The 72089-nt window shown below is 40.9% G+C and overlaps 1 protein-coding gene and 2 non-coding genes across 7 annotated transcripts in view; 1 reads left to right on the forward strand and 2 right to left on the reverse strand.

Moving 5' to 3' along the window:
- Positions 1–6251, reverse strand: part of LOC145623967 (syntaxin-71-like) — an 8056-nt gene extending 1805 nt beyond the window's left edge. For 2 of the 5 annotated variants that reach the window (XM_081676887.1, XM_081676886.1), the window contains exons 1-9: positions 5986–6251; positions 5774–5899; positions 4851–5019; positions 4638–4723; positions 4452–4520; positions 4315–4359; positions 4163–4225; positions 3989–4065; positions 449–497 (exon numbers count right to left, since the gene is read on the reverse strand). In XM_081676887.1, the coding sequence (XP_081533013.1) occupies positions 482–497; positions 3989–4065; positions 4163–4225; positions 4315–4359; positions 4452–4520; positions 4638–4723; positions 4851–5019; positions 5774–5899; positions 5986–6141 (807 nt within the window). In that variant the 5' untranslated portion in view covers positions 6142–6251 and the 3' untranslated portion in view covers positions 449–481. Of the gene's footprint in view, positions 1–239; positions 512–3988; positions 4066–4162; positions 4226–4314; positions 4360–4451; positions 4521–4637; positions 4724–4850; positions 5020–5773; positions 5900–5985 lie in introns of those variants that run through there. The other 3 variants (XR_014110346.1, XM_081676885.1, XM_081676884.1) reach the window with 3 other exon arrangements.
- Positions 6252–17278: 11027 nt separating this feature from the next.
- On the reverse strand, positions 17279–17385 carry LOC145625942 (small nucleolar RNA R71). Its single transcript, XR_014110833.1, has one exon. It is a non-coding gene; the product is annotated as a small nucleolar RNA R71 (small nucleolar RNA).
- Positions 17386–40780: 23395 nt separating this feature from the next.
- Positions 40781–40887, forward strand: LOC145625826 (small nucleolar RNA R71). Its single transcript, XR_014110727.1, has one exon. It is a non-coding gene; the product is annotated as a small nucleolar RNA R71 (small nucleolar RNA).
- Positions 40888–72089: the final 31202 nt, after the last annotated feature.

Consider the following 72089-nt stretch of genomic DNA (forward strand, 5'->3'; position numbering starts at 1 on the left):
AGTAAACAATACTTGATTAAATTTGGTTCATTAACAGAATAAAGGCATTTATAAAATATATTTATAATACAAGAAATCTTTTTTCCCTGTCCCGAGAAACAAATGTTACACAAAACAGACTATTCACCATAAGTTATTTATTTGGCCAATGATTCCATATATTTCATCCAGATGATTTTGCTACGTATTTAATCTAACAAATGTAATTATTGGATTCTACTATATCATGACAGATGAAGAAAACTAAAATAACCTTCTCTATAAAATGATACAGAGTAATAACAAGGAACATTACCAATAATGATGTAGTATACAAGGACAGATGTACATGAAGTGTTGATAAGCAATACACATTCATTTTCCAAGAACAAGCAAAGGTATAAAAAAAGACATGGAGATAAACACACCAACAACCCACATCCTCAAACACAGACAGATGAGATAATACCGAAGCCAAATGACAGTCAGCTCCCCTTATCATTTACTTCTTCAATACACTGCAAAAACATGGCTTCCATTTTAAAAAAAAAAAAAAATCAAATAGATAAATATAAATAAAAGCAACTAATTGAACATATTATGCTAATTATAATCAAAATGCCTCAGTATTTGTTTTGATGCATAACAGTGATGTTTCGATGAACATCTACACATAGACAATGAAAGGGGCAGAAAAATGCCCAATGGTGACCTAAAATATTTAGAGAGGCATGTGAGGAAATAGGAGATAACTCAATTCTACTTTAAGTGCTAACAGTAGCATATCATCAATAACTCCTATGTCTAGCATATTTAGACTTTTATTTGGTAAATGAGAAAATATATTATGGAGGTTTTTGGATATAGGAACGGGTAAGTGTACATAAAATTGGCCTGTATTCCTAGGTTTTATATACAGAGGAAAAAAAAAAAAAAAAACCACAATACTCCCTCCGTTTCATATCATTCTTCCCATTTCAACCAATTTTGTCTCAAAAAAGGATTTCAGGTCAGAAAACAATATGTAACGGAGGGACTGAGGGCGTACGTTATTTAAATGAGGGAATAGAAATGTTAATTTTACCTTATTCATAATCCCAATGAATGCATGCTACATGAATGAAGAAAACAAATTTGGGTAATACTATACAATAATATTTTTATTTTTTTTCACTTCCTCACCTACTGGAAATTTCTGTAATGTTCCATCAATTAACTCGAAAAATGTTATAGGTGATGTCTTTGTCATTAATATGATGTTAACAAGTTCCATCAAGATGCGTTATGAGAAAAGCTCTGAACATCAAGATGCATTATGAGAAAAGCTTAGAAATTAAGACCTTGATAATAAGCTTAAGAACCCATGATAATATTGGTAAGTTAGCTTAATAACCTTACATTAAGATTAACAATTTTAAATTATTAAGTCTAAAAGATTACCTTAATAATTAAAGGCTTGTGGATTTCTTAGTTTCCGCTTCTTTTGAAAATGAGAAGAAAAAAAAAATCCTATTTGAGAAATGCATTGAAATAAACAAGTTTCAAGGAATTCGAAGTATGAGCCACTTAAAGTTATTTTATTCAATTCATTTTAGTCTTAGAAAACATAAGACTCACCGCCTAACCCTTCATATCATACCTTTGTTCTCTAAAGGTCTCATTTGTCTTTCACCTATTACCATTATAGGGATAGACATCTTACTCTTTTTCTTTTTTATATAATTTTATAATCGTTCTAGGATTTCTCCATATTCTTATGTCCACCCTTTTTTAGTTTATTCTTAATGTATGATATAACATCCCTTCTTAATACTGTGGAGAGGTTTAGATTCTAGATTTCTCAATTCATATCCAATTTCATTTATTTATTTGGATATCTCATTAGTCTTTTAATTGGGAGGTGTAATCTTTTTGTTTTCCCTTTTTTTCAGCAACCAATCTATTGTGTAGGCCATGCCATGGCCTATTTGCAGTATGTGTAAGTGCTGGTGGTGTTGGGAAAACAAAGGAGATAGAAGGTACTAGCTCAATTGTACAATGGTGATCTTGCAATTATACACCAGCCCCATCTTGTGTGGTCCTGTTTTGGTTTAGTTGAAAGGACAAGTGACTTCTTTTGGTTTACTACATTATACAACTAGTTCGTATTCCCTTAGTCCCTTATTTACATGTCTATTTGGGTTTTTCTCACATGAATCAAGGAAGCAGTAGATTCCTTAAAACTAATGAATGGGTATACAAACATGCATGTGGGTTAAAGAGAGATACAGACAAAGAAAAAGTAATTGATAATTATTGAAGAGAGGGGGAGAAAGTATTGGGAATTGTTGATGTCACAAGTACAAAAAAAAAAAAAAAAAAAAAAAAAAAGACAAATCATTAAAAAAGAGGGTAATATTGTAAAAAAAAAAAAATACAACTTTTAAATAGAAATAGGCGTGTAATTTTGGTTACCCAAATATAGAACAAAGGCTTGTGAATAAGGGACGGAGGGATTGTATGATTGCCTACAATTACCTTATCTATCAATAATTATTTCCTCCATTTTCAAATAAAGTAACATTTCTAAAATGCAAAAAATTTAGGATGGTTTGATTTTAGGGAGACATCTTTAGGTGTCTTCATAGTCATAATAGTTACAACTCAATCTAGAAAGATAAAGGCTACCAAACTGAAATTCTGCCAAACCATGGAAAATAGAAGAAATAATAAGATAATTCAAGCTTTCAAGAAGCTTAATTCTCTCTCAACAAACAAACAAACGAACAAAAAACTAATTTCTCCAAAAAAAAAATTTATATATCTCTCTCTACTCCCCTCTTTTTACAAAAATTTTGACTAGGAGCAAGGGATTAGGGATCATGTGCTTTTGGTATTCTAAGCGAGGCGATTTTAAAGACTATTTTCAAAAAAAATGTAATTGTTTATTATAAGTGCCTCACTTTAATGGTGCCTCGTAGGGAGCCTCGGTGCACCTTAAGCCTTTTTATACCTTTTATACCTCTTCGGTCAGTCTATTACAATAATCAATCATAATTTAATAAGTTTATTTTTTTTTTAAAAAAAATAACAATTTATAAAATAAAAAAAAAAACTTTTAATGATATACTACATTTGACATTTAAATAAAAACTTTTGATCAAATCTAAATTACCTTGGTGTGCACCGAGCCTTTTAATACATTGCTTTGACTTCCTTACTTTCTCATCTAAAACATGAGAACTTTCTCAAATTACAGAGCTCAACTACAAAATCTTTTCCCAACCCTCTCTTTGGTCAGTCCATTACAGTACTATAACTTAATAATTTTTTTTTTTTAAATAAAAAAAAAAAAAAACAATTTTAAAAAAATTCTTAAAATGATATACAACATTCAACATTTAAATCAAAACTTTTGATCAAATCATAATTAAAGCAACAACATTGCAAGAGTACTTTGTTAGACAACTTTTGGAATGTATTTTAACATTACAACTCAAATAATCAAATAAAAGGTTGGGCTTAGTAAGCCTAGGAGTGCATCTCAGGAATAGCTCCTTTGTATTTACAAAATATATACGAGGGTAAAAATGTAAATTTGGCAACTACAGTGGTATATTATAAGTTTATAATGTAACATTATGTACCATTATGCATGTATAATGTACTATTAAAGTATAAGTTGTTTGAATAGTACTTACCACCTACCACATGTCACCTATTATACATGTAATGGTACATTTTTCATCCTATATGTTTGCTAAATCAATAGGAGCTATGCTCTAAGGGTTAACCATAAGCCTAGAGCACTAAGGAAAAGGCTACAAAGCATGGTGTATTACTCTAAAGCAAGGTAACTTATGGAAAATTGCCAACAACATTCATGATAATCATGATTCAACATTAAAATGCAACATGAATAGGTTTTCTCCTTTCTACCCTAAATTAAATGCAAGCGAGAATGTTTAACTACTATCCTAACGACCTAAAGTACTTTTAAAAACAGAACAAGAGTAAACCATGATCTTACTTGTACAAATATGCAGCAATCCCAAGAATTATACACAAGAGGATGATATCGATGCAGAAGTTTCGACTCGACCTCAGCTGGAAATAAAGATGCATGTAAAGTCACTAAGAAGGAAAAATAATACAACCTAAGGATACAGATGTAACAGTTGAGCATTATATTGCAATTCAATACCTGTGTCACCGTGTCCTTGAGTCTGACATTAGTATTCTTAAGATCAGAAGTTGCCTTATCCACCTGCAAAAATCAAAGAGAATTAGCTCTGGGTCAAAATCAATCCATTAGCTGCATTATCAGCTTGCCAATAAGAATAAATTGTTTTTCACCTTGGTGTCAATCTCATCCATCAAGGGAACTTGCCTATCCATCTCCTGTATTTGGCAAAAAGCACAGGATGACATGCAAATCAAAATAGAATACTTATTTGAAATTTATCAAAGGAAGGATACAAAAGATGGAAAACCTCGTTCATATCGTGTGCCATATTTTTCAAAGTGTCCAAACCTTCTGCTATCACATCTAAACCTTGATCCTAACAAAATAAGAATATTGCCATAAAGTAAGAATTAAAACACATGGACATGCAAGAAAGAACTCAAATTCCAACTGAAAGTTTTGAGTAAGAAATGGGAGCACTGTGCAAATTCACCTGCTTGATTTTTCTCATTTCATACTCTTGCTTAAATTGGCTGGACTGTTCAGTCTCCTGTAGATACTCATCATCAAATCTTCCATCTAACATTTATAGAAAACAAAATGCAATAAATTATATTAGTCCCATAAGCCCTTTCAAGCGTCAACCTTAACACTAGCAAATGTAGGTTTGCTTTCCAAAATGCCACACAAATAAATTCAAACACACCTGAATCAAATTTTATCTCCTGGCGAGTAGCTGAAGAAGTCCAACCAGATGTCCAACCCCCATTCTTTTTAGCTGCAGGGGTTCCATCTGGTATGGATTGAATTCTATCAGGCAAAGCAAGGACTAAATCATTACGAGCGGAAAGTTCCTCAATTGAAAGCCCTTTCACCTGCATTACATAAGATTAACTAAATAAGTACTCAAATTGCAAGACCAAATGCAAGATACAATGGCTTTGATTAAAATCAAAATACATTGTTTTTCACCATTCAACCACGGGAAAATCTAAGGCGGGCTAACCCAGGCCACAACCCGCCTCATTGCCCAGAATATCTATAAAAAGTATTGAATGTATCATTTTACAGAAAAATGGGTTAGCATACTTGATTCTTGTTTGATGCAATAAATCAAATCCTAATGGTTGTAGCTTTACTCGATTTGCTTCTGTTGACACTAATTTCATACTTTTACGGATTTATTTCAAAAATATCTTTTTTATGTTATAAGCAGATTAGCAGAATACATGTTCTTATTAATTACTTTGGCTTTTTTTCCCCTATTTCTCTTTAGGAATTTTTTTCTCCTAATTCTTTGAGAAAGCTCTATAGTTACCGTTTTACGCCATGCCCAATCTAAAAATTCTGATCCACCTATGATTCACCTCAAATAACTTAGCATCTCAAAAGGCAACAAGACTAAATTCAAAATACCAATTCATTTACAAAATAAGAAAGTATAATTCATTGTCTTTCTGCTAATTTAGTTTTTCAACTGTATTGCTAGTAGAAACTACCGATATTTCAAAGTTCCAAGTAAACATAGATCCAGCAAAAGTAGGGCAAAATTGGCAACAAATCAATTGAAATTCAGCACAAAATCAGATTAATCAGCATCATAAACCAAAACTGAAGAAAATTACACACCCTTTTTTGAGCCAATCGCTGCAACTTAGGCACTTCTTCAAGTAATCGGCCTTTAATTCGACGAATCTCAGCATTCAACGCCACAACAGACGCCCTATTCGACTCATTTGCAGCTGTTTCAGCTTTCTGAAAAACAAAAATCCCCCAATTCAACAACCATAAATTCAATCAAACCCTAAATCAAGCAAAACCAAACAATGAGAGATGAAGACCTGATATGCAGTTTCAATGTCGGATTCGACGGAAGAGTAGAGACGAGCAAAAGCGTCATCGCCGGAAACGTTGGAGTCGCGCTGCTTTTCGACGTCGTATTTGTCGTATTTCTGGCAGATCGCGTCAACTCTGGTGAGAATGTCGATCACACTCATTGTTAATGCAGTGGGGTGTTGATGATGGGATGGGAGGTTATGCCGAAGATGTTAAGCTTACAACACCGTCAGGGGAGTATGAGAGTGAGAGAGAGAGAGAGAGAGAGAGAGGGGGGGGGGGGGGGGGGAATAATTTGTGAGTGACAGGCTAAAACAGGTCGGAAAGCCTTAGAATTCAAATTTTTAGCAGTTTTTTTTTTTTTCCCCTGTATAGGCTGTATTGAAACTAGGGATGTCAGTGGGACGGGTCTAGCTTTGGTGGGTCGCGGGGCGAGGATGGGTCTAAAATCCATACCAGCGATGGGGCGGGGATGGATTTTAAGTAGGGTGGCAATGGATTTGGACCCGACCCGGATCCGTGGATCCAGATCCGTTTTTGGGTCTTCAAATTTTGGACCCGACGGATCCGGGTCGGATCCGGGTCCTGTTGACAAAAACGGATCTGGATCTGGGTCTGGGCCCTAGACCCGGATTCAGATCCGTAGACCCGTTTTTTTATTTTTCCTATTAAAAAAAACTAAAATTGTTTGTTTCTAAATTAAAAAAGTTGATAATGTTAGTAATGATAAAGATTTACCCTTTCAAGAGATGAATTTTGGATGCTCATATTATATACATCATCGTTGTTTTTTCACTAGCTCATATGTAACATCGTATTTTTTTTGTTGTTTATAATTTTAATTCAAAATATTAGTGTATAAGTTGGTTAATTTGGGGTTGAACTTAATAACCAACAACGTAAGTTTGAAATAAATTTTTTTTGACCCGGACATTACATTTATTGCAAAAAAATTAGGCAAAATATATTGGACTCGTTTTGGACCCGGATCCGAACCCGGATCAATTGGACCCGACGGATCCGGATCCGGGTCTTCATTTTCTAGACCCGACGGATCCGGGTCGGATCTGGATCCTATATACAAAAACGGATCTAGATCCGGGTCCATCCGAACCCGGTCCAGATCCGACCCGTTGCCATCCCTAATTTTAAGGAATACCCGCCTTGCCCTGCCTGACCCGCCCCATACCCGTCCGCCCCGCCTGACCCACCCCATACCCGACCCATACCCGCATTATAACAAACTTCCTGACTTCCTAAGAAAAAAAACCCACCTTCTCATTCATTCTCATTTCCCAACCCTAGCCGCACTATCACACTATTCTCTCCTCTCACCTTACTTCCTCTCAAGATCTAATCCTCTGAAATTTTGAACACATAACCCGTATACAATCTTACCGACCAGCAATATGATCATGGGTTAGATAGGTCGTTAAGCTACTACCCTAACCAAATTAATCATTTATAATACCTAAACCTACACTAAACTAGTTAGTGGCAAGTAAAGGGTCGAACCACTAGGGAAGCACGCTAATTCAACATCAATAATCACTAATGCAAGAGTGAAAAGGGGATTGTTTTTGTTGGTTTTGTTGAGTAAGAACACTAAAACTACAAATAAGCACGAAAATGATGGTTAAAATCAAGGGAAAATGACGCTAGGGATACGGGGGTGTCCAATATGATTAGAAAGAGGGGAATAATGGTAATTATCATGAAACACATGTCAAAGAACACAAGATTCTACCTAAACAATTCATTCTCATGCAATAGTCTAGGCAAATCAATGAAAGAGGTCTACACTAATAAGGATCATTCTCATGCATCCTATTAGTTACAATCAAATCAAGAGAATAAAGAAGCACAATCCATAAAAACTCCACTTTAATAACTCATTCTCATGCAATCATTAAAATAGAGATGATCCTAATCTAGTTCAAATCACTTTCATGCATTTAAACTAGAAAACATCAAATAGAGTGCAACAATAATCTCAAGCTAATAAAAATCATGTCTTTCATCAATATATGGCATAAGTTCAATCCAACCATCATCATTCATCCAATATCAAATCATATCTTCCACCCCCTTCCCCTAGCTAAAAGTTTAGCCTAGAGAAGGGAGATTAAACATAATATCAAAACTAGAAATAAACTCAAGAAACTCAAAACAAAACATGATTAAAATCAATGAAATCAATAACAACTAGATAAACTAATAAGATTAACAAGAATAAGTAACAATAAAACAAATAAATAATACTAAAGGAAAGGCGAAGAGATTACTAAATAAAGGACTAATGAAAGATGAAAACTTGAATTCTTGCTTGATTGAAAATTAAACTTGAGCAAAGTTGAATACTTGGAAGAAAATTGAGCAATAATCTACTTTCTCTCTCTAAAAATTATCTAATCTACCCTAAGAGAGAGAAGCTCTCCTCAACTAATTAAGAAAAATAGCATCATAAAATTCCCCCTTTCTAATTACCCAAAGATGGGTATTTATACAAAACTAATAAAACTAAAAAAAAATTAAAAAAAAAATCAGAAATTAAGGAGGAAACAAAAGAAAAATAAAAGAGAAAAGAAATAAGAAAAGAAAAGGAAAATAAAAAGAATAAGGAAAGAAAATAAAAGAAAAGAAAGAAATTGAAAAAAAAAAAAAGCAAACCCACCAATTCCCCAAATTAAACCATCAGACGACCCTCCATTCCCCTTCTTCTTTGATTTTTTTGCTTTTATGGGAATAATCCCATACTTCACTCACCATCAAACTCCATCATCAAACATCGCCATCAAATCCCCACCGTTCATCATCATCAACTATAATGGAGCAGCCAATTCGCGGCCGCGCAGCCCTGTTAGAAAGCGCACAAATGGAGTTCAAATTCAGATTCGAGGCAGTAGCATTTGCGCGCTTTCTGACAGGGTTGTGCGGCCGCGAATTGGCTGCTCTGTTAGAGGTTGTTGGTGAGTGTGTAACGGTGGTTAATTTGAGGTGAATAATTACGAGGTGATGCAGGGGAAGTGGGCTGTTTGCGTGTTTGCGAGTTGGCTGGGATTGGTGGCGAAATGGGAAGCGCAGCAGTTTCTGAGGGTTGCTCTGATTGGAGGCCGCTGCTGGCGATTTGTGGTTGTTGGGTAGGTGGTAATTGATGGCTAGAGATGTTGGGGTTTGGTTTGCGTGGGCAGCGTTGCTGCTGGGAACGGCTTTAATTGGTGGCTGACGGTGGTTCTGGGTGTGGGGGTTGACAGGGTAAAGTCGTATCCCCTAATCAAAAGTATTACCTAAATCCTCTAACTAACGTAGATAGGGAAGTAGGGTCGAATCCACAGAGAAACGAGTCTTTCTATTCCTAATTAAATAAAGTAATCTAAATTATAAAGTAACCAATATGTGAATTTGAATGTGAAACTAAACTACGAAGATTAAGAATAAGGAGAAAATAATATATAAAAGGATCTAGGGCATAGGTTCACCAATAAATAATATTTCAGGGTAGAATATAATAATCAATCATCAATGAATATATTAATCAGATTATAAAGGACTTTCGCTACATATTATAATCAAACAATCAATTTACCGGTATTAAATCTCATCTTTCGAATCTCGACCTAACCATTTATAAATTAACCTGTCTATTGAAACTTGACCTAAACATCAATTCTCATCTGTCGAATCTCGAATCAATATTGTCAAACTCATGCATAAAAGATCAGGCCTAATCTAGTCACAAAGCATTAAATCAATCAATAGGAAATTAATCTAGCATTGACAATTAACAAAAATAAATTACTCCATATTAATTATGGATCCCCACAAACCCTAGAAATAGAACTACTCACACATAATAGAAACTAAACTAATCAAAGCAGTAAAGCAAGACATGATCAAAGGAATAAAATAAACAACTAAGATTAAGAAAAGAGAAATAGTTACCAAAAAAATCTGGAATTAAGAACAAAAGTATAAGAGAGAGAAAACCTAAGAAAACAATTAAGAGAGTAAAGAAAAGAGTAAGAAGTCCATCTACCTAATAATTACACGTGCCCGATCGGGCGAGGCACCGCCCGATCGGGCGCGCCTTTTTGCTTCTCTCGCCCGGCCGGGCGCGCCTCCGGGTGCCAGCCTTTTTGGCCGGGCGGCTCTCTTGGGCCACTATCTGGACTACGATTGGGCTCCGATTCTTCGGGCCAATCTGGGTTTCCTCTTCGGGTCTTGAATACTCGGTCCAAATGCCCCGGTATCACACATACCGAGCCCTTAATCATCGGTTCGATGGATCTAACCGGCTCTGGGCTATAAAATCTAGTCGTGCTTCTCCAATGCTCGTGATTGCTCCATAATATATCGGGAAAATGCTCCAAAAGTGAAAATCCCTGCAAAAGTCAATCAAATCTGCGAAAACACTAGAAAACACCAATTAGTAATAAAAGTGGCTCTAAAGAGCCAAAAACACTACTAATTATGACCAAGGGACGGGGGTAAAGTACTATATAAAATAAACACATCAAACTCCCCCAAGCCAAACCTTTGCTTGTCCCTAAGCAAAGATCTCATCAATGAATCAATAAATATGCTTCACCCCAAAAAGTAAAAATCAAGCACAAACGATTCAGGGTAAATCAAATAAACATGCTTCAAAATCAACCAATCAAATCCATCCAATTACCTTTCCTCCCTAACAATTGTCAAATAGAGCAAACCACAAGAGCATATAGAATTCAAGACTAGTGCTCACACACTCAACTCTCATTTATGTGGCGAGTAAAAGATGTACTCGATCGCTCTCCAACCAACCCCTTTAAGTGAACAATGCCCTCCCAACTCACACTCTCGTGTGTATAAAACAATGAACGCTCAACCTACTAGTCGACTCGAAATATGTCAAATAATAACTTGCATTGATAAACAACACTTTCACATTCATACAACTCTATGCACAAAGGTCAGAAGGTCTTTAAAGCTTGTAATGTAAGGCTAGGGTAAAGGGTAGGAATCATTTGGGAACAAGTGAGAGAAAAGCTATGCTTAAGGGAGCAAATCCTAGTAAAACCCATGATCAAAATAAATAGTGATCAACACCTCCTACATAACCAACTCTAACATCAACCAAATATACTCCAATCAATACAAACAATCCCAACACTTACATATCACTCATAAAAATATAATAATGAAGAAGTGGAGTGAATAAACAAACTTTATTTTCCAAACTTGAATTTTTCATTGAAGCTCTTATTTTTTTTCTTTTGATCAACCTCCAACTAGAACATTTGAACACTGAACATTTTTTTTCTCTTTGTTTTCTTTTCTTTTGAAGTTCACTTTTTTTTTTCACTTATTTTTTTTCTTGAACTTTTTTTTTTTTTTCATAACACCATGATTTATTTTTTTCAAGAAAATATAACTTTCAAAATCATCAAAAATAAACATGATCAAGAACAAAAACAACTTCTCAAATCCCACCCAAATTGTGCAAATAATAAGCACACTACAAACTCCCTCACCTCACTCACTAATAGCTCCCCCAAGCCAAGCTTGGGACTAGTAACCAATGGGGCAAAATAGGCTTGTAATGTGGCTAATAAACAACAAAAAGTCAAGGCAACAACATGGGTAGCAAGAAGGGAACAAATGTATCTACAATCATCTGAAGGCTACCTAAAAGAATGAACGCCTTAGTCAATGTGCATAATAATGAATCATATAAACATTACTCATAGTTGCAAACTGTTTCGGGGTTTTTGTCCCTCGGGAGAGTTACAACACTGAAACTGGATTCAACTGAGGATGCCTGTACCTGCAAAGCAAACGGACCGCCGGATGGTCGGTGGTCCGCCTCCGAAGATTAAGTCAGTAAACGTTCGGAAATAAAACGTGCGGAAGTAAAGTTATCTGCTTGGATTCCAAGCTCAGGTAAAGTGCTGTGTGTTCCTTGAAAACGACAGCTCTGTGGTAAGTGACGTATTGTCTCGTATTGCGTGTCAAAATTCTCTCTCTTTTTCTGTGTCGTCATAAATGACATAATGTCCCTATTTATAGGGTCCTTTTGAAAAGTGTGCCTTCCTAGGATCTGGTGACCTAGGAATTAGGTCACGCCGTTTTGCGGCGCCTCGGGATTTGGGCCTTAGAAGGCCTCCATCCCAGGGCCAATGCCTGAGTGACACGTGTCACTATGCCCAAAAGGATTTTGAAGCACTTTTTGTGTGACACGTGTCGCCACCTGAATAGTCCCTGCTGGACCTTCAGTCCACGTAGGACGGAGAAGAGCCCACCCTCCACGTGTCATTATTCCATAGGTCCAAATGGCACCTATACGGAGGACACGTGGCGCTTTCTGATTGGGCCACCTGGCCGGGTATGAAATACCCAAATCATTTGCCCCTCACAGGGGTCACGTGCCTTGCACGTGACTCCTGTGACAGGTGTCAGTATCTGAGTGGTCAGATTCAAAAATTACTGGAGGGAAAAAATTAGGGTTTTACCCCCCTATAAATAGTAAGGTTTGACCCCCCCCCCCCCTTGGATTCACACCTTGGCGAATCTCTGGAGAATCTTGGACTTTTTGACTTAAAGAATCTCAAAATTCCCTAAGCGTTTTTCAAGCATCCGACACTCGGCCAACAGTCCGACCGCTCTTAAATCAACCAGGCGTCTTTCTCCCTTCTTCTAAGGTAACGCCTGTTTTTTTTCTCTTTTTACTCTTCATTTTTTCTTTGTTTTCGAAAAAATGGCTCCCCAATTGCATGTGGCACGGCGTAGGATAGTGATCAGGCGGTCACCGGGGACGGCTGAATCTAGAACTAGCAGTGCCGAATGCTTGGCCAAAGACCCTGCTTTGCGAACTTCTCCGAATCCGACCGTTTCCGTGTCTGTGCAGGACACTATGGCCAGAATCAAAAGAACAGCAAGGCAGTGTAGCTCCGATGGAGTTTTCTACCATTCGGATGGGTCGACTGTTTTTTCAGACGGCTCAATAAGAGTGCCTTGAAGTGAGCTGTCGGAACACCCTGACAGCCCTTCTTATCTTCCTCCAACCCCCACCTATTACCATTCGCCCACATCTAGTGGAACTCCCAGTGATGGAATCTTGGGGGAGGCGGATGAAGAATATCAACCCGGGCCTTCTGGACAGGCGTCGGAAGAGAGTCTAGGGGAGGACCCCGCTGGAACCAGTCGGCGGTCCCCTAGCTCTGATGAGAGCTCTGATGACGAGTCGGCCTCGTCATCTTCTTCTGAGAATGCCTCCGTAACTTCAGAGGAGGCTAGATCAAAAATAGATTCTGCCAGAGAGTCCCTGGCAGTGGATAGGGGGGAAAGCTGGGCCGAGCCGAGCGCTTCCAGGCGCTTGGAGAGAGCCCCCTACTATCAGCATGTTCCGCCAGGCAGGCGGAGCGCCATGGCATCCGGCCTTGCCAATTTTAGGCGCAAGGTCGTCCTAGGATATGGCTACACTTTGTCGGTCCCTAACGAGGGCGACACCATAACCTGGCCGAGCCTGGCCAGCTATCAAGACAAAGCATTCGGCTACTATGAAGCGGCCTTCCAGGCTGGCCTCCGCTTCCCTCTCCATCCGGCCGTGGAGAGGATCTTGGACGGATACCAACTGGGTATCTGGCAACTTGTACCCAACTCCTGGATCAATATTCTGGGGTACGTTGCCGCCTGTGAGATGCTGCAGGTGGAGGCGAGCTTTGAAGCGTTCGCCCACATGCACTATCTGAGCAGGGCGCCTGCTAGGGGCGGCGAGGGCTGGTACACCTTGACCACTTGCAAGGGGTACATGATGGCTGTTGGCAAAGAGAACAAGTGGAAAAACTGGAGGACTAAGTTTTACATAGTCAAGTCTGCCGACAGCCGCCTGAACCAAAAGTATAACAGGTGGAATAAGGATCCACCTCTCCTAGCAGGCAGGAGCGCATTGCCGCCTATTCCCAGGCGGGCAAAGGAGGAGATCATGGACGCGGGGTTGTTTACCGTGTCCGTGTGGACGAATGATGAGGGGGACAAGGAGGTCACCCCTCAATGCTATCTCCCTTTTTACAAGTGGTTTGAAGAAGGGACATTCTTAGCCGCTTGTGGGCTAAGTTCTGAAATGCCGAGAGGTAGTCGGCCGTCTGTTTTATATGCAATTTACTTTTGCTTTTCAGTACCTGTTTAATGGTGCTAACACTTGTTCATTTTTGCAGACAAAGCAATGGAGAAGCTCTCGGCCACAAGGAAACCGGCTGTATCTGCTGCTCGATACAGGTCGAATGTCCTAAACAGGGCAGAAGCAACCACTCACACCAAAGTGGATGAGCAGAGAACTGGCGGCACCTCCAAGGTAGGAAATTGTTATACTTTCATTCTGGGCCAATATTTAACTTGCCCGAATGATTTCTAACTTGTGTTTGTCTTGTATTGTTGTAGGGTACGCCTTCCAAATCTCCTTCAAAACCATCCGACCCTAAAATCGAAAAGACTAGGGCGGGTGACGTGAGCGCATCCGGCAAGGGCGGCCGGAAGCACGTTGCTCATAAGCCCAAGAAGGGCCCAGACGCCTCTTCTCTCGAAGCTGAAAAGGAGATCAGCAAACCGGATGCCCAGAGGGCATCGAAGGGTGGCTTCAAGCAACCCACCACTGCTGTCGGCTCAGCAGGAGAGAAGAGGAGCCTGGGGAGAGAGGAGGAACAGAAGGACGACGGTAAAACCCATTCGCCTCTATTGTTCTTCCATTTAGATGTACTTTAAGTTATTTTTCTAACTTTCTTTCCCTCTCAGTTCCTGTGCAGAGGCCGACTGTAGTCCAGATGGCCAAGTCCATGCTGAGGGCGGTTGATCCTGACGACAAGGCGTCTGTCAGAGGAGTCGGCACCCTTGACTTGGATGGCATCTTGGGGAATGATGTATTCATTTTATATAGTATTTTACCCCCGTCCCTTGGTCATAATTAGTAGTGTTTTTGGCTCTTTAGAGCCACTTTTATTACTAATTGGTGTTTTCTAGTGTTTTCGTAGATTTGGTTGACTTTTGCAGGGATTTATGCTTTTGGAGTATTTTCCCGAGATATTTTGGAGCAATCACGAGCACTGGAGAAGCACGACCAGATTTTATAGCCCAGGGCCGGTTGGAGCCATCGAACCGGTGATTAAGGGCTCGGTAGAGGTGATACCGGGGCGTTTGGACCGAGTATTCAAGACCCAAAGAGGAAACCCAGATTGGCCCGAAGAATTGGAGCCCAATCGAAGTCCAAATATTGTCCCAAATGATCCGCCCGGCCAAAAAGGCTGGCGCCCGGAGGCGCGCCCGGCCGGGCGGGAGGAGCGCCCGGTGACGCGCCCGGCCGGGCGCGAGATTGCTATTAGAGATAAAAAAAGGCGCGCCCGATCGGGCGGTGCCTCGCCCGATCGGGCGCGTGTTTATTTAGGAAACAATTAGAGTCGTATTAATTTGTTTTAGTTTAGGATTTTTGTACGGAGTATAAATACTCCTCCGTAATACGTTTTTAGATCGTCTCTTCTTTTGGGGGGAGATCTTCTTTTCTCTTCTTCTCCTCTTCTTCTTCCCTAATCTTTTCTCTTAGACTTTCTCTCTCTACTTAGTTTTCTCTTTCTAAACTCTCTCTCTAAACCTTTGTGATTATTTCTTTAATTAATTTCAGAATTATTTTGGTAACGATTTCTCTTCCCTTAATCTTAGTTATTTATTTTATTCCTTTGATCATGATTTATTTTATTGCTTTGCTTAGTTTATATTTAATTATGTGTGAGTAGTTTAATTTCTAGGGTTCATGGGGATCTAATAAATAATATGAAGGAGTAAATTATTGTTGTTGATTATTAATGCTAGATTAATTTCCTATTGATTGATTTAATGCTCTGTGACTGGATTAGACCTATCTTTTATGCATGAGTTTGACAATATTGATTCAAGAATCGAGAGATGAGAATTAATGTTTAGGTCTAGTTTCAATAGGCAAGTTAATTTATAAATGGTTAAGTCAAGATTCGTGAGATGAGATTTAATACCGATAAATTAATTGTGTGATTGTAATAAGGAGCGAGAGCCCTTTACAATCTGATTAATTAATGCATTGATGATTGACTATTATTGATTGTTGGTATTGCATGATGATTTCTTATTGAATTGTTTTAATGTTTTACAATTGCGGCTTGTAAAATTATAGCAATATTAAATTGATGAATCGAGCAGATGTTAATTTGATATTAAAGGCTATTTTCGATAAGAACTTAGATCTAGTAAATTGCGAGAGCCTGTTAGATCTATGTTGATTAATAAATTGCGAGAGCCTGTTAATCATGTTATTTATGCCATGTCAATGATTGATTACCCTATTTTACCCCGGAATATTATTTATTGGTGAACCTATGCCCTAGATCCTTTTATATATTATTTTCTCCCTTTTCTTACTCTTTTTAGTTTAGTTTCATATTCAACTTTTAATATTGGTTACTTAAATAATTTAGATTATAATATTTAATTAGGAGTATAAAGACTTGTTTCCCTGTGGAGATCGACCCTACTTCCCTATCTACTTTAGTTAGTGAATTAGGTAATTATTTTTGATTAGGGGATACGACTTTACCCTGTTAAAATTTGGCGCTGTTGCCGGGGAAACGGTTTTATTTTTATTTCTGATTATTTTTGTAGTCTAGATTATTTCCCTTTTTGTCTCAGAGAGCGTTAGTTCTCTGAGACAAATCTCATATTTGCTTCTAGTTTTTGTTTATGCCCAGGTATTCCAGATCAGGTTACATCCCATTCGATCCTGAGATCGAACGTTCCTTCCATAGACAGAAAAACTTCTACAAGCAAATCCTGGCGGATTCTGGTGATAATAACAATAATCACCGAGATTCTCCAACTGGTACTAGCAATTCAGAGGCATCATCAGACACAGAATCAGAGATGGCGGTTCCAAAGAAACTTAGTGATTATTCACAACCAAAGCTTACGGATTTTCCACATCTCACCCCCACTCCGGCTCTTGATGGGGTTCAATTTGAAATTAAGCCTCAATTTATAACGATGATAGAGAGGAAGCAATTCAGTGGAGCCAAGGGTGAAGACCCAAATCTTCACATTGCCGACTATTGTCAATATTGCAACACCATAAGGCAAGCCGGGGTCACTCAAGACCAAATCAGGGAGATTCTCTTTCCCTTTTCTTTAACTGGAAAAGCTAAATTGTGGTTTAATGGTTTAAATAAAACTACGCTTGGTATATCTGACTGGGAAACTCTTGTTTTGAATTTTTATAACAAATATTACCCTGCAGAGAGAACAGCAGTACTACGGAGTGCGATTCAGAACTTCGCCCAAGAAGCCGATGAGTCTTTATATGAGGCTTGGGAGAGGTTCAAGGACTTACAAAGAGAATGTCCTCACCACAATTTAGCACAATGGCAGTTAATCCAAGCCTTTTATAATGGCATTGGAAATTCTTCTAGAATAATTTTAGACTCTGCAGCTAGTGGGAGATTTATGAATCTTAATGTTGATGACGCAGGTCAGGTTATTGAAGATATGGCGATACACAATTCCCAATATGGGAATCCAAGAGGATTTGCTAACAAGGGGAAACATAGCGTCGACTCTGTATCCTTTTTGCAAGCTCAACTGACCTCTATTTGTCAAAAATTAGATAATCTGAGCACTGCTAACGTAGCCAATGTTTCTGCGATTAATAATAATTCTAATGAGGCTTTCTGTGAAAATTGTGGTATTGTAGGTCATTGGGAGCAGGATTGCAGGAGTTCCGTGGAGCAAGTTAATGCCTTCCAAGCTTATAGGCAGAATAACCCATACTCCAACACTTACAATCCTGGGTATCGGAATCATCCATACCTTTCCTACCGGAGCACTAATGTTCAAAATCCCCCACCACAAGAACCACAGGTGCCACAACAACAGCAGCAGAAATACTATCATCCCAATGCTGGCCTAAAGAATCAACCACAACAACCCCCCTCATCTTCAGACCCTTCTTTAGGGGAAATTAGAGCAATGTTGGTTAATATGCAAAAGCACATGGAGAGCAGAGATGCGACAATTGATCAAATTCTAGCGCATAACAAAATTGTAGATAATCAAATTGCGCAACTCTCCGCTACTCTACAAGCACGCCAACAGGGAGCCCTGCCGGCACAGCCGACTAGGCCTACGGATCAAGCATTTGCAATTACTCTAAGGAGTGGTTCAAATTATGAAGGGCCCTCTATGCCCAGAGTTGATGAACCTATTTTATTAAATAATGCTAATCTTGATTCCATTAAACCAAACAATGTAGTTGCTAGCCCTGCAGGGCTAGAAGATAATACTAACACATCTAATCCTACATTGCAGGGTAAAACTCCGGAGAAGGTGGCTACTCCAGACAAAGAGAAGAATGCTCAAAAGCCAATTATCAAACTTCCTTTCCCCAATCGTCAATTGAAGACAAACTTGGATAAGCAGTTTGGTAAGTTCCTGGAGGTGGTTAAGGATTTGAAGGTAACAGTTCCCTTTACTGAATTGATCACACAAATCCCCTCATATGCAAAATTTATGAAAGAAATTTTGACGAGAAAAAGGCCTATTAGTGAGGTAGAGACAGTAGCTTTCACTGCAGAGTGTAGTGCCGTACTTCAAAATAAGTCTCCACCTAAATTGAAAGATCCGGGTAGTTTTTCTATCCCTTGTCATATTGGTAATCTTCTGATTGATAATGCATTATGTGATTTGGGTGCTAGTGTTAGCGTTATGCCTTTATCTGTGTGTTCTAAGTTAAATATGGGTAAATTAAAAGCTACCAATATAACTCTGCAAATGGCCGACCGTTCTTTCAAATACCCCCTAGGTGTTTTAGAGGACGTCCCCGTTAGAGTAGGTAAATTTTATATACCTGTAGACTTTGTTGTTCTTGATATGGCTGAGGATATGCAAACCCCAATTATTTTGGGTAGACCATTCCTTAACACTGCAGGAGCAGTCATAGATGTTAGAAGTGGTAAGCTAACACTATCTGTAGGGGATGATAAAGTGGTTTTTAATCTGGATAACACCCTCAAAAGCTCCATGACTGAGGAGAAATGTTTCAGTGTTAATGTGGTTGTAAATTATTCTAATAAGCCCCAAGCTCTTGAAAAAGATCCCTTGGAGGCGGTATCTTGTGTTGCATCCTTTTCAGATGAGATAGACAAATGGCAGAAGGAAGTCGACACAATAGAAAGAGCACTCTACAATGTTGGTCTTGGTTTCGAGGATGAACAAGTGGAACCGATTGAGCAAGTTGTGCGAATCGAGCCTACGGTAAGTGTTCCGCCAGATCGAGTTGCAAGTGTTGAACACAATGACAATTTGAAGCAACATTCGATCGAAGAAGGGTTTTTAGTGCGTAGCATTGAAGATCCCCCAATCCAAGTCATGGAGGATCCACCAGATAAGGCGACTTGGCGTCCCACAGGACATGTAAGGAAGCCGCATCGCGGCCTAAACATCGCTAGACCGGGTGAGAAACCACCCGATCAAGCGTTAGGCCAAGGGTCTTAGGAATTGTACTTGGTAAGAAGGTCGTGTGGGACCTAGATAAACCAGCGCTTTGCGGGAGGCAACCCGTATTTTTAATGTTTTTTGAACCAGTTTTTCTTTTCGTTTTCTTAAGTGAGGAGAGATGAGGGAATTTAATGAGTCTTTTTTTGAGTATTTGTACAGGTTTGAAGGAAAATAGTTAGACAACTTTTTGAGAACAGAAGGAAATTAGCTATCACCGAATTAGTCTCGGGCCCGACCGGGCGAAGCTCGCCCGATCGGGCGCGAGAGTAATGTTTCAAAATAGGAAATTTCGCCCGACCGGGCGAGAGGCGTCCGATCGGGCGCGAATTTTGACGTTTACGGACTAATTTGTCCGCCCGATCGGGCAAGCCTCGCCCGATCGGGCGCGAGAGCAAGGTGGAAATCAGGGAGTTAGATCGCCCGATCGGGCGAATGGCGCCCGACCGGGCGCGAGCGACTACGGAATTTTGCATAGTCAGATCGCCCGACCGGGCGACTGGCGCCCGACCGGGCGCGAGAAACAGTTTGAGTTTAGATCAGATCGCCCGATCGGGCGAGCCACCGCCCGACCGGGCGCGAGCCAAGTTCCGCGGTTTTCTTCTTCTTTCCTTCTTCATTTCTTCTTTCCTCCATTACTTTCTCTCTCTAAAACTCAAATTTTCTCTGACTTCTCTCTAAGATTTCTCCTCCATTACTAATCCAAATTCAAAACTTTTTATATATTTGTAATCCTCTATTCATCCTCTTCACTCTCATACAAAAATTTTTCAGTTTTAATTCCAAAAAAATTTTCGACCCATTTCTCTACATGACTTCAAAGAGAGCAAGATCAATTTTTGGTAGGAGCTCCAGCTCGAGGGAGGAGTACGACCCAGACTTACAGCTCCCGTATTGGCCGACGATCCGGATCGTGAGCCGGGAACAGAAAGAACGTTTGGAGCATTTGGTCGGTCGTGAGGTAATCCCTTCTCGGTGGTTACACCGCCCTACCTTAGAATCATATGGTTTGTTTGATTATGTTAAACGATTTTTGAATGATATTGGCATGAGAAAATTCGTTGACATGCATTATCCTACATACCGAGAACTTACATGTGAATTTTTGTCCACTTTTCATGTTGTTAGTAGTAGAAATGGACCTAATTTATTTTTCAGGTTAAATAATAGAAATATTAGTTTAACTTTTGTTGAATTTTGTAAAATTTTTGAATTAAATTCTGAATTATCTCACCAGTGGCATGAAGATTATAAAATGGGTGATTTATATTTTGCTTTGACTGGTTTACCTGCCCCCGACCCCCAACATGCTAGTACCAAACCCATTCACCACCCTGTCCCGAAAATCTGGCAAAGGTTTGCGGGATTGTGTTTCTTGGGTAGGGCCGAGCCTCATAACGCTCAAACCAACGAACTAGCTATAATAGGACATTATGTATACGGGTTCGGGAAATTGAACATAGGCAGGTTCATAGTTCATCACCTGAGTCGGCATGCCACAGCCAGCACCACTTCCAAGTCCCCTATCCGTTTAGGTGGCCTCATCACTCGAATAGCGGTGAAAAAGGCCGGTTTTGTAGTAGACGGACCCCACCAGCTGACTAACTGTGGACCAGACACCTACATGACTGCTAGGTATTTTGAAGATGTGGGGTGGGTTAGGCCGGATAACGAGCAGACACCCTTTTGGTGTATTAGGACTGGGAATGAGCAACCCTTGCCTATTTTTCCCCTTCCCAGTCCAGACTTGACCGCCTTTCCCCCAGGGCAACTTTCCTATACCTATGATGCTTTAGTTGCCAACGCTAGGGGACAGGCACCACCACCACCAGTTCCACCACCTCAGCCCCAGCCCGAGGTGGCTTTCTCTCCACCTCGTATGTCTCATTCCGTCTCTCATGTTGACTCTGACCCAGTTTGGGATTTTCAGAGTATAGGTCAGGCCCTAGGACGTATTGAGCATGCACAGACTGACCTTAGGAGGATGGTAGGCTCTATTGACCACAGGTTAGGGTACCTAGAGAGGAACCAGGGTAGAGCTCTCTACCCTATGTACGATGATTATGCTCGTCGGGGCAACATTCCCGACGACGCTATCCACCCTGACTGGTTTCAGCCTCCACCCCAGGGGTACGGTAGGGATCCCACTGCCCGTGGTATTTACTCTGACTATTCTTCCTTTTTCGGGTACGGGCAGGACATTCCTTTCGGGGGACCGGCGGGGGGGGGGGGGGAGTTTTCACGCTGACTATTTTGGTGGTAGCTCTTCAAGTGCAGGTGGTGCAGGTGGCAGTGGAGGTGCGGGCTTCGGCTCGATGGACGAGGATGATGAGGACTAGCTATGCTGGGCTAGTTTCCGAGCCAATGAGGACATTGTCTGATTCTGGCTTGGGGGAGATTTTGGTTTGGTATTTTTCTTTTTCTCTTTTCTTTTATTTTTGGTGTGTTTTCTTAGGTTAGATTTTTCGCTTTCTAAGTTAGCTTTATTGCTTTCTTTATATATAAAAATGCAAAAAAAATTGAAAAATTAAAAAAAAAAATACAAAAATACGTTCCAATGAATTATAAATTATGCTTCCCTGTGCCCCTTACTTGAGAAAAATTGTTTTGATTCCTGGTATTTGATGATAAGCATTATGGATTAGTTGATCATGATTTGATGTTTGAGTGCCTTGAAACCTTAACATGCGTCAATTTTGTCCAACTACTTGTGAATATAGTGCTTGACTAGTTGATTTGGTTAGGAAATGTGTGATAGTTCCATTTTTCCTGGTATGTCAATGAATTTGAGTATTGGTTTGCAACTACTAGTAATGTTTATATGATTCATTATTATGCACATTGTGGAGGACGAAGGCATTTGTTCTTTTAGGTAGCCTCCAGACATTGTAGATACATTTGTTCCCTTCTTGCTACCCATGTTGTTGCCTTGACTTTTTGTTGTTTATTAGCCATATTACAAGCCTATTTTGCCCCATTGGTTACTAGTCCCAAGCTTGGCTTGGGGGAGCTATTAGTGAGTGAGGTGAGGGAGTTTGTAGTGTGCTTATTATTTGCACAATTTGGGTGGGGTTTGAGAAGTTGTTTTGTTGTTGTTCATGTTTATTTTTGATGAGTTTGAGAGTTATATTTTCTTGAAAAAAATAAAGCATGATGTTATGAAAAAATAGAAGTTCAAAGAAATAAAAAAATGTGAAAAAATAAGTGAACTTCGAAAGAAAAAAAAATGTTCAAATGTTCTAGTTGGAGGTTGATCAAAGAAAAATAATTCTGAGCCTCAATGAAAAATATTCAAGTTTGGAAAATAAAGTTTGTTTATTCACTCTATTACTCCATTATTATATCTTATGAGTGAAATTGTAAGAGTTGGGTTTATTTATTATGATTGGAGTATATTTGGTTGATGTTAGAGTTGGTTATGTAGGAGATGTTGATCATTATTTATTCTTGATCATGGGTTTTATTAGGATATTGCTCCCTTAAGCATAGCTTTACTCTCACTTGTTCTCAAATGATTCCTACCCTTTACCCTAGCCTTACATTACAAGCTTTAAAGACCTTCCGACCTTTGTGCATAGAATTGTATGAATGTGAAAGTGTTGCTTATTAATGCAAGTTATGATTTGGCATATTTCGAGTCGACTAGTAGGATTGAGAGTTCAATGTTTTTATACACACGAGAGTGTGAGTTGGGAGGGCATTGTTCACATTAAAGGGGTGGTTGGAGAGCGATCGAGTACATATTTTACTCGCCACAAAAATGAGAGTCGAGTGTGTGAGCACTAGTCTTGAATTCTATATGCTCTTGTGGTTTGCTCTGTTTGACAATTGTTAGGGAAGAAAGGTAATTGGATGGATTTGATTGGTTGACTCTGAAACGTGTTTATTTGATTTACCCTGGATCGTTTGGCTTGATTTTTTTTACCTTTAGGGGTGAAGCATATTTATTGATTCATTGATGAGATCTTTGCTTAGGGACAAGCAAAGGTTTGGCTTGGGGGAGTTTGATGTATTCATTTTATATAGTATTTTACCCCCGTCCCTTGGTCATAATTAGTAGTGTTTTTGGCTCTTTAGAGCCACTTTTATTACTAATTGGTGTTTTCTAGTGTTTTCGTAGATTTGGTTGACTTTTGCAGGGATTTATGCTTTTGGAGTATTTTCCCGAGATATTTTGGAGCAATCACGAGCACTGGAGAAGCACGACCAGATTTTATAGCCCAGGGCCGGTTGGAGCCATCGAACAGGTGATTAAGGGCTCGGTAGAGGTGATACCGGGGCGTTTGGACCGAGTATTCAAGACCCAAAGAGGAAACCCAGATTGGCCCGAAGAATTGGAGCCCAATCGAAGTCCAAATATTGGCCCAAATGATCCGCCCGGCCAAAAAGGCTGGCGCCCGGAGGCGCGCCCGGCCGGGCGGGAGGAGCGCCCGGTGACGCGCCCGGCCGGGCGCGAGATTGCTATTAGAGATAAAAAAAGGCGCGCCCGATCGGGCGGTGCCTCGCCCGATCGGGCGCGTGTTTATTTAGGAAACAATTAGAGTCGTATTAATTTGTTTTAGTTTAGGATTTTTGTACGGAGTATAAATACTCCTCCGTAATACGTTTTTAGATCGTCTCTTCTTTTGGGGGGAGATCTTCTTTTCTCTTCTTCTCCTCTTCTTCTTCCCTAATCTTTTCTCTTAGACTTTCTCTCTCTACTTAGTTTTCTCTTTCTAAACTCTCTCTCTAAACCTTTGTGATTATTTCTTTAATTAATTTCAGAATTATTTTGGTAACGATTTCTCTTCCCTTAATCTTAGTTATTTATTTTATTCCTTTGATCATGATTTATTTTATTGCTTTGCTTAGTTTATATTTAATTATGTATGAGTAGTTTAATTTCTAGGGTTCATGGGGATCTAATAAATAATATGAAGGGGTAAATTATTGTTGTTGATTATTAATGCTAGATTAATTTCCTATTGATTGATTTAATGCTCTGTGACTGGATTAGGCCTATCTTTTATGCATGAGTTTGACAATATTGATTCAAGAATCGAGAGATGAGAATTAATGTTTAGGTCTAGTTTCAATAGGCAAGTTAATTTATAAATGGTTAAGTCAAGATTCGTGAGATGAGATTTAATACCGATAAATTAATTGTGTGATTGTAATAAGGAGCGAGAGCCCTTTACAATCTGATTAATTAATGCATTGATGATTGACTATTATTGATTGTTGGTATTGCATGATGATTTCTTATTGGATTGTTTTAATGTTTTACAATTGCGGCTTGTAAAAGTATAGCAATATTAAATTGATGAATCGAGCAGATGTTAATTTGATATTAAAGGCTATTTTCGATAAGAACTTAGATCTAGTAAATTGCGAGAGCCTGTTAGATCTATGTTGATTAATAAATTGCGAGAGCCTGTTAATCATGTTATTTATGCCATGTCAATGATTGATTACCCTATTTTACCCCGGAATATTATTTACTGGTGAACCTATGCCCTAGATCCTTTTATATATTATTTTCTCCCTTTTCTTACTCTTTTTAGTTTAGTTTCATATTCAACTTTTAATATTGGTTACTTAAATAATTTAGATTATAATATTTAATTAGGAGTAAAAAGACTTGTTTCCCTGTGGAGATCGACCCTACTTCCCTATCTACTTTAGTTAGTGAATTAGGTAATTATTTTTTATTAGGGGATACGACTTTACCCTGTTAAAATTTGATAAAAATGCAAAAAAGCTAACTTAGAAAGCGAAAAATCTAACCTAAGAAAACACACCAAAAATAAAAGAAAAGAGAAAAAGAAAAATACCAAACCAGGGAACCTCTGCGAGGTATGAGTCTTAGCAAATTTTTTTTCTTTTTTTTCTTTTTTTTTTTTTTTTTTTTCCGCCTGGTTTTAACCATTCGACTCTTTTGCAGGCCATGCTGCGCGTCCAAGGGCTCAGGCAACCCCTCAAGGAGAAATCCAAAGAGGTAACAGTCGCTAAAGCTCGGGCCGAGTCCGCCTTAGATCGAGCTCAATTTGATATTGCTCAGAATGAGTATCTGACGCTTGATATGATGTATTCGCAGGCGGAAGCCAATATGCAGGTGAAGAAGGACCTGGACTCGGCCCGCCTGCGCATCACTTCCCTTAAGAAAGAGATTACAACTCTTAAGGAGAAGCTCGAGCCTCTTCAAGATGCCAAAGAAGAGGCCGAGAGAGCCAAGCAGAAGGTGGGCCGCCTGGAGCAGCGCCTCAGCAACCAGGAGAGAGAGGCTCTTGTTAAGCAAATGATGAGCGATTATGAAGCCATCATGCGGGACACTTGGGTGGCTGTACAGCCGGACTCGAACTATCAGATTTGGAAATCCAAATTTGACGAAGCCAGCAAAGCATTCGACGCTCGCCTTATTGAAGAGGCTGAGAATGCTGAGGCCGAGGAAAGTTCTGGGTCCGACTCTTCTGGGGAGTCGTCCTCTGGTGGCGAGGAGGAGGATCAGGCGGAGGAGCAAGAGAAAAAGGATGAAGAGCAGCCGAAGGACGACAGGCCGGCTGCCACTGAAGAGGCTCTCCCCTGATCACTTAAGCTTTTATGCTTTTCTGCGGCCGAATGGCCATGTACTTTTCTTTTCCGGCCTGCGTGCCGAGTATTTGTATCTTTACCGACCAAGGGGTCGGGTAATTTGACAATCTTTCTGGCTTTGCCAGATAACAATCTTAACCAATCGTCTGGTGACGATTGGTCTTTTTAATTTGAATCATTCGGCCATTTGGCTGAAGTTATCCATATTGTTGTCCTTTGCATTTTGAATTTTTCATTGCATGTTTTTGGCTAAGTATTATAACCTGTATACCACGCGAATGTTCTTGCCCCTGGACGGATGTCGAGTGGTTTCGGTTTATTGGATTGATTGACTTAGAAATTTTTGATACTTAGAAGAGTATGCATGGTTTCTAAGTCAATCAATCACTATGGTGATTGCCCCAAACCACGCGGCAGACGTCCATCCAGAATTGGCAAACATAAGTGCTCATTCGGCCAATGACTCGAACTAACTCAAATTTCCAACTTAGCTAATTTGCTAAGGGTAAACCTCCGCCTGTTCTGCCCTATAAGCAAAAACAAGCGCCTCCGGCCATAGGCCTCTTTGAGATAAAATGCTAAGTTTGTAACTTAACCAATTTTCTTTAAAAAAATTGTCCGCCTGTCTTGCCCCATAGGCAAGGGTCAGGCGTCATCCGACCAATAGCCTCAATAAGTGCTAAGTAGTTAACTTGTATATTAATCAAATTATTCCGCCTGTTTTGCCCCTGAGCAATAACAGGCGCATCCGGCTTTTATGCCTCGCTTAGCCTCTACTCATGAAACAGTGACCATTTCTGAACTGCGCTAAATAGAAAATTCAGGTCTTTTAGATTTCACTTTCGATTAAAACAAACGACTGCGAATGCTGCCTTAGCATTCGGTAGGGCCGCTTGATATATTCGTAGAGCAATGTGCCACCCAAATGGGAGATGCTTCTCCTCGACGAATTCGCCCGAATGGACGTCGCCGGTTATCTGACTCATGTTGGAGCAGACGGTCATACTCATTTTGGAGCAGACTGTGACCATTCGGTCTCTTTTTGTTTATTAACATCCGGCCATGGGCCTCATCATGATTTTATCTGGCCTTAGGCCTCTTAAATGATTAAGTAAATATTCGTCAAGTGTTGGTGTAAACTTGATGAGTTTAGTAGGAACGACTGTTCTAAAACAATCGGCTCCTTCAGAGGGACTGGGGCGTCTGCTGTTGGGACAGACGCTTTCCAAACATATTGGCCGTTTGTATTTGGTACAGGCGACACTTAAAAAACTTAAATAAAAAGAGAAGTTGGGAAATGAAGGCATATTCTCATTAACAAAACTTGAGATTACCAAATTGAGGTTTTTACATTCGTACTTAGAAGTAGTACTTTTTCAAGTTGTCTACATTCCAAGTTCTGGGCAGCTGCCTGCCGTCTGGTTCTTCCAGGTGGTAGGTGCCGTCTCTTACCTCCTCATAAATTCGGTAGGGGCCTTCCCAATTTGGGGTTAGCTTTCCCTGTTCATTCGCCCTACCGACTGCCTCCATTTTCCGTAGCACAAAGTCCCCCACTTTGAGAGGACGCTTGTGTACTCTTTTGTTGTAAGTCCGAGTCATTCTCAGACGGTATATCTCATGACGCAAGGCAGCATTGCCCCTGCGCTCTGGAAGTGAGTCCAATGCTAGGCGCATGGCCTCCCAATTCGCCTCTTCATCATACAACATGATTCGAAGGGTCGGCTAATAGTGCTCAATGGGCAGAACAGCTTTTGCACCATACACCATTAGGAATGGGGTTTCTCCCGTTGCCCCTTTAGCAGTCGTTCTGATGGACCAAAGGACGTGTGGTAATTCATCCGCCCAAAGGCCACCAGCCCGCTCAATTTTCTTTTTAATCCCGTCTGAGATTAACTTGTTGAAGGCTTCGACCTGGCCGTTTGCTTGCGGCCGGCCGACTGATGCGAAGAAGCTTGAGACCCCCTGGTCTCCCAGCCAAGTCTTGAGTTGAGGCGTCTCAAATTGAGGACCATTGTCAAAAACCATAGACATGGGCACCCCGAAACGAGTGATTATGTTCCTCCAGATAAAGGAAATGACGTCTTTAGTCTTGATGTTTTTGACTGCCTCAGCCTCTACCCACTTGGTAAAGTAATCCACAGCCACCAATATATAGCGCTTGCCGCCTGGTGCAGTTGTATATGGCCCCAGAATGTCCATGCCCCATTTGGCAAAGGGTATTGGGCTGTGGATGGCCGTCAGGTCTGTAGCCGGACGATGGATGAGCTTGCCAAACTTTTGGCACTTGTCACATTTTTTTACCATTTCCATGGCATCCGACTCCAGAGTTGGCCGAAAGTAAAGCCGCCTGGCCTTGGCTGCGAGGGATCTGCCGCCTATATGGGAGACGCAGAATCCCGAATGCAGCTCTTTGAGGACTTCCTTCCCCTTTTCAGGGGTAACACACTTCAACAGGGGTTTCAAAAAGCCAGCCCTGAAGAGTTCTCCTTGTCGCAACTCGAAGTGAGCTGCTCGTTTTTTTAGAACAGCCGCCTCCCGTGGTGAGTCAGGGAGCGAGCCGTCTGCAAGATAGGCCCGGATGCTGTCCATCCAGGTTGAGCTTCGGTCAAGAATTCCAATGGGGTCTTCCTCAGATTTACTTCTTTTTTCCATGACCTCCCAGAAAACTGACCGAGGCGTTTCACAGGAGGCGGATGATGCCAACTTGGACAGAGCATCCGCCTGATTGTTTGAAGACCTGGGCACTTGAGTTAGAAGAAATTCTTCAAGTGACCCAACTTCACTCTTGACCGCCTGCAAATATTTTATCATGGCCGGATGAGTGGCCTCGTACGTTCCATTAACTTGGAGTACGACTAGTTGAGAATTAGAGCAGGCGGATATCTTCTTCGCCCCTGCCGCCTTGCAATACCGGATGCCGGCCAGCAGGGCCTCATACTCGGCCTCATTATTAGAGACCTGAAACTTGAACCGTAGTGCGTATTTGTACTTATCTCCTTCAGGAGATTGACAGATAATCCCCGCACCACAGCCGTTCACAGTGGAGCTCCCATCCACATACACTTTCCAAACCTGGTCTGTATTGTCCGGAACAACCGGCCTTGTCTTTTCGACAATAAAGTCAGCGAATGCTTGTCCCTTTATTGCCTTCCTTGGTTCGTAAGTGATTTCTAATCCTTGCATTTCAATCGCCCATTTGAGCATTCGTCCAGAAGACTCCAAGGTTGTGAGTGGCCGTTTGATCGGTTGGTCAGTATAGACCTCTACCGCATGCGCCAAGAAGTAAGGTTTAAGCTTCTTGATGGCCATGTAAAGGGCAAGGCCAAATTTCTCAACCATGGGGTACCGAAGCTCCGCGTTTCTCAAAACATGGCTTATGAAATACACCGGGAGCTGGATGCCGTCTCTTTCAGCTAAGAGGACGGCACTGAGGGCATGATCAGAGACGACTAAGTACATGAAGAGCTTCTCTTTAGGCAAAGGGCTGACAAGCCTCGGCAAAGAGTGCAAATGAGTTTTTAGCCTTTGAAAGGCCGCCTCTGCATCATCCCCCCATTCAAAGTTTGTCTTCTTTTTGATTGCCTGGAAAAAGTAGAGACACTTGTCGCCTGACCGACTGAGGAATCTCCCCAGGGCCGCCAGACAACCTGTTAGTTTTTGCACTTTCTTCACAGTACGGGGCGACTGCATGTCGATCACCGCCTGTATTTTCTCAGGGTTGGCCTCTATTCCCCTTTGGTCAATAAAAAATCCGAGAAACTTCCCAGACTCAACACCAAAGACACACTTTTTTGGGTTAAGCATGACCTTGTGCCGCCTGAGTATGGCGAATGTTTCTCGGAGATCAGCAAGGTGATCCGCCTGCTGTTTGGATTTGACTATCATATCATCAATGTACGCCTCTACATTCCTTCCGATTTGATTAATGAAGACCGTATTAATCATTCGTTGGAAGGTAGCAGGCGCATTCTTCAAACCAAACGGCATCACCGTATAACAGAACAACCCCTGATCAGTGACGAATGCCATCTTTTCTTGATCTTTTTTCCACAGGGGGATCTGATGGAAACCTGAATAGGCATCCATGAAACTCATCAGGGCATGCCCGGCTGTTGAGTCGACCAGACTGTCGTTCTTAGGCAGTGGATAGCTATCCTTTGGACATGCCTTGTTGAGGTCTGTGTAATCAACACACATCCGCCAAGTTCCATTCGACTTTTTTACTAACACAACGTTAGCTACCCACTCAGGGAAGTTGCACGGCCGAATGAACTTGGCATCTAACAGCTTTTTTACTTCGGCAGCTGCCGCCTGACTTCTTTCTTCGCCGTGGTTTCTTTTCTTTTGCCGGATGGGCTTCTTTTTAGGATCCACGGCGAGTTTGTGGACAGCGAGATCCGGGCTGATGCTTGGCATCTCCTCCACTTCAAAGGCAAAGATGTCTTTGAATTCCTTGAGCAGCTGGTGAAGGTTTTCACCCAGCTTTGCAAAGGCAATCGTCCCCACCTTAACAGTCCACTCTGGACGGCTGTCATCCAGAGGGATATCAATGTGTTCATCAGCAGGCTGGGGACGAAGATCATCCGACCGTTCCCCGGTCAGTGATTGCTATTGCTTTTCTTTTTTGACCACCACCAGCTGATCAGTCTTTCTTTTCTTTCCGGCTGGTGGGGCCGACTGCTCTTCCTCGACATCGTCGAGGTCAATCATTTGCTTGCCTGAGTGGATGCTGCGGCCGCAGGCTTGACTTCCGAGAGGTAACACTCTCGAGCCGTCTTTTGGTCCCCATTAAGGGAACCAACTGTTCCATCATCCTTCTCATACTTGAGTAGCATGAGAGTAGGGATGATGACGGCCTTACACTCACTAAGAGTGGGTCGGCCAAATATGAGGTTGTAAGCCGTGAGCTCTTCAACCACTAGGAAACGGATGGTCATGTGCCGACCGTCTCCCCTGCTTCCCAGACGGACAGGTAGGTCAATTCGTCCGACTGGGTGCACAAGTCCTCCCCCAAACCCAACTAAGGTGTGGGTGACCTCCATCATGCTATCCGGTTTGTACTTGAGATTGGATAAGCATTTGAGGCTGATAAGGTCAGAGGAACTTCCTGTGTCAATCAGAATTCGGCCAACCAGCTGGTTGGCGACTTTGCACTCAATGACAACAGGGTCATCATGCGGCCGACGGACTTTGCCTCTGTCCTGCTCGGTGATGACAACTTTAGGGAAGGTGGATGTGCTAGCTGCATCCCCCTCCTCAACAGAATTGACCATCTTTCTCAGATGGTCCTTGGTACCCCGAATGGTCGGGCCACCACCGGCAAATCCGCCTGCTATGGTGTACACCGGTTCTTCATCAGTTTCGGCACTCACAGCAGGCTGGGGAGTCTTTTTCCTGGACTGCCCGGATTTGCTTTTGAAGTCACTTTGGACTTCACATAGGACTTCAGCTGTCCTTTGTCGGCCAGACGGTCGAGCTCCCGCTTAAGACTAAAGCAGTCGTTCGTGTCATGACCAACATCCTCATGGAAATGGCAATGCTTGTTCTTGTTCCAATTTTCAGCGGAACCTTTCATAGCAGTCGGCTTTTCAAGAGTTAGCCGATCCTTAATTTCCAAAAGGATGGAGCAGCAGTCCTTGTGGAATTCGTACCTTGGGACGTACGGTTTCCACTCTTTTTTCTTCTTCTGGGGCGGTTGATCAGAGTTATCAATGGCCCAGACTTGCTTTTTCTTTTTGCTCTCTTCTGGCTTAGGAGCCGGCTGAGCAGGCCGACTCTCTTTCTGCCGGTCGGACTTCTTATGGTTCGACTGCTTATTGGAGGAGCAGAGTTCGGTCGCCTGTATGTAGGCTTCCGCCTCTCGCAAGGCTCCTTGTAGGGTAAAGATTTGTTTGCGGACGAGTTCGTACTTAAAAGTAGACCCGTCCTTCATACCCTTAAAGAAGTCTGTGAAGGCGACCTCATCAGACAGCCCATGAATCTGGATTCGGACCAGATTGAACCGCCTGACGTAGGATCGCAAACCTTCTCTATCTCCCTGCTGTACATTGCCCAAGTCAAGACTTGTCTTTTTGGCAGGGATGTTCATAGAGAAGTTTGATGCAAACAAGAACGCAAGCGTCTTGAAGCTATTTATGCAGCCAGCCGGCAGGTTGCCAAACCACTGCTGGGCTATGCCCTTCAGGGTGGCTGGAAAGCAACGACACCATGCGGCATCATCCAACCCCTGTAAATACATGAGGTGGGTGTATGCCAACAGGTGGTCCTCTGGGTTGGAGGTCCCGTCATAGGCTCCAACCAGAACGTTTTTAACTTTAGCCGGCTGCACGGCTTCAGTTATTTCTCTGGAGAAAGCAGAGGGTTGGTCTCCAAGGTGCTGCAGTCTAAGCTGCCAGTCCATCGGCTGATAGCCGTATACCGCCTGTCCCCCGTAGAGGGTAGGCTGCATGTAAGGTACTACTGGCGCCTGGTACAGTGGCGGTGCCATGTACTGGGCGGATTGAATCACATGAGGCCCAGACTGAACCCTTTGGCTGCTTGCTGGGGTCTCATGTACAGACTGGGAACACCTCACAGAGGTATTCCGAAAGCTATCATGATAAGTCGACGTTGAAGCCGACTCTGATTGCTGGGTTCTCCTCTCCTTAATGTATTGCCGAGCGTCAGAGAACGTTTTCTTGCTACCATCCGGCTGTATGTGCCGGATGGGTTTTCTTGCGCCCGTTTCTGGGAAACGGAGCTGATTAAGGTCAAATTGGGGCCTGGCCTTCTCCTTAGGAGCAGGATGAGGAGTCGGCTAACGGTCCCTGACCGACTTCTGTTTGCCAGCTTGGGCTGGCTTCTTGGCCGACTGCTCCTTTCTAGGAGTAGGCGACTTCTTTGAGGCGAGCTGCTTGATTTCACCCCTGAGGCTGCTCAAGAGTGACATTAGCTCATCCCGAGTGACGGGAGTTGATCCTGCCGCTTGGGAAGGATCAACCGGCCGCCCCGAGGGCTTCTTTGGCTGACCAGCAGTTTTGCTTGGCCCTGCCTGGTCATGGTGGCGCTCCCGCCTTTCCTTACTGCGGATGCGTTTAGAGATGAGGGATCCATTTGGATCCACATAGGTTTCGACATCAGCGTCGTCACCTGAGTCATGGTCCGTTTGGACCAGTACATCATTTGGAGGCCGAATGGCCTCCGGATTTGGTACAAGCTCTTGTGAAGCCATTTCAGAGGTACTCTCCCCACAGACGGCGCCAAATATTTCGGGGTTTTTGTCCCTCGGGAGAGTTACAACACTGAAACTAGATTCAACTGAGGATGCCTGTACCTGCAAAGCAAACGGACCGCCGGATGGTCGGTGGTCCGCCTCCGAAGATTAAGTCAGTAAACGTTCGGAAATAAAACGTGCGGAAGTAAAGTTATCTGCTTGGATTCCAAGCTCAGGTAAAGTGCTGTGTGTTCCTTGAAAACGACAGCTCTGTGGTAAGTGACGTATGGTCTCGTATTGCGTGTCAAAATTCTCTCTCTTTTTCTGTGTCGTCATAAATGACATAATGTCCCTATTTATAGGGTCCTTTTGAAAAGTGTGCCTTCCTAGGATCTGGTGACCTAGGAATTAGGTCACGCCGTTTTGCGGCGCCTCGGGATTTGGGCCTTAGAAGGCCTCCATCCCAGGGCCAATGCCTGAGTGACACGTGTCACTGTGCCCAAAAGGATTTTGAAGCACTTTTTGTGTGACACGTGTCGCCCCTTGAATAGTCCCTGCTGGACCTTCAGTCCACGTAGGACGGAGAAGAGCCCACCCTCCACGTGTCATTATTCCATAGGTCCAAATGGCACCTATACGGAGGACACGTGGCGCTTTCTGATTGGGCCACCTGGCCGGGTATGAAATACCCAAATCACAAACTAATACTCAAATTCATTGACATACCAGGAACTAACACACATTCCTAACCAAATCAACTAGCCAAGCACTATATTCACAAGCAGTTGGGCAAAATTGACGCATGTTAAGTTTTCAAGGCAATCAAACATCGAATCATGATCAACTAATTCACAATGCTTATCATCATATACCAAGAATCAAAACAATTTTTCTCAGGTATGGGGCACAGGGAAGCATGATTTATAATTCATTGGAACGTATTTTTGGATTTTTTATTTTTCAATTTTTTGTATTTTTCATATATAAGAAAGCAATAAGACTAACCTAGAAAGCAATAAATCTAAACTAAGAAAACACACCAAAAATAAAAGAAAAGAGAAAAAGAAAGATACCAAATCCAAAATCTCCCCCAAGCCAGAATCAGACAATGTCCTCATTGGCTCGGGAACTAGCCCAGCATAGCTAGTCCTGATCATCTATCCTCATCCATGTGGCCGAACCCTGCACCTCCACTGCCGCCTGCACCACCTTCACCAGAAGAGCTACCACCAAAATAATCAGCATGAAAATTCCCCCCCCCCACCGCCGGTCCCCTGAAAGGAATGTTCTGGCCGTACCCATGGAAGGCCGAATAATCAGTGTAAATACCACATGTAGTGGGATCCCTATCATATCCCTGGGGTGGAGGCTGAAACCAGTCAGGGTAAATAGCATCGTAGGGAATGTTGCCCCGACGAGCATAATCATCGTACATAGGGTAGAGAGCTCTACCCTGGTTCCTCTCCAGGTACCCTAACCTCTGGTCTATAGAGCCTACCATCCTCCTAAGGTTAGTATGGGAATGCTCGATACGTCCTAAGGCCTGACCTATGCTCTGAAGATCCCAAACTGGGTCAGATTCAACATGAGGGACGAAGTGAGACATGCGAGGTGGAGAAAACGCCACCTCGGGCTGAGGTTGAGGCTGGGGTGGTGGTGGTGCTTGCCCCCTAGCGTTGGCAACTAAAAGGTCATACGTGTAGGATGGTTGCCCTGGGGGAAAGGCGGTCAATTCAGGACTAGGTAAGGGAAAGATGGGCAAAGGCTGCTCGGTCCCAGTCCTAATACACTAGTGGGGTGTCTGCTCAGTATCCGGTCGTACCCACCCCAACTCCTCAAAATACCTAGCAGTCATATAGGTATCTGGTCCACAGTTGGTCAGTTGGTGGGGTCCATCCTCAACAAAACCGGCCTTTTTCACTACTATTCTAGTGATAAGGCCACCTAGACGGATAGGGGTAGTAGCGGTGTTACTAGCCGTGGCATGTCTGCTCAGATGGTGAATAATGTACCTACCTATATTCAATTTCCCAAACCTAGACACATAGTGACCTATAACAGCTAGCTCGTTAGTTTGGGCGTTATAGGGCTCGATCCTACCTAAAAAACACAAACCTGCAAATCTTTGCCAGATTTTTGGGACAGGGTGATGAATAGGTTTGGTACTAGCATGTTGGGGGTCGGGAGTAGGCAAACCAGTCAAAGCATGATATATGTCACCCATTTTGTAATCAGCATGCCATTGGAATGGTAATTCAGAATTTTATTCAAATAATTTACAAAATTCCACAAATGTTAAACTAATATTTCTATTGTTCAACCTAAAAATTAAATTCGGCCCATTTCTACTATTTACAACTTTCAAAGAAGACAGGAATTCACAAGTTAATTCACGGTATGTAGGATAGTGCATATCAACAAATTTTCTCATGCCTATGTCATTCAAAAATCGTTTCACAAAATCATAAAAACCATACGATTCTAAAGTAGGGCGGTGTAACCACCGTGAAGGAATTACCTCGCGCCCGATTAGGTGTTCTAGCCGCTCCTTTTGCTCCTGGCTAGCGATACGGATCGTCGGCCAGTACGGGAGTTGCAAATCAGGATCGTATTCCTCCCTCGAACTAGAACTCCTACCGAAAATAGACCGAGCCCTCTTTGAAGCCATGGTAGAAATGGGTATGAAATTAATTTGAAAGAAATTCGAAAATTTTTATATAGAAATGTAGAGGATGAAGAGAGGAGTAATAATATGTAAAAAGTTTTGGATTTAGGTGAGAATTGGAGAAGAAATCTTAGAGAGAAGCTAGAGAGAATTTGAGTTTTAGAGAGAGAAAGTTATGGAGGAAGTAGAGTGAAATGAGAAAGAGACGAAGAAAAAGGAAGAAGAAAGGGGTCGGGTGCGTCGCGCCCAGTCGGGCGGGTGCTCGCCCGGTCGGGCGATCTAAGTTTTAAAATCTGTTCTATTCTCGCGCCCGGTCGGGCGATATGAACGACCCGATTTCATATATTCTCGCGCCCGGTCGGGCGCCCTTCGCCCGATCGGGCGATCTGATGATATATTTTTCGCCTCTTCTCGCGCCTGGTCGGGCGAGGCTTGCCCGATCGGGCGGACGAATAAGTTCGTATACGACGAGTTTCGCGCCCGGTCGGGTGCCTATCGCCCGGTCGGGCAAAAATACTTGATTTTGAAACCTAGCTCTCGTGCCCGGTCGGGCGAGCTTCGCCCGGTCGAGCCCGAGGCCAATCGTTGAATATCTTATTTTCTTCTTTACTTCAAATTTTGGCTAACTCTTTTCCTTCAAACCTGTATAAACACTCATAAAACTCATTAAATTCCCTCATCTCTCCTCTCATATGAAAAAGAAAGAAAAACTAGTCTAAAAAGCATTAAAAATACGGGTTTCCTCCCGCAAAGCGTTGGTTTATTTAGGTCCCGCACGACCTTCTTACCAAGTACAACAACTAGGACCCTTTGCCTAACGCTTGATCGGGCGGTTTCTCACCCGGTCTAGCGGTGTTTTGGCTTCGACGTGGCTTCCTGACATGCCCTGTGGGACGCCAATTCACTTTGTCTGGTGGATCCTCCTTGACTTGGACTGGGAGGTCTTCAATGCTACGCACTAAAGATCCTTCTTTGATCGAGGGTTGCTTCAAATTGGCATTGCATTTAACACTTGCAACTCGATCTGGCGGAACACTTACCGTAAGCTCAAATTACACAACTTGCTTGATTGATTCCACCTTTTCGTCCTTGAAACCAAGACCAACAGTGTAGAGGGCTCTTTCCACTACTAAAATTCGGCCAAATTGCGACCACTTATTTACGACCGCCATAAAAACAGTTGCAATTTGCGATCGTTTTTCAAATGGTCGCAAAATTACGACCGTTTTTCAAACGGTCGCAAAATTGCGACTGTTTTTGCCCAAAAAAAACGGTCGCAAGAGTATTTAAACAATTTTTTTTAAAAAAAACATATGAAAAATAATTGTAAAAGAAAAATAATCTATTACGACCGTGTAAAGCGGTAGCAAATTTCACAAATTGCGACCGTTTTATAAAGGGTCGCAAATTTCACAAATATCAAAAATTGCGACCGTTTTTAAAACGGTCGCAAATTTCACAAATTGCGACCGTTTTATAAACGGTCGCAAATGTCACAAATTGCGACCGTTTTTTAAACGGTCGCAAGTACCAAAAAAGCGGTCGCAAAAGGGGTTAATATATATTTTTTTAAAATAGGGTATAAAAGGATACCCCCATTCACCCAAACCCTAACCCTCTCTTCACTCACGCCGTTCTTCTACTCTTTCTTTCATTCTCTTCTCTTTCCTTTCTCTCTCCTCTTTCCTTATCTTTCTCTTTCCTTTTTCCTTTTCTCACGCTCCTCCATCTCTCTTGTCATTTCTTAGCTTTCTCTTTCCTTTCTTCTTCTTAAGTCTCTTTGCCTCCATTAACCGACGCTTGCACCACTATTTCCTCCATTTTTGGTCTATTTTTCTACTTCATTTTTTCTTTATCTATGAATTTTCATCAACAAAGTATTTCGGGTGTTCGGATTTTCATCAACAAACGAACAATTATGGTGTTTATGGTCAAATTGGACCATAAAAATTCCAGATCTGGAGTTTTTTATGGTCCAATTTGACCATATAAACCCAAAAATGAAGAAATATGAGGAAAGGTTTGTGTTTTACTTCATTTTTTATTCGATTTTCCATGTTTATTTTTATACAAATTTTTTTTGATTTTATTTTCGATTTTTGTTTTGAGTTTTTGTTCGAATTTCGACGATTTTGGGTTTAATTTTTAGTTTCGTTGATTTTGTTTGATTTTGCGAACTTTGTTCATATTTGGTTAGAACTTTGTTAACTTTGTGATTGATTTCGAATATTCCTTGATTTTGTTAATTATTTCGGTTAATTTGTTCAAATTTTCGTCAATTTTATTCGTGTTTTGTTGATTTGTTCATATCTTCATTGATTTTGTTCGTGTTTTGTTGATTTGTTCATATTTTCGTTGATTTTTTTCGTGTTTGGTTGATTTTGTTCATATTTTCGTTAATTTTTTTCGTGTTTTTTGATTTTGTTCATATTCTTGTGAAGTATAGTTTGATTTTCGTTAAATTTTGATAATTTTGTGGGGGGTTTTTTAGGGTATTTTTTTTTTATAAAATCAAATGTTTTGGGATGGCGGCGATGTATGCTTGGTAAAGGTTGTTTAGGCAGGGTGGTGGTGGTAGGTTGGGTGGAAAGTGGCGGTGGGGCTGGCTTCGAAATACAGTCAGTGAGTGTTTTTATTTCTTTTTTTTTAATTAATCAAAACAATTTGCGACCGCCAGAAGCAGTCGCTATTTTCTAGAATTGCGACCGCTTAAACAAACGGTCGTAATTAATTTAATTTGCGACCGCCAAAACCAGTCGCTATTTCCCAGAATTGCGACCGCCTGAACGGTCGTAATTATATTAATTTGCGACCGTTCCTCACACGGTCGTTGAAAATACTAAAAACGGTCGCAATTTTAATTGCGACCGTCAACCAGTCGTAATTTTTTTTGTTTTGCGACCAAAGGAATAACGACCACCACATTACGACCGTTGACGATCGTAATCACTTTTTGCGACCGTTTTTGCTATTTTCTACGACCGTCAGAGGCGGTCGCAATTCAACTTAATTTTAGTAGTGTTCTATTGAATCAACTTCCTTCTGCCATTTGTCTATCTCATCTGAAAGGGATGCAACACAAGATACCGCCTCCAAGGGATCTTTTTCAAGAGCTTGGGGCTTGTTAGAATAATTATGAACCACATTAACACTATAGCACTTCTCCTCTGTCATGGGGCTTTTAGGGGTATTATTAAGATTAAAAATAATTTTATCGTCCCCTACTGATAGTGTTAACTTGCCACTTCTCACATCTATGATTGCTCCTGCAGTGTTGAGGATTGGTCTACCTAAAATAATTGGGGTTTGCATGTCCTCAGCCATATCAAGAACAACAAAATTAACAGGTATATAAAATTTACCTACTCTAACGGGGACATCCTCTAAAACACCTAAGGGGTATTTGAAAGAACGGTCGACCATTTGTAGAGTAATATTAGTAGCTTTTAATTTACCCATATTCAACTTAGAACACACAGATAATGGCATAACACTAACGCTAGCACCCAAATCACACAATGCATTATCAATCATTAGATTGCCTATATGACAAGGGATAGAAAAACTACCCGGATCTTTTAATTTAGGTGGAGATTTATTTTGAAGTACGGCACTACACTCTGCAGTGAAAGCTATTGTCTATACCTCACTAATAGACCTTTTCCTTGTCAATATTTCTTTCATAAATTTTGCATATGAAGGAATTTGTGTGATTAATTCAGTGAAGGGAACTGTTACCTTCAAATCTTTCACCATCTCCAGGTACTTACCAAACTGCTTATCCAAATTTGTTTTCAGTTGACGATTGGGGAATGGAAGTTTGATAATTGGCTTTGGAGCATTGTTGCTCTTATCTGGAGTAGTCACCTTCTCTGGAGTCGTACCCTGCAATGTAGAATTAGATATATTAGTACTATGCTTTAGCCCTGCAAGGCTATTAGCTACATTGTCAGGTTTAATGGAATCAAGATTAGCATTATTTAATAAAACAGGTTCATCAACTCTGGGCATAGGGGGACCTTCATAGTTTGAACCACTCCTTAGAGTAATTGCATAGGCTTGATCCATAGGCCTGGTCGGCTGTGCTGGCAGATCTCCCTGTTGGCGGGCTTGTAGAGTAGCGGAAAGTTGTGCAATTTGATTATCTACAATTTTATTATGTGCTAGAATTGAATCAATTTGCGCATCTCTACTCTCCATGTGCTTCTGCATATTAACCAACATCGCTCTAATTTCCATCAAAGAAGGGTTGGAAGATGAGGAGGGTTGTTGTGGTTGGTTCTTCTGGCCAGCATTGGGATGGTAATATTTCTGCTGCTGTTGCTGTGGCGCCTGTGGTTCTTGTGGTGGTGGATTTTGAACATTAGTACTCCGGTAGGAAAGGTATGGATGATTCCGATACCCAGGATTGTAGGTGTTGGAGTATGGGTTATTCTGCCTATAAGCTTGAAAGGAATTAACTTACTCCACGGAACTCCTGCAATCTTGTTCCCAATGACCTAAAATTCCACAATTTTCACAGAAAGCCTCATTAGTATTATTATTAATTGCATAAACATTAGCTACATTAGCAGTGCTAAGATTATCTAATTTTTGGCAGATAGAGGTCAGTTAAGCTTGCAAAAAGGATACAGAGTCAACACTATGCTTCCCCTTGTTAGCAAATCCTTTAGGATTCCCATATTGGGAATTATGTATCGCCATGTCTTCAATAACTTGACCTGCATCATCAACATTAAGATTCATAAATCTCCCACTAGCTGCAGAATCTAAAATTATTCTAGATGAATTTCCAATGCCATTGTAAAAGGCTTGGATTAACTGCCATTGTGCTAAATTATGATGGGGGCATTCTCTTTGTAGGTCCTTGAACCTCTCCCAAGCCTCATATAAAGATTCATCGGCTTCTTGGGCAAAGTTCTGAATCGCACTCCGTAGTACGGCTGTTCTCTCTGCAGGATAATACTTGTTATAAAAATTCAAAACCAGAGTTTCCCAGTCAGTTATACCAAGTGCAGTTCTATTTAAGCCATTAAACCACAATTTAGCTTTTCCAGTCAAAGAGAAAGGAAAGAGAATCTCCCTGATTTGGTCTTGTGTGACCCCGGCTTGCCTGATGGTATTGCAATATTGACAATAGTCTGCAACGTGAAGATTTGGGTCTTCACCCATAGCTCCACTGAATTGCTTCCTCTCTATAATCGTTATAAATTGGGGTTTAATTTCGAATTGTACCCCATCAAGAGCCGGAGTAGGGGTGAGATGTGGAAAATCTGTGAGCTTTGGTTGTGAGTAATCATTAAGCTTCTTTGGAGCCGTAATCTCTGATTCTGTATCTGATGATACCTCTGAATCGCTAGAACCAGTTGGAGGATCGCGCTGATTATTATTATCACCAGAGCCCGCCAGAATTTGCTTGTAGAAATTCTTCTGTCTATGAAAGGATCGTTCGATCTCAGGATCGAATGGGATGTACCCTGATCTGGAACACCTGGGGATAAACAAAAAAACTAAACGCAAATATGAGATTTGCCTCAAAGAACTAACGTTCTCTGAGACAAAAAGAAATAACCTAGACTACAAAAATAATCAGTAATAAAAATAAAACCGTTTCCCCGGCAACGGCGCTAAATTTTGACAAGGTAAAGTCGTATCCCCTAATCAAAAGTATTACCTAAATCCTCTAACTAACGTAGATAGGGAAGTAGGGTCGAATCCACAGAGAAACGAGTCTTTCTATTCCTAATTAAATAAAGTAATCTAAATTATAAAGTAGCTAATATGTGAATTTGAATGTGAAACTAAACTACGAAGATTAAGAATAAGGAGAAAATAATATATAAAAGGATCTAGGGCATAGGTTCACCAATAAATAATATTTCAGGGTAGAATATAATAATCATTCATCAATGAATATATTAATCAGATTATAAAGGACTTTCGCTACATATTATAATCAAACAATCAATTTACCGGTATTAAATCTCATCTTTCGAATCTCGACCTAACCATTTATAAATTAACTTGCCTATTGAAACTTGACCTAAACATCAATTCTCATCTGTCGAATCTCGAATCAATATTGTCAAACTCATGCATAAAAGATCAGGCCTAATCTAGTCACAAAGCATTAAATCAATCAATAGGAAATTAATCTAGCATTGACAATCAACAACAATAAATTATCCCTTCATATTATTTATGGATCCCCACAAACCCTAGAAATAGAACTACTCACACATAATAGAAACTAAACTAATCAAAGCAGTAAATCAAGACATGATCAAAGGAATAAAATAAACAACTAAGATTAAGAGAAGAGAAATAGTTACCAAACTAATCTGGAATTAGGAATGAATTAAGAACAAAAGTATAAGAGAGAGAAAATCTAAGAAAACAATTAAGAGAGTAAAGAAAAGAGTAAGAAGTCCATCTTAAAATCGTTTTACAAAGAAGTATTTATACTCCGTACAAATCCTAAACTAAAACAAACTTAAACGACGAAATTAACCCCTAATAATTACAAGCGCCCGATCGGGCGAGGCACCGCCCGATCGGGCGCGCCTTTTTTGCTTCTCTCGCCCGGCCGAGCGCGCCTCCGGGCGCTAGCCTTTTTGGCCGGGCGGCTCTCTTGGGCCACTATCTGGACTACGATTGGGCTCCGATTCTTCGGGCCAATCTGGGTTTCCTCTTCGGGTCTTGAATACTCGGTCCAAATGCCCCGGTATCACACATACCGAGGCCTTAATCACCGGTTCGATGGCTCTAACCGGCCCTGGGCTATAAAATCTGGTTGTGCTTCTCCAATGCTCGTGATTGCTCCATAATATATCGAGAAAATGCTCTAAAAGTTCAAATCCCTGCAAAAGTCAACCAAATCTACGAAAACACTAGAAAATACCAATTAGTAATAAAAGTGGCTCTAAAGAGCCAAAAACACTACTAATTATGACCAAGGGACGGGGGTAAAGTATTGTATAAAATAAACACATCAGGGGTTGCGTGAGAAGGACAGTTGGAGCAGGGGAGTTGGCTGCAGTTGCTTTTTCGGTTATTGAGAACGGTGGCGCGTCTGGTGGTTTTTGATGGTTGGTGGATGTGGTGAATTGGTGGTTTAATTGGTGAGTGGTAGAGACTCGAATTGGGAGTTGGCTGGTGGTTTGGGTTGCGGCGGCTGGCTGCAAATTGTTGGTGGGGTGGATGCGTTTGTTGCTGTTGTAGTTGGTGGTGTTGAGGAAAGCAGGGAGCAGGGGAGATGAGTGCGTGACTGGTGTGGTGGAGGATAAGTGTCTGTGGGGTGAAGGGTTAAGGGGCAACAACTACGATGCTTGGAAGCTTCTTGGATTGAAACCTTTGACTCGAACCTCCGACCTCCGAACACAAATATGACTTTGAAACCCGTAACACCTACAACCAAAAACACGAGGGTATTACCACGAGATAAAATAAAATAAGATAAAGATAAAAAAAAAGAATAACTTAAAAATAAAATCAAAAGAAATTAAATAAAATAAAGAAAACAAATATGAAAATAAAATAAAATAAGAAAATGAGAGAAACTAGGAATTATTAACTAAAAACACGAAAATAAACTAAAAACTATTAAAAACTACTAAAATACTCAAAATAAAGATAAAAGACGAGAATAAGCAAATAAAAGAAATAAAGGACAAAATGGGCTAAATTATTAGAAAATAAGCCGGAAAATGACTCAATAAACACCTTAAAAGTGACATAAAAGTCACTTATCACAATACTGCCGGAATATTTAAGGTGAGACTGCCGCCGAGTTGGTTGCCGGAGTTGTACTCAATACTTGCTAAGTTGTGCGCCGGTCATCTCTCCGACCAACAATTCAAGCTCACCCACTTAGTAATTTTAATACTTTTTCTTTTGTTTTTCCCTTAATTTCTTTTTCTACACTTTATGTTCTTTAATCATCAATTAAAATTTTACTAGTTAATTACTAGCTTCGTACAACCATGTTATGGTTTGTTGTAATTTTGTTAATTGATTTGATGTTTTTCATAATATTTGATATTTTTGGATTTTTTTTTGTTAAATTTCGTGTTATGGTGAAGTTTGTCGTGTGGATATTTTTAGTTTTAGAGATTAGAATTCTAATTTATTTTTGCATTGTAAACTATTAATTTCTTTTAATTAAGTCTAACATTCAAATGGGTAATTTTCAAATTCATTTGCTTTGGTTAAATGTGTTCAAAGTTGCTGTCTTTTGTGGTAATTTGTAAATAGTGGCTTGATTCTTGTATTACAACTGGTAATTAACTAAATAATTTGCATGTTATTGGTTAAATGATGTTTGATTACTTGTTTTTTTAAGTTGCATGTTATATAATTATTATTATTATTATTATTATTATTATTATTATTATTATTATTATTATTATTATTATTATTATTAATTAAGTCTCATTGTATTTGCAGATTGTGGAGAATTCAACGATGATGAATATGCTAAATTAGTGGGAGAATTAGAGGAAGAATTTGAAACATAGGACATCGATTCCGGAACAAGTGGAGTTTGCACCGAATAAGTCAAGGCCTAATGGATTTCTTATATGTATTTTAATATTTCTATACTTGTAGTATTTTTAGTATTTGGATTTTGGACAATTTGGAGTTACTGTTTTTTTTCTCCAATATGTTAAGTATGTACTTTTTATTTGACTTGAAGGCCGTAGTCAGGCCTACTGTAGTACAATTTTTTTTAATAGATTTAAATTTATTTGTGGTGGATTTCAGGTGGGGATGGGGCGGGGATTAGGTGGGGCTAAGACAGGGATGGATAACTACATGGGGATGGGGCGGGGGTGGTTTTGAAGTTAGACCCACCGGGGCGGGGATGGGGAAAATTTCCAGACCCGCCGTGGGGATGGGGATGAAAATGGGAGGCGGGGATGGGGATGGGAATGCCAAAACCCGCCCCGCCCCGCCTCGTTGACATCCCTAACTGTAACGGGGAATACCCAATCAATAAGCCTGATCAACAAACATTGTAAATCAAATGAAAATTGAGTAATTTTCTGTAATTTTTTTTACAAAAAGGAAATTTTGCAAAAAACCACCTTTTAAATTTTGTTTTTTTGTATTTAACCACCTTATAAAAAAATGCAAAAAACCACCAATTTTAAAAATTTTGTTGCAACTTACCACCAATTCAATGAATAACAATTGATAAATTTGGTTAAAAAAGTGGTAATATGCAACAAAATTTTTAAAATTGGTGGTCTTTTGCAACATTTTTTTTTAAAAGGTGGTTATATGCCAAAAAAAAAAAAAAAGATTTAAAAGGTGGTTTTTTGCAAAATTTCCAAAAAAAAATAATTAAAAAAAATTAGGATTTTATTTTAGATATACTCAATATTACGAACCCAAGTTCACAACAACCACCACCGCTTGAAGTCCATCACATTCATCACAATATGTCTTCTCGTCAATCAACCACGGAGGCTTCCTCTTCTTGTTCATCCTTTCTCACTGCAATGACCCAACACCGTTTCACGATGGTAATAAAACAACACTCTGGTAGCAAAGAGTGTAAATTTAGGGTCATACTTACCCTTTAGGGAAAGCATCTTCTTCGCAACGACATCTTCATCTCAACGACAATGGTATTGCTCATGGGGAGGAAGGAGGAGAACAATTTAAACAGCCACTGATGTACTGATGTGAGAAGAGAAGAAGATTTCAATTACTTATTTGTCCCCGTTTTTATTGCTGAAATTACCAATATACCCCCTGTTTTGGGTGTTTTTGTCCCTCGGGAGAGTTATAGCTTAGAGACTGGTTGCGCGCAACCTGTACCTGCAAAACAAAGGAGACTCCAGTTGCTGGTGCTCCGCCTTCGACGATCAAGTAAGTACTTGAGTAAGAATAGGACAAAGTGCGGAAATAGAGATGAGATCTTTTCGGATTCCGAGAGTAGGTGTTTCTCTGATGTAAGAGAATGTAGGGTATGCTGTAATAAATTGTAGATGTCCCAAAAATGGGGGGAATCTCCCTATTTATAGGTCAAATTCAGCAGCATCTCAGACGTAAGGTACCGCCTCTACCCCCTTCAACTCATTTACATTTGCTTCAATTTATTCAATAAATGGACTCATCGCCAACATACACGGCACGACCTAGGTCAGTAGTCAGCTGGTCAGCTAGGACGGCTGAGTCTAGGACTGGGAGTGTCGGCTCTGAGTGCATGGAGCAATTTTTTACTCCTCAACCGACCATTTATGTGTCTGTGCAGGACACGCTGGCTAGAACTAAACAGACAACCACCAAACGGCGTCGAAGAGACGGTACTTTGGAAGTGTCGTCCAATGAAGTAACCCCGGTTGAGGGGTCAGAGAGCAATGAAGGCTCAGGGGAATATTCCCCGTCTGGGAAACCTATAACCCCAAGTGACGTAATCTTATACGATGAGGGTAGAGACGGTGAGGGAGCCATCTCCCAGATGAACCTTGATGAAGCTGGCCCCATAAACTGAGACGGGGAAGAGTCTGCATCGAGGTCAACCGACGAAGAGGGATCGAGACGGTGAAAGCTCCGCCTTAGGGTCTAGCTCTGAGGATGATAGTGATTCCCCTCTTTCCCCGCTTGAGGATAGTGAATTCGAAGAGAGGAAAAAATGGGAAGCAAAGGATGATCCCTTTAATATCCATATCTCCGCTAAAGACATGCAGATAATGCTAAAGGGCATTGAAAGCTTTGTAAAGAAGCGGCCCCTGGGAAATGGATATACTATCCAGGTGCCGCCTGAGCTAGGCACCATCTCTTGGAAAGATGACTAGGAGAATGCAAATTCTTACTTTGGATGCTCTGAGGCGGCAATTCTGGCAGGCCTCCGGTTCCTGCTTCACCATGCTGTCAGGGCCATACTTAGGGGTTATGGCCTGGGCGTCTGGCAGCTCACCCCGAATTCATGGGCTAACACTCTAGGATATGTCGCCGCTTGTGAGATGCAAAACTTGAACCCTAGCTGGGAGGCTTTTGCACACATGCACTATCTTAGCCACAACCCAAGTGGTTGGAGGGCGTGGTACACCTTGACCACCCTCTCTCAATATCAAATGACATTGGACAAGGTGTCCAAATATGAGAGTTGGAAGACCCGTTTCTACCTGTTGTCTGCCCCAACCCATCGAGAGAACCGGGAGCTACGCAGGTATGATAAAAAGCCCGACCTATTGGGTCGCAAATGTGCTCTTCCCTGGATACCAGGGGATGACTATGACGCTATCATGGAAACCATGTTTTTTGAGCTCCATTCGGAGACACTCTTAACCAGGGATGTAATAAAGGTCCTAATTGGATTCCCATGTTGTAACACCCTAGAAATTCCTTTCTTTTAAAATACCTGTTTTGCCCTGTTTAAAAATTTAAATAGGAATATCTAAGATATTACCGCCACCGTGAAAACGGCTAAGGCAACCATCAAAGACACACAGCGGAAGACTAATTTCAAAACCATTCAAAACAAGTCAACTTGAAAAGTCAACCAACGAAAGTAAAGTCAAAACCAAAGTCAAACAAAGTAAAATAAAACCATCCTACAATTTGGAACCATTGTAGGCCCTTATTAAAACCAAACCAACTTTAAAACTTTTGCGTTAGTCATGCATGATAATAATATCATAAATAATTAAAGCATTAAACACATCATATACTTATAGAAACTAGCACGATTCGCTCTTCACTCATGCCCATTCACGAATATGCTTCATCACCTGAAAACCTCCTCTCTACTTGTCCCCACAACTCGCCATTAGAAAATGGGTCGTCGTAGGGCCAAAGTAAAGACATGGCCAAACACACAAACACACACAATCAACAAAGCTGAGTACATAAGCGTAATTAAACACACTAACATGCTTTCACCTATCAACACACACTTACCTCATTGCACCTGTTTACAAGCACACACAACAATCAACAAGACACATTAACTAGACACTAAATAATTCATTTAGCGTTGATTACGCATCGAACGGGTTTCCAACTATACCTCCCCCAAATAAATTGAGGTTAACTGACACGGGAGCTAACCGTTCCAGCGACAAAACCACTCAAAGGTGGCGGAATTCCTGCGCATAATAATAAATAAAAAGGAATGTATAGCGTCCTGTACTCCATTAGAAGTTATGGTTAAATATAAAACCCCATAACTCCCCGCATTGTTCATACTCAAGGCATATATGTTCCAAGAGTTTTGGTGCGTAATCTCTTTCACTTTACATTATTTACGTGTTATTGGACTTGGTGATGACTCTCAAAGCATAATAAATCAATCAACAATAATTATTCAATCAACCAAACATACCTTTAATTCTTGAATAATTAGTGACAACATAATATTTAATGTTGAACCCCTTTTAATTCTACCTCAGTGTCAAAGACACCTTAAACGCATAAAGGGCCAAAAATCCTATCCCTCGGTGTTAAAAACACCTTAAGTGCACAAAGGCACCAACATACAATTTATTCCTCGTGTACATAGACACTTATATAGCTCCTTCCTCATGCTTAAAGCATCAATAAAAAAATTATATGAACCATAATAAAATTCCTTTACAATATTCCAAGCCAAATTAAACATGTAGTTTAATTAAACATGCACTCTAACATGCCATAATTAAAAGTATAGTCCATATAATCATGCCAAAATCTAATTTTCAAATCCATAGACCATCACAAATAATTCATGCTTCACAATTTAATCACCAACACCGATACTTCACAATTCCATACGTAAACCTTAGCATGATACTACTTGTAATTGATTGAAATCAAGCCTAGCATGATTCTACATCATCAAAATATGCTAAGTACGCGAACGTACCTCAAGTAAGCCCTTAAAGTAGCCGATTACACTACAACAATTCCCGAATTAAGTCTCCTACATAAAGAGACAATAATACTATATTAATTCTCCTTGTATACACAATTTCCAGCAACTTAAATGTACTTTAGATTACTTAAAATAATCTGAAACTTATTTAAAAACCCCTATTTAAACTCATTTTTAATGGGTAATCACACCCTTTTATTAAAATCACAATTATACTACTTTAAATAAAATTCCAGCATTTTAAACTAATCAAAAACCCCTTTAAAACTTCATCAAAATACATCTTTATACTTAAATTATCCATAGAAACATTAAATTATATCTTACCCCTTTTAAACTCAAGGATAAAATTTAAAGCATAAAAAAAACACTTCGTTAAAAATCAAAAACTGCCCGAAAATCATATTTAGAAGCTGAATTTGGCCACGAGAGGATGGTATTCACTACCAAAGGTAGTGAGTCTTTCTTAAAACATTGTTTCCACATGGAAAACACTACTTTTTTTTTTTTTTTTTATCAAAATCGGACGAGTTCAGAACCTGATCGGGATTAATATTAACGAACGAAAATCTAATTATTAAAACATGAATTTACGTGTTCAAAATAATCTGGAATTAAGTTAAACTAATCAGTAGTTATAATCACCAAAATTTCAAAACATCATTACTATAAAAGCTCTAAATCAATTGTTCATAAAAACCCTAAAATCATGATTTTCAATAATTAAAAACCCTAGGTTATAAAATTTACAAAATCTGAAAATTATGATATTTATAAAATCTGAAATTATAAAGTTTAATCATCAAAATACAATTTGATACTAATTAAATTAATTTCAAACAATAAAATCAAAACCCATAAATCAATAATTATAATTACACAAATTAATAAAACAAAGGAGAGAGAAAATAAGACTAACCTTTTTGTGTGGGAAATTTTTGGGGATTCATGGGGTATTTATAGAGTAGAGAGTGTAGGGTTAAATTTGGGCTTATAAAAATGTGGGCTTGAGTTATGGGATAGGGCTTAAGTTATGGGTTTTGGAATGGGTTATTCCAATAAGAGTATGTAGGAATATTTTACATTGCTCAATAATTAATAAACTTTTGGCCCAAAACATATTTTACTTTTATAAAACTTTATATTTAAAATACTTTAACCCTTTAAAATATTTAATTAAAATACTTGAGCCCTTGACAATACATTTTATAATACTTAAATACTTTATAAAAATACATAAAAATATGGGGTATTACACATGTGCGCATGGTTTAGAGATGTGGCGTTCTTATCCGCCTGTGGACTAAGCACGATGTTTCCAAAGCGTACGTCTAATATACATCCAGTTTAATGCCGCTTGTACTATTGTTAGCCAATTATGATTTTGTACTAAGCGTGTGTTTAATATTTATGCATAAGAAGCTTTAAACATGGTGGCTGAAGAGAAGACTCCTAAGAGATCCTCTGCACAAATCCGGAGAGACTTGGCGGAGGCTAGAGCCACCAAACTCAAGGCTGAGATAAAGAATCGTCTAGCACCTTGATCTAATTTTCCAACAAGCATTGCCGGTTTTTTTATATTAAATACTTCTTAAATTGCAGGGTGGAGAAGCTCCTAGGTCCTTTACGAAGAACCTATTTAAACGGGGATGGGATCAGACCACCTCTACTCCTATCACGCCTGCAAAGTTTGCAAAAGCAGCTTCAGGTAAGACAGGCCCCGAAGGATCTTCTGGGAGGAACCGCCGCTGCATTGGGGGGAAGAATGTTACCATTGGAGGCTTTTGGAGTGGGCTTTGATATGATCCCATCCAGCTTCTCCGCGCCTGTGGGTGGTGCAGTCCCACAAGCTTCTGAAGGTAAATACAATCCCTTCGAATCTCCGCCTGAGCTGGGATGACCGTTACGAGTGAAATCTCACTCTTAACAAACTTCCTCGTCCGACAGCCGACATCAAGCTAGTGCTGCCTATATAGCTCACTCACCCCTTTTCACACATGGTGCTGATCAATCCTCCCGATGGCCGGACGTCCAGGCGCATGCCCAGTCCATGCTGGCGGCCGTCCCCAAGAAGGAGAAGGATGCCATCCCGGGCATTGAGACGTTCAATGTTTGTAGGGAATATTTCAAGATATCCCACACTTGAGCCCCACTGTAATCATACACTTAAGCATGGTGGCATCCAAAGGGAAGGAAGCTAGAGCAAAAGAGTCGCCAACAAGTTTTAGGAACTTGCAAACCGTTCACAGGGTGAAGGTTACACCCCTTAACGATCCAAGAGATCGTTAACTCCAATAGGTCTGCAACCATGACTAGAAGTTTGGGGATGAAGGTACAAATCCAACCTAAAAGAGATTGAATCTGCCCTAAAAATATGCCTCTACTTTATTCTTCTCGTATTCATATGCACTTTTTGACTAACATACAATCAATAGGTTAATCCTAAACCTTTTAAATTTATGTTGGTTGAATATTAATGCACGAACAAATCTATTATTGGCGATCACTTGAATTATAATCACATTAGCCTAAACAAGATTATTAATTATCTTATTAAGCGTGATTACAAGTACAAATTCCCTTTAAACATGTATAAAAGGTGTGATCAAGAAATAACAATAATAATAATCATCAAGAAACATAATAAATAATCATCATCATAATAATAATCATAATCAAAATAAAAATCATAATTAAAATTATCATGTTAAAGCATAATATTATTAGCAAGATCCTTGGCATGATACTAACAAGATTAATAACAAACCCTAGCATGTCACTAAACATTAAAAATCAAAGCTTTAGCCCTAACATGATACTAACATGATATTAGGAAAGAAATAGGAAGCATCACAATAATCATACTTGATATTAGAAATTTTAGTTATTACCCTAAACATGATACTAGGAAGCAATAAAACATCCTTACATGATACTAGGAATCAACAAAATAATCTAAGCATGATTTCTATACCAAAAGATCAATAAAACAATTAAAGTACTTATGTTTGGGACCAAATCCTCCGAAATATCAAACCTTTCACGTCTAGGGCGAAGGCAACTTCAAACTTGGCTAGGTGTATCTAGAACTAATGTATGAGGAATTTTGAGAAAGGGAAGGTTTAAAAAAAGAATAGAGAGAGAAAGCTTCTAGCTTTTAGAGAGAGAGAAAGATTGTAGATGATTGTGAATGATTAAAAATGGGGAGATACGACCCCTATTTATAGGAAAAATAGCACAGGATCAAAGAAAATCATATTCAAAATAAAATACCTCTTGTCGCCAACGACAGGTGTCAACGCCAGACGACAAGTTCGTCGCCAGACGACGAAGGCCAGCGCCAGACGACGAAAGTCAGCGCCTGGCGACGACTTTGTCGTCTCGCGCTGGTTTAAAATTCAACGCGCTTTTACACACGTAATTACCTTTAAAACCGATTACAAGTAATTCTACATCCAAGCAGATTTTAAATCAGATTTAATATATTTTATTCAAAATAAAACATCTTTTAAAAATATAATTATCAATCCTAATCTTATTAGAATTAAAGAGAACCTTCTAGATATTCCTAGAAGATTAAAATCAATCATAATCACTTTAGGAATAATAATTAATAGGCCCTCCTCAAGATCATTGGGCCACACGTAAAATCATTGGGCCTAATTTAATTTAATCCATAACTTCCTCATAATTCATCGGAATTGGGCTTATAATATATCTTTGGAAAGCTCTTTTCAAATCCCATCCAACTACACTATTATTGGTCCTTATCATGTACCAAACCAAATTGGACTGGCTATTTTTCATAAAATAGAGTAAGAAAAGAAATATTTTAGAAAACAGAAAGAGAAATATTTTAATAAAAACATCCTCATTACTAGAACTTTCACACTTTCACTTTGTTCGATAATAAAATGACGTGAAAGGTATTCATCATTGGGTTTGGTTTTGGGGAGACACATTTGGGTGTCTACAATGTTGAACGGATCATTGTACTCTTGTCTGAGGTACCTAATTCCCCATTTTCTAGGACTAAGTATAATATATCCCGCATGATTGACACCGTTTGTGTCTGCAGGTGACAAGGTACAGTCGTATCACCTAATCAAAAGTAATTCTTAAATCCTCTAACTAATGTAGATAGGGAAGTAGGGTCGAATCCACAGAGAAACGAGTCTTTCTATTCCTAATTAATTAATATAATCTAGATTATAAAGTAACCAAAATATTATAATCAAAGGAAACTAAATAAGAGTAGGGAGAAAACAATATATAAAAGGATCTAGGGCATAGGTTCACTGATAAATAATACTCTAGGGTAAAACATAATAATCAATCATCAATGCATACATTAATCAGATCATAAAGGGCTTTCGCTACGTATTACAATCACACAATTAATTTACCGGTATTAAATCTCATCTCTCGAATCTCGACTTAACCATTTATAAATTAACCTGCCTATTGAAACTAGACCTAAACATCAATTCTCATCTGTCGAATCTTGAATCAATATTGTCAAACTCATGCATAAAAGATCTGCGCAAATCTAGTCATAGAGCATTAAATCAATCAATAGGAAATTAATTTAGCATTGATAATCAACAACAATAAATTACCCCTTCATATTATTTATGGATCCCCACAAACCCTAGAAAAAAAAACTACTCACACATAATAAAAACTAAACTAATCAAAGCAATAAAATAAGACATGATCAAAGGAATAAAATAAATAACTAAGATTAAGAGAAGAGAAATTGTTCCCAAAGAAATCTGGAATTAAGAATAAAGTTAAGAACAAAGTATAAGAGAGAGAAAACTAATCTAAAAGCTAAGTAGAGAGAGAAAATCTAAAAGAGAAGGTATTAAGAAAGAGTAAAAGGAGAGATCCCTAAACTCGCTTAACGGAAAAGTATTTATACTCAACGAGAATCCTAAACTAAAACAAACTTAAACGTCGATAATTAACTCCTAATAATAACACGCACCCGATCGGGCGAGGCACCGCCCGATCGGGCGCGCCTTTTTCCTCTCAAGGATGAATTTCGCGCCCGGCCGGGCGCGAGTTCGAACGCCAGCCTTGCTTCCCTCGCCCGCCCGGGCACGCCTCCGGGCGGTAGCCTCTTTGGCCGGGCGGCACTCTTGGGCCACTATTTGGACTACGATTGGGCTCCAATTCTTCGGGCCAATCTGGGTTTCCTCTTCGGGTCTTGAATACTCGGTCCAAATGCCCCGGTATCACATATACCGAGCCCTTAATCACCGGTTCGAAGACTCTAATCGGCCCTGGGCTATAGAAACTAGTCGCGCTTCTCCAATTCTCGTAATTGCTCCATAATATCTCGGGAAAATGCTCCAAAAGTGCAAATCCCTGCAAAAGTCAACCAAATCTACGAAAACACTAGAAAACACCAATTAGTAATAAAAGTGGCTCTAAAGAGCCAAAAACACTATTAATTATGACCAAGGGACGGGGGTAAAATACTATATATAATAGACACATCAGCAGGCCATGCTCAGGGTTGATGGACTCAAACGGCCATATGCCCGGAAGAGGGAGGAGGTAAAAAGAGCCCTTAGATCAGCTAGGGATTCTCAAGATGTTTCTGATTATCAATGTACCCTTAATGAGTTTGAAACTAAAGCCGAATTGATGCTACAGGCGGATCAGATCAGGGGTCTTCGAAAAGCCCTGGATGAGGCCAAGGAGAAGGCTGACACAGTTAAAACCAACCTCAAGAAGGCGGACGAAGACCTCAAGACCTTGCAGGGTGCCTCTCAAGAGAATGTAAATCTCAAGGCAGAGGTTGAGAAGCTGAAGAAGGATGCGGAGCAAGTCCAAATGAATCTCAGGGAAACAATCGAGGCGAAGCAAGATCGCCTGATTACTGAAAATGAAGAGGACTCCGACACCCGGATGAAGATCGCTTGGAATGCTCTCTAGCCCAATAAGGACTACGGCATGTGGGCTCTAGATTTTCAGTATGCTGAACATATAGTGTATTTAAGAGAGAAAGGAGAGCCGGAGCCCGAGTCCTTCGATGCTTGGGCAAATATAGAGCTTGAGGAGCCTGCTAAGGAGCTCCTCAAAGAAGGAGAAGCCATTGAGCTTCAATTTGATGGGGAGAATCCCAAAGAGGAGAACCAGGCGACTCAGCATAAGGAGGACCAGGCAGCCCAACCTCAGCCTTGATTTCTCAGCGGCAGTATGCCAATCTTTATCATTTTCCGACCTGCGTGCCGAGTATTTTTGTATTTTTACCGACTAAGGAGTCGGGTAACAATTTTACTTTATTTTATCCCAGATGTATATCCGGTTAACAATATTATCTGGTTCAAACCGGTTTTAAATGAAATTTGCCGACTGAGTCGGCTTGATGGATTTGTTATTTTGTTTCAATTTTTGCATTTATATTCTGTAATTTTTATTTTTGAATTTTTGCCTAACATTTTAAAGCATGTGGCAATTCAGATAGTGTACCGGCTACTCTTGCCCTTGGCGGCTGTGTGGTTGGTTTCAGTACTACTTTTATTGATTGACTTTGGAATGTTTGATATTTTAAAGAGTTTGGAATGTTCCTAAGTTAATCAATCACAGTGGTGATTGGCCCAAACCAAGTACACAACCGTTTACCCAATCGGGTATTCGCATTTAACTTCTTTGTGAGCCAGAAGGGAACTTGCCGCCTGGCAGTTAATGAAATAGGGAACATATTATTTGCCTGCTTGGTTCGTCTGCCCCATTGGGGTGACTGGTACTACTTCGTTGAATAGTCTAACAAAGAACTTCAGTAATTGACCGGCTGATGGCAATTGACAACTGTTTTTAAGCTTAATCATTCTTTTAGACTATTTTGGCCAGACAACTCTGAGTTAACCAATTAGGTCGTTCAATCTTTGCTGTCTGTATATGCTGGTAGAGCAAACAATAGAATTCCCTCTGCGACGATAACACTCGGAGGGGCATCGCTGGACGCCATCCTCATATTGGAGCAGACGAATTTATAAAATAAATTTGCATCCGGCCATTGGCCTCTATTTTAATATCAGGTTAGTCGCCAAATTTTTAACCTAGCTTATTTATTTTGTTGGCCGTCTGTGTTTTTAACAGGCGGTAGTGTATTGTTGCGCATGTATATATACAAAGCAATTAAATTAATATTGGAAACAAAAAGCAACCTTCTCGTTGATAGGCTTTTTATTTACAAAAATTTACAAGACTTAGAAGTAGTACTTATTCAAGTTATCTACGTTCCAAATCCTAGGCAGCAGCCTACCGTCTTGGGTTTCCAGTCGGTAAGTACCGTTTCTCACTTCTTCATAGATCCGATAGGGGCCTTCCCAATTAGGAGTTAGCTTTCCTTGATCATTGGCCCTACCGGTTGCCTCCATCTTTCGCAACACAAAGTCCCCACTTTTAAGGGTCGTTTGTGCACTCTCTTGTTGTAGGCCCGAGTCATTCTCAAACGGTAAATCTCATGACGCAAGGCGGAATTTCCCCTGCGCTCTGGGAGTGAGTCCAATGCAAGTCGCATGGCCTCCCAGTTTATCTCTTCATCATATAACATGACTCGTAGAGTCGGCTCATAATGCTCGATGGGCAAGAGGGCTTCAGCACCGTAAACCATGAGAAATGGAGTTTCACTGGTTACTCTTTTTTCAGTTGTCTAGATGACCCATATGACATGAATTAACTCTTCAGCCCATAAACCACCAGCTCTTTTTAATTTTCTTTTTGATACCGTCTGAGATGAGTTTGTTGAAGGCTTCAACTTGGCCGTTTGCCTGGGGTCGGCCGACTGATGTAGAACAATGTGAGACTCCTTGATTTCCCAACCAAATTTTAAGCTGAGGTGTCTCAAATTGAGGTCCATTATCAAATACTATAGACATAGGTACCCCAAAAAGGGTGATAATGTTCTTCTAGATGAAGGAGATGACATCCTTTTTCTTGATACCTTTGACCGCCTTGGCTTCCACCCACTTGGTGAAATAGTCCACAACCACAAGAATATAGCGCTTTCTGCCTGGTGCAGGCGTATACGGACCTAGAATGTCCATGCCCCATTTAGCAAACGGGACGGGGCTGTGGATTGCCGTCAGGTCAGTAGCCGGGCGATGGATTAGCTTGCCAAATCTTTGACACTTATCACATTTTTTAACAAACTCCATGCCATTTGACTCAAGAGTGGGCCAGAAATAATGCCGCCTGGCTCTAACGGCTAAGGACCTGCTGCTTGCATGAGAGGCGCAGTATCCCGCATGCAATTCTTCGAGAACTTCTCTCCCTTTTTTCTAGGGTAACACACTTTAATAGAGGCTTCAAAAACCCCGCATTAAAGAGTTCTCCTTATCTTATCTCAAAGTTTGCATGCGGGATACTGCGCCTCTCATGCTTCTTAAGTATGGCCGCCTCCTGGGGTGAATTAGGGAGCATGCCGTCTGTCAGATACACCCGGATGCCATCCATCCAAGTAGAACTTCGGTCAAGTACTACAATGGGCTCTTCATCAGATATACTTCGTTTTTCCATTACTTCCCAGAAGACTGACCAAGGCGTATCACAAGAGGCGGAGGATGCCAATTTTGACAGAGCATCCGCTTGGTTGTTTTCAGACCGGGGCACTTGACTTAGATGAAATTGTTCAAGTGTCCCACCTTCAGCCTTGACCGCCTGTAAATACTTGATCATAGCTGGATGGGTGGCTTCATACTCACCATGGTATTAGCTAACAACTAACTGAGAATCAGAGCAGGCATCAATTTTTTTTGCCCCAGATGCCTTACACATGCAGATACCGGCTATCAGGGCTTCATATTCCGCCTCATTGTTTGAGACTTGGAACTTAAATCGTAGTGCATACTCATATTTATCTCCTTTTGGAGATTGACAGATTATGCGTGCACCACAGCCGTTCATAGTAGAGCTCCCGTCCACATGCACCTTCCAAACCTGATCAAGGTTATCCGGAGCAATCGGCCTTGTCATTTTGAAAATGAAGTCAGTAAACGCCTGACCCTTCACTTCCTTTCTTCGTTCATAGGTGATTTAAAGACTTTGCATTTCAATAGCCCATTTGAGAATTCTATCGGATGAGTCTAGGGTTGTCATTGCCCGCCTGAGGGGTTGATCTGTGTAGATCACCACCGGATGTGTCAAGAAGTTTGGTCTCAACTTCTTTACAGCCATGTAAAGAGCAAGGCCAAAATTTCAACCATGGGGTACTGGAGTTCAGCGTTTCTGAGTACATGGCTAATGAAATAGACCGAGAGCTGAATACCGTCTCTCTCAGCAAGGAGAACGACACTGAGGGCATGATCTGAGACGGCTAGATACATGTAGAGCATCTCCTTTGGCTTAGGGCTAACAAACCTTAGCAAGGAGTGTAAATGTTCTTTCAGTTTCTAAAAGGCCACCTCACCCTCATCTCCCCATTCAAATCCAGTCTTCTTCCTGATTACTCGGAAGAAGTAAAGGCATTTGTCATCTGATCGGCTTAGGAATCTTCTTAGCGCAGCCAGGCAACCGGTAAGCCTCTAAGCTTCCTTAACAGTGCGGGGTGACTTCATGTCAATCACCGCCTATATCTTCTCGGGGTTAGCCTCTATCCCCATTTGATCAATCAGGAATCCGAGAAACTTCCCAGACTCAAGACCAAAAACATATTTTTTGGGATTTAACATGACGTTATGCCGCCCGAGTGTGGTAAAGGTTTCTCGGAGATTAGAAAGGTGATCCGTCTGTAGCTTGGATTTGACTATCATTTCATCAATATACTCCTCTAAATTCATCCCAATCTGATTAATAAAGACTGTATTAATCATCCGTTGGAAAGTAGCCGGCACGTTCTTCAAGCCACACGGCATCACCGTATAACAGAATAACCCATGATTAGTGACGAAGGCCGTCTTCTCTTGTTCTTTTTTCCACTGGGGTATCTGATGGAAGCCGGAGTAGGCATCCATAAAACTCATCAAGGCATGCCCGGCAGTAGAGTCAACAAGGCTGTCAATCTTTGGTAGCGGGTAACTATCTTTTGGACATGCCTTGTTCAAGTCAGTGTAATCGACACACATGCACCAAGTACCATTCGACTTCTTTACAAGAACCACATTCGCTACCCAATCAAGGAAGTTACATGGCTGAATGAACCCGACGTGTAACAACTTTATGACCTCTGCAGCTGCCGCCTGACTTCTTTCCTCGTCGTGATTTCTTTTCTTTTGCCGGATGGGCTTCTTTTTTGGATCCACGACAAGTTAGTGGACAGCGAGATCCGGGCTGATGCTTGGCATCTCTTCCACTTTTAAGGCAAAAATGTCTTTAAATTCCTTCAGCAGAAGGTGCAAGTCTGCACCAACCCTTTCAAAGGCAGCTGTCCTCACCTTAACAGTTCGCTCTGGACGGCTATCGTCCAAAAGAATATCAATGTGCTCACCAGCCGGTTGGGGACGGAGATCATCTGATCGTTCCCCGGTCAATGATTGCTATTTATTCTCATTTTTCATCTCCACCGGTTATTTAGTTTTCCTTTTCTTTGCGGCTGTTGGAGGGGGTGAATCAGGATCCTTGACATCGTCAAGGTCTATTGGCTCCTTCGGTTGACCGGCTGCAACAGCAGTTGGCTTGACGTCTGAGAGATAACCCTCCCTTGCCGTTTTCTGATCCCTGTTGAGGGAGCCAATAGAGCCATCATCCTTTTCATACTTGAGAAGCATGAGAGCTAGGATGATGACGGCCTTGCAATCGTTTAGAGTGGGTCGACCAAGAATGATGTTGTAGGAGGTCAGATCTTTAACCACTAGGAATCAGACGACCATGTGTCGCCCTTTTCTCTTCTTCCCTAGCCGCATGGGTATATTGATTTGTCCGACTGGGTGCACGACCCCTCCACCAAAGCCAACTAATGGTTGGGAGACGTCGCGTAGGCTGTCCCGCTTGTAATTAAGCCGGGACAGACACTTGTAGCTGATGATATCAGAGGAGCTACTTGTTTCTATTAGGATCCGCCTAACCATCTGGTTGGCGACCTTGCATTTAATGACGACTAGGTCGTCATGCGGTCGGTGAACTTTGCCCCGGTCCTTCTTAGTGATAAGAACGTCTAGGTATGTTCCATTGGAAGACGCCTGTCCATCATTAACTAAGTGGATCATCCTCTTCAGATGATCCATGGTGTCTCGGTCGGGCCACCGTTTGCCAATCCGCCTGCTATAGTGTAGACCGGATCCTTGTTGGTATCCGAGCTACTAGTAGGCTGGACAGTTTTTGACGACTGCCCCGAATTCGTCTTAGAAGTCGCTTTGAACTTCAAGACATAGGACTTCAGCAAGCCCTTGTCAGCCAGACGGTCCAACGTCCACTTGAGGTTATAGTAGTTGCTGGTGTCATGGCCCACTTCTTGATGGAAGTGACATAATTTATTCTTGTTCCGCGACTGAACGAAACTCTTCATAGGATTCAGCTTCTCAATAGTTAGCTAGTCCTTCACCTCTGTAAAGATGGTGTAACAGTCTTTATTGAATTCATATCGTGAGACATACGATTTAAATTCTTTCTTTTTCTTTTTGGACGGTTGATCAGGTTCCTCAACCGCCCAAACTTCTTCTCTGTTTTTGCTCTCTTTAGCTTTCTAAGCCGACTGAGCAGACCAACTCTCCTTTTTCTTGTCGAACTTCTTGGAGTCCGACTGATGGCTAGACGAGTAGAGGTCGGTAGCCCAAAAAGCTCTCCGCCTCTATCAGCGCCTCTTGAAGGGTGAATACCCTCTTTTGGACAAGGTCGAACTTAAAGGTCGACCCGTCCTTCAGACCCTTGAAGAATTCTGGTGGCTACCTCGTCAGACAACCCCTGGATTTGAATTCTCACCAGGTTGAACCGCCTGACATAGGAGCGTAGTCCTTCTCTCTCTCCCTGCCGGATGGTGCTCAAGTCAAGACTTGTTTTCTTGGCAGGGATGTTCATTGAGAAGTTGGAGGCAAACAGGAAGGCAAGTTTCCTGATGCTGTCAATGCATCCAGCTAGCAGGTTGCCAAACCATTGTTGGGAAATGCCCTTCAATGTAGTCGGGAAGCACCGGCATCACATAACATCCTCCAACCCCTACATGTGCATGAGGTTGGAGTAGGCCATGAGGTGGTTCTCCGGGTTGGTGGTACCGTCATAGGCACCCACCAACACATTCTTAACCTTGGCCGGCTGTGCAGCCTCGGTTATCTCCTTGGTGAACGCAGAAGTTTGTTCACTAAGTTTGAGCAAACGGAGCCGCCAGTCCAAAGGTTGGACGTTATATGCCACCTGACCTCCAAATAGGGCTGGCTGCATGAAGTGAGGAGAATACGGACCATAGACCATAGGGGGTACGTACGGTGCATTCCCAATCATCTGAGGGCCAGAATAGACGGTATTACCGCCTGTATGGCTCTCATGCAAGGATTGAATGTTCCTTGCAGATGTGTTTTTGAAGCTGTTTGGAAAGCTCGAAGTAGAGGCTGACTTAGACAGTTGCTGACTTCTTCTGCGCGTGATGATTTCCCGAGCGTCAGGAGTAGATTGTTTGATACCCACCGGTTGTCCCTCCCAGCGGGGATTTCTTGGACCCTTTTGGGGCAGAAGGATCTTGGACTAGTCAAGGGTTGCGCTTGCCTTGTCCTTTGGATGCGGAGTTGGCTGCCTGTCTCTGACTGGCTTCCTCTTCTCTTGAGGAGTCTTCTTTGCCGACTGACCCTTTCTTGGGCCAGTCTTGCTCTTAATGATCAGATCCTTGATTTCACCCTTGAAACTAGTCATGAATTTCATGAGTTCGTCCTGGGTGACTGGGGCGGATCCGTTTGCCGCTTGGGTTTTCCCTTCCGACTAACCAGTGGGCCTTCTTATACCTGCCGGGCTTGCACCCCGTTCTAGAGTGTCTTTAGGACAGATGCGCTTGGTGATGAGTGAGCCCTCTTTGGAAATGTACGTTTTGACCTGAGGATTATCATCCCCGTGGTCGGTAAAGACCTCTGGCTGATTAATCGTAAGGTCAGGAGGTGGTACAGACTCTTGAACCATCCTTGAGGTACTCTTCCCACAGACGACGCCAAATGTTTTTTGTGTTTTTGTCCGTCGGGAGAGTTACAACTCAGAGACTGGTTGCGCGTGGCACATACTTGTAAAACAACAGAGACTCCGGTTGCTGGAGCTCCGCCGCCGACCATCAAATTAGTACTTGAGTATGAATAGGAGAAAGTGCAGAATTAGAGATGAGATCTTCTAGGATTCCGAGATCAGGTGTTTCTCTGATGTAAGAGAATGTAGGGTATGCTGTAATAAATTGTAGATGCCCTAAAAATAGGGGGAATCTCCCCATTTATAGGGTCATTGGAAAATGTGCCCCTAATTAGGTCATTCTGACCTAATTCTACTGGGCTGCGCCGAATTACGACTTTCTCGGGATTTGGGCCCTTGAGGGCCGCCTTTTGCTTCCAAGTTCTAGGAAGGACACTCAAATGGAGATTGGTCTAATTTGGACTAACCAGAGTATGACATGTGTCAGGGCATGATTGGCTCACGTGGCATGGGTATAATTACCCAAAACACCCCCTAATTTACAAAGTTGGTAAATAAGCCTGATTGACTTATATTTCCTCTACTATAACTAATACTCCCTTATTCCTAAAAAAAAAAAACAAATACTCCCTTTTGTCCTAAGTGTTTGTCTCATACAATCATACTCATACAGTGTTACAAACTATTAAATAGATCTTGTTCATATAATTAATTGTAAATAGATTAAACAAGAAATGCCGAAATTTTTTATGAATTTGGTTATGAAATAGGAAAATTTGTTTAGAAAAATCTTTTAAAAGTGAACTTTTTGTTTAGAAAAACCTTTTATTTTTTTTAATTTTATTTATTTATTTATTTTTTGCACGGAGAAACCTGTTATCATTTTATTTTGTTGAAGGCAGCCAAGTGAGACTTTCCGATATTGACTCTCATTTTCCCAGTGTTGATCACCGTTTCCCACATGTGTGTGTCACGTGCTTCCTAAATTTATAATCACACCCCTCTTTTCCTAATTCCACTCTCTTTTCCTTCCAAATTAAACACTTTCTCCTACCCTCTCTCCTCTCCGTGAACAAGTATCGAGGCAAAGTAAGCCCTTCTATGCCATGGTTGAAACACCATCAATAACGAATTGCATTCAATTTACACCAACCCAACAACAATAATTTATTCCTCCTCAACCATAATTGCTGCACATTTGAGAAAGTTTAAGGGGGGGGGGGACCCTAATTTCTAATCAACTTTTGAAAACTTGAGAGGTGGACAAATTAAGCACTAACCTCTGGTCAAAACATTTTGGGAAAGCCATCAATTGCTTCGAATAGATTGCACTCCAACAATGGCTTAGCTTGTTCACAGAGAGAAGAGAGAGGAGGAGATATAGAGTGTGATGGGGTTAGGAAAAGGGGGTGTGATTAGAAAATTAAGATTTATGTGACACACACATATGGGAAAAAGGTTGGTCAACGTCGAAAAAATGCGAGTCAACGTCGAAAAGTCCCACTTGGCTATCTTCAACAACTAAAATTTTATACTCCCTCCGTCCCAAATTACTCGCAACGATTTGACTTTTTGCTCTATTCACACATTTCATTTTGACCATCTTTTTTAGCTATTATATGAAAGTCAATGTAATTATGTAAGATGTTGTTGGATTTATTTTAATGTATAGTTTCTTAACATAATCTTTTTAGGGTTTTTATAACTTATTAAAATATATAATAAAAGATATCAACGGTCAAACATGTGCATCGGCAAGCGTATCCAGTCAAAATGTTGCAAGTAAACTGGGATAGAGGGAGTACTTGGTTTGTCCTAGCCAAAAAAAATTTAAAAGGTTTTTATGAACAAAAGCCTCACTTTAAATGGTTTTTGTAAACAAATTTTCCTATAACTGGTCAATGGTCAACCGTCGAAGAATTTTATGCCGAGTCTTGGGCTTAGACAAGGGGATCCCATCTCCCCTTTTTTGTTTATTATGTGTGCGGAAGGTCTCTCATCTTTGATTTGGGATGCGGAAAGGAGGAAACTTATTCATGGTGTTAAAATTGGGAGCTATGTGAATCCCATCTCTCACTTATTTTTTGCAGATGATAGTCTCTTTTTTGTGAGAGCGACAAAGGAGGAAGTTGATAAAATGCTTGGGATTCTTTCTACCTATGAGATTACTTCGGGTCGATAACTAAATATGGATAAATCAGAAGTGTCTTTTAGCCAATACATTGAGCAAGAACGGAAGAACATGCTGAATATGAAGTAATCTTTTAAGGTCGTTGAGGGATACGACAAATATCTTGGCTTACCCACTTATATTGGTGGGTCGAAGAAGAAAATTTTTCGGAATATTTAGGATCGGATTTGGAAAAAACTCAAGTGGTGGAAGCAAAAAATTTCTTTCCCAAGCCGGGAAGGAAATTTTGATCAAATCAATTGCGGAAGCAATCCCGATCGACCTATGCAATGCAGGGTTTCTCAATACCGGAGAGCATTTTAAATTTTATTGAAAGTCTTTGTTGCTAATTTTTTTGGGGACAAAAAGGGGTTGAGAAAAAGATTTGTTAGGTTGCTTGGGACAAATTGTATGCTTCGAAGAATGATGAGGGAGGATTCAGATTTTGTAACATTAAGAATTTTAATAGGGCTCTCTTGGCTAAGCAAGCGTGGAGGATTCTTTCAAATGAGGATTTTTCGATGAGTAAGGTTCCTAAAGGAAAGTACTTTCCTCACTCGACCTTAATGGAAGCAAAAGTCAGCCCGAACTCTAGCTACATTTGGAGGTGAATTCTTGGAGCTGGAGATGTGCTTTTGAAGGGTTCTGGGAAAAATATTAGAGATGGTTTGTCAATCAACTACTGGAAGGACCCGTGGGGCTCCTAATCTCCCTGGGTTTACTGTTGCTTCGAGTCGTGGAAGTGATGATTGTCTAGTTTATGTGCGGCAATTATGGAATAACAGAAGATGGAATGTTGGTGCCCTTAAGGGCTTGTTATCTGATCTTGAAGTTGTTGCAATTCGAAACTTGCATATTCCTCTCTTTGATTGCAAGGATTGTTGGATGTGTTATTATACTAAGGATGGGGGCTTCTTGGTAAAAAGTGATTACAATGGAGCAGAGGAATGACAATGCTGCTACCTCGAATAGTGGTTGCTCGTTTTACTAGAAGAGTATTTGGAATGCTGGAATTGTTTGCTTGGAAGGCAATAAGAGGAGCTGTGGCTGCATGTGATAATCTTGTTAGAAGAGGTATTGTGAGTTATCTGTGTCCCCTATGTGTGGTGATGCAAATGAGAGTATTTTGCACATGCTTATGATATGTGAGGAAGTAAAAGTAGTTTGGTATTTGTCCCCCTTGAAATTAGAATTGGAGAAGTATGATGGTGATTCTTGTAGAGAGTGGTGTTACTCATTGCGTGTGAAACACAAAGAGCTTAATTGGTGGAATTTATTTTAGAGTATGATGTGGGGTGTATAATTGCGCAGAAATATATGGAATTTTGATAGGAAGAGGTTGGATGTGAATGTCACCATCTACAAGGCTATGGGTATTGTTGGTGAGTTTAAGCACGCTAAAGATATAATCAATACTTTCCCTCATACTCAGTTGATTGAGTTTGCTTGGAAGCCTCCTCAGTTTGGGGTGATCAAAGATAACTCAGATGCTGGAATTTTTTATTCTACTGCTGTAGGTCTTGGTGGAGTTATGTGTGATTCTTTTGGGGATGTGGTGGTGTCTACCTATTTAAATATGGAGGGCTCTTTTGCGCTTGATGTTGCTGAAGCAATAGCGACGAGACACGCAATGAAGGTAACGATTGAATCTGGGTTGTTTAGAAAAGTTTGCTTGGAGACTGATTCTTTGAAGCTTCATAACCACTTGGTGAAGGGGCTTATTACTTTGAATGCTTTTGGTATGATAGTTAAGGATATCCAACACTTTCTCCGACATGCCAATTTTGTTCTTTTACATTTGTGAAACGATTTGGTAATCAAGTAACTCATAGATTAGCAAAGTTGTGTAGTGGTTATGTTGAGCTTAGAGTTTAGATGGAGTAATTTCCAAGTGAAGTTTCTAACCTTGTAATGGCTAATTGCTCTTTTGAATCTTAATAAAATTTCTATGCTTCCAATAAAAAAAAGAAAAGAAAATAAAGAGAAAAAGAGAGAGAGAGAGAGAGAGAGAGAGAGAGAGTATATATGATGCGTTTTATTAAAAAATAAAAATAAAATAAAAAAGTCACTAAATTAAAATGAAGGTTAATATCTTAAAATAAAATTCATTATGTTATTTTAAAGGCCATAAGAGATTATTTTCTTGGAAAAATTGCCCAGAATATTCCCACCTTTGGGGTGTCCGCTAACAATAATCCCACTTATGAGTTATTTTTAAATAATCCGACCTTTATACCCAATCTGCTCTAAATGGTCCCAATCGATCAGGTAACCTGTTATAACAAGTTACTTGACACGTGGCGACCTATGATTGGTAAAAAAATAAAGGGAAATTTTCAATGGTAGCTATGTAAAATTGCACAGTCTCAATGGTAACAAAAACTTTTGCAAATTCTCTCAAATAGCATTACTTTTGATAATTTTCCCTAACATGATAATTTTTTTGTAATTATTAAATAATTAGCTTAATTAAACAAGATTTAACCTAATAATTAACAAAAACAAAACAACCAGCCATCTAACCCCCACTCCCGTTGTCCTGCTTCCCACGTTGGCCACCCTCGCCGGTGCTTAGTATCCCTGCAACCACTTGCCGGCGCATACTACCCCTGAAATCGCTCGTCTACGCCAGTGACATCCCACCCCGACCTGGAATTTCCCACTACTAAACCGAGCTTGCCTAATAACATCACGGCCTTGAATAATCGGCATAACAACACGCTATTGAACATCAGAAGGCTTCAAGAAACCATAATCATAGATCCCACGCAAAAGGTCGTCTTTAATCCCCATTTGTTCAAAGCTTGTTACAGGTTCGATACCTTTTGTTGCTTCGAATTGTAGCTTTTCATCGTCAATTAGGTTTCTTGTTCCTCTGTTTGCCGGAACAACTGAACCTGACGGCATTGTTGCCGCCTTCTAAAGGTGTGATTTTTGTTGCCGGTTAAGTTTTTCTCTCTCTTCCCTTTTGGGGATTTTGGCTAGTTTTTACGTTTCTCCGTGTGTTTTTTAGGGAAAGGAAGGTGGTTTAAGGGAAGGGGAGGGTGGTTCAGGGATTGGGGGTAAGGTGGGGTGTCGTTGACGCCGGCGAGTGGTTTCAATGGTATTACACGGCAGTACATGCTGTGGAGGGTGGCCAAAGTGGGGAGCAGGGCTGCAAGGTGGCGGGCTGAGGATGGGGGCGGGGGCAAGGTGGCTGGTTTTTTTTTTCTTGTTAATCATTAGGTTAAATTTTGTTTTTTCTTCATAAAAAAGTTTAAATTTTGTTTAATTAAGTTAATTATTTATTAATTATAAAAATATTGTCATGTTAGGGAAAATTATCAAAAGTAATGCTATTTGAGAGAATTTGTAAAAAAAAAAAAAATGTTTTTAACATTTAGAATGTGCGATTTTACATAGCTACCATTGAGAATTTCCCAAAAATAAAAATAAAATAAAATAAAATATTTAAAAAGTTAGATTTTTAAAAAGAAAAAATTTCAAAAAAATAAAAAATTACCGACCACCCACCAAGCTCGTTCCCTCCCGCAGCTCCGGCCACCCAGCCCCAACCATAACACCGGATCCGGCCACCTAGTCCCCAACCACATCACTGGCATCGGCGTTGACGCCGCGAGAATCCCCTCCCCCTCCCCTGAACCACCGACCCCTTCCCTCCCTCCCTCCCTCACGTGGCATCCCCCTTCCCTAGAAAACCCCTTCCCATCCCGATCCCAGCCCCCTTGGCGGGCTTTTGATTTTTTGAAGGGGTTTTTGGGGTTGATTGTCTAGTTTGGTGGCGGTGGTTATGGGGATGGTGGTGGCTGAACTTAATTAGGTGGGGGTGGTTTTTTTATATTTGATTTCACTTTTTTTTTGTTAATTTTTTTTTTTAATTTTGAACGAATCAAGTTGTAACACTTGTAATTTAAATTTAATAAAAATAAAATTACCTCTTCAACCAGTTACTGGTCACTCGAGACCATTTAGAGCGGATTGGGTATAAAGTTCGGATTATTTAAAAATAACGCATATGTAGGATTATTTTTAACGGACGCCCCAAAGGTGGGATTATTCCAGGCAATTTTTCATATTGTAGGGAATATTTCAAGCATTACCCCAAACTTGAACCCCACTGTGATCATACACTTAAGCATGGTGGCGTCCAAAGGGAAGGAAGCTAGAGCAAAAGAGTTGCCAACAATTTTTAGGAACTTGTATACCGTTCACAGGGTGAAGGTTACACCCCTTAACGATCCAAGAGATCGTTAACTCCAATAGGTCTGGAACCAAGACTGGAAGTTTGGGGATGAAGGTACAAATCCAATCTAAAAGAGAAAGAACCTGCCCAAATAATAGGCCACTACTTTATTCTTCTCGTATTCATGTGCGCTTTCTGACTAACATGCAATCATTAGGTGTAGGCGTCGCTCGAAGTGCGCCTACGTTAAAGCATGTTGTGAATATGCTTGGCACTCTTAGGAAGTAGGAATTGACATATACGATTAGGGAAAACGACTAGGGACAAGGGAGCCGCCAACAAGTATTTGAGGAACTTGTAAACCGTTCACGGATCATTTAAGGCAACCACGAATAAAGGGACAACGAAAGGCAACAACAATTGACCCGTGAAGGTTACACCCCATTCATAATCCATGAGATTACTAACTCTATATGGTTCGGAACCACAAAAGGAGGATCGGGGATGATGGTACGAAGTGAGTCATGGAGTCACATTCGCCCGTATTGGCCTCTACTCGATTCTTATAGTGAAAAGTGAATCCTGCGATCTCAAAGGCATGCAAACAAAATATTCAATTTGCTCCAAACTATTATTAAGCTAAATTGGTTAATTATTAATGCAACATATAATTCTAAAATATTTATGATCACTTGATTAACAACAAGATTAAAAAGGAACCTAAGCCGGTTGTCCAAATTATCTTATTGGGCGTGATTTTCAATTACATATTCCCTTTAAACATGCAATATGGTGATCATAAATAAATAATATAATAAACATTAATATTGGAAGCAATTCAACAATAAATTGTTAGTCAAATCAAATATTAAATTACCTAATCATGACACTAGCAATATTAAAATAAAATAAGTAGTTAAATTAATTAATTACTCATATTCCGCGCGTTCCTTTAAATTGCTACATCATGAATAAACTGTTAGTAACTTCAATAAAAATATGAATCAAATGAAAATTAAATTAAATAAATGTAGATTTGATTTGGTCCAAAACCTCAGTTATTTGTACCTTTCACACCTTGGTTTAAGGACGGAACCTCGGGTGTTGTATAGACTCCTTGGAATGCTTAAGGGTTGAATGTGTAATTAGGAATATAGGTTTAAGGCTTAGAATATGAGAGAAAGAGAAGAGAATAATTTCTGGTGTAAAAGAGAGAAAGAGAGAAGGATTTGATGCCCTAAACTGCAGAAAGGAGGGGGGTATTTATAGGGAAAATGAGTAGAGGGAACACACGAAACCCTAAAAAGATAAAAACCCTAAAAAATAACACCGCAACACGGAGGAGAACACCGTGACACGGTGCCAGGCGCCGTCAGACGGGGGAAAGCACCGTCAGACGGGGCACACTCCCATGACATGGTGGAAAACAGTGCGACGCGGGAAATATTTGATCTACGGGAGGTGAAAACGCGTGAAGGGTTTACGCAGAAAAGACACAAGAAAATTCCGTGACACGGCACACGTACCGTAACACGGCAGTGTCCACCGTGGCACGGTACAGTACATTGTGTCACGGTATGGGAAAACGCGGAAATTACACGAAAAAAGCACTTTTACACAATGAGAAATGCCGTGTCACGGCAGCAGGTACCGTATCACGGCAACAGGTATCTGTTGGGGTTTGGTGAGTCCGACTCACCGCGGAAACAACCTCGACCCAAGGAACCACTCGTAATTAATAAAACCATAAAGCATAAATAAATAAACACAAGAAAAAGGAAGAACGAATCATACCCTTGAAGCGAGCTTCGCCCTCTCAAAACGGGCTCTTACTTGAAAGCCTTGAGCACTGCAAATGCCGTGCCTCCAACAGTATCCACCCACAAAGGACGAACACGACTTTTTAGGTCCGCTACCTTGGACTTAGCAAGGTCCGACCAAAACCCAAGTGTTAATGGAGTTTAAGAGTTTTTCCAAAATATGGAATGCTCTTTCTAACTCCCACTCAAGCACTTTACTCCAAATCCCAAGGTTGGTATTTATAGAGGAAAGTATGAGTAGGAATTTCTATCCCATTAATGTGGGATCATGAAATTCCACAAATTAATTTAAAGCTAAATTAAATTAAAATTGCAAACTAATAATAAATCTACAAGTGGCATTACCATGTGAAATGGGTTGGTGAGGACCACATGGAGAGTAGGGGACCATACTTGCTCCCCACTCAATACTCTCCTTGTGCCACATGTCCTTACCCACTTGCTCCCATATTCCTGAAGCTTCCCCATAGTGACCGGCCCTATGGCCCAGCCACGAGCCCAGCCACGAGCCCAGCCCGAGCCCAGCCCCGCACCAAGAAGCGGGCTGCTGCTGTGCGCGCAAGCCACGCACTTGGTGCGGGCTTGCTGCTTAGCGTGGCTACTAGTGCGTGCGCTACACGCACGCCTAGCTTGCGGCAGCTAGCTGCTGCACACACCACGTGCATGCGGCTGCTAGCTGCTGCTGTGTGTGGCTGCTAGCACGGTGCGCTAGCACGCACCTAGCCGGCCATGCTAGGCTCGGCTTGGTGCGCTTGCTAGCCACCCATGCTTGGACATTTTTGCCCCTAGCATTCGGATTCTCGGGGCATTCCGATGCTAGGGGTATTTTGGGAATATGGTCGATTTATTATTATTTTGCGCGTCTCGTCTTTTTATTATTTTTTATTCGACTTCCGACGATCGGTTTCGACGCTCCAAGCTCGAATTACCGACGTCTAAATATTTAACACTCGGGCGACGAATTAATTTCTTCCGAATTAATTCGTCGAGTCGGTTCGTATATTTTGCTTGGGTGTGACCCGAAGGGTTCAGTCAAGATTAAGTTGTAATATTAATTATATTAATATTACTGATCGGAAGCGGCCTCCACCCAGGCATTCCGATCACTTAACCTTACTGAATATATTAGCTTTCTAATAATTCTGAACCCGCTATCAGAATAATACACTTGTTCGAAGGACACCATTCCTTTCAGTACCGTGCCACGGTGGAATTTGACGCAAAAAGCTTCGAAAATAGCACCGTGACACGATGTACATTACCGTGTCACGGCACTAGGCACCGTCAGACGGGGCACACTCCCGTGACCAAATAATAATTGGATCAAAATTATAAGACCAAAAAAATCAATATCTCTCGGTTTTGCGATGTGGATACGAAAAGTGGAAAATAGGTTATGGTTTAGGGAAATGAGCTAGGAAATGGATTGGTTTATGAAATGTATTGGATAGAACATGGATTTAAGCAGTCCAAAGATTAAATACTCAACCAAACCAATAATGGTGGTGAAAGGTGTTCATCATCGGGTTTGGTTTTGGGGAGACATTTTTTAGGTGTCTACAGAAGCCCCCACTTTGACTGAGTTTGTAGAAACGCCAGTTTCGAAAACGATAGTCAAAGTAGTCGATAGGGACGGAGAATGATTTAAGACGTTTTGCGATCCTAAATCACTTTGTATACGCCGATACTTGTAGAAAAATGTTAGTTCCACAGATAAAAGAGTAAAGGAATAGAATGCTTATCTTACACCAGTGTATCGGTGACAAATGAGTTTGGTAGCTTCCTATGCTTGAAGGAATCCACCGAATGACGTTTTGTTGAAATACTTTCCATGCTTGAGGAAAGTCAACTGATGAGTTTGGTAGCTTTCTAAGCCCGAAGAAATCTACCGGATGATACTTTCCATGCTTGAGGAAAGTCGACATATGAACTTGACGGTTTTCTACGCTTAAAGAAATCCACCGATAATACTTTCCATGCTTGAGGAAAGTCGACAGATGATTTTGGCAGCTTTCTATGCTTGCAGAAATCCACCGGATAATACTTTCCATGCTTGAG

This window comes from Chenopodium album, chromosome 3 (assembly GCF_948465745.1).
Source record: "Chenopodium album chromosome 3, dcCheAlbu1.1, whole genome shotgun sequence".
NCBI lineage: Eukaryota > Viridiplantae > Streptophyta > Magnoliopsida > Caryophyllales > Amaranthaceae > Chenopodium > Chenopodium album.